This window comes from Myotis yumanensis, unplaced genomic scaffold (assembly GCF_028538775.1).
Source record: "Myotis yumanensis isolate MYYU_CA2020_CCGP unplaced genomic scaffold, mMyoYum1.0.hap1 SCAF_2, whole genome shotgun sequence".
Taxonomy (NCBI): Eukaryota; Metazoa; Chordata; class Mammalia; order Chiroptera; family Vespertilionidae; genus Myotis; species Myotis yumanensis.
Window position 1 is genome coordinate 25,159,534 of NW_027223753.1, and position 72,089 is coordinate 25,231,622.

A 72,089-nucleotide genomic window follows, 5' to 3' on the forward strand; every position below is an offset into this window, starting at 1 on the left:
CAATGTGATGATATGAAGTAGTTATAGCGCAGGACTTAGGACACTGGAATCACTAGTAAATGTTGCTTGTAAAAAAGAATCGATGTTAATAATGATCCTTATAATGCACCTTATAAAGCAATGATCGCTATCCTGATTTTACTGATGAGGGAAATGAAGTGCAGAGGGGCTAGATCACTTGCCAGAAGGTCAGAGCCTGGCTTGTCCCCAGGACTACCTGACCCCAGGTTCAGGCACTTACCCCTTGCACTGTGCAACATTTCAGGGGGCCCTCGGCCCACCCTGCTCTGCACCCCTTGCTCAACACTGGCTCAGCCAGCCAGCACTGGCATCTATGGACATGAAAGTGATTGGCTGAGAGCTGGCGAGTTGGACAGGATTGTGGAGGGGCAGCTGGCCTTTGGGGGGCTCTGGACCCTGAGGGGGTGGGCTGGCACTAAGGTATGGAGTCATCTGGTCACTGCAATTTGGGCTTTTCTTTGGGAAAAATGGAGTTGAGAAGAAAATAGATTGCAGTCTGTTACAGACCCAGTGGCTGCAAATCATTCTGAAGATTAGCTTTCTATGGGAAAATCTATATACTAATTAACTCCATGGCCTCTCTAACGAGTTTAAGCACAATAAGGCCTCTGAAAATATCGAGGCATTTTGCAGCTGCCTTAAATTTTACCTTGGGAGACACGCTCACAGCTCATGAGGCTGTTTGAGAGGTTCCAGAATGAAAAGGGAATCTTAAATGATTCATTTCCAAGGGCAGGAGGTGGGGAGCTGTGACTTTGGTTTATTGCAGAGGGAGGCACAGAGCTGCAGGCTTGTTGGGGTAGACGGAGTCCCTGCCGTGGTGGCCTTGGTTGGCACCTGGGTGTGGCCCAGTGTTTCCCACTCCTCCAAATGCTGTGGCCTCACAGCGAAGATTGTGAGACCATCACCAGGTCTGGACAGAGACAGGTTTCCTGGGACTTGGCCACAGAGACCAAGGTGGGCATCTTCTGCAGACCCACTGCTGTCCGGGTGGGACTGTGGCAGGCACATTCCCGTGTGTAATGTGGGAGACAGCCCAGCCAGCAGGCTCCTCCCAAGAGATTGCTCCTCTTGGGGTGCTGCCCTCAGACCCCAGGCCTTTGCCTAATACTTCTTTTGGAAACCAGCTTGTGCAAGGACTAGCCGATACAGTTCATCACAGCACACATGAGTACCCATGAACAGCTACATCTAAGTGCAGCCACGCCCTGTGCACCCCACACTTGTGTAAATGTGAAAACACAGTTGCATAAACATACATTCGCACCTACATGTTCATCGACCCCTATGCATAGCACTCAGGCTAGAAATATCTTGGAATCACAGACCACCAACCCCAACCCCCAACAGGCTGGAGGTGAGCCTGAATGTGTCATGCTTCTGGGGGTAGGAACCCAGGCCCCATCTCCTCCCTCCCCTCCAGGATATGCACACTAGCACCACTAACTGGCACCCTTCATACAGCAACTGTCCCGGCGTGGTTCTGAGCAGAAATCCCTGCAGGGCCTGTCCATCGTCCGGACATCCCCCGAGACGTCTGTGTGGGTCTGTCCTGCCACAGCCCACTGGCCTCAGTGGTGTAAGCTTGGCTCAGAACGGGCACTAAGGAAGTGCCCATGGCCAACGTGCTCTCCATGAGTGACTTGTGGTGTTAGTAAGGACGGAGGAGGGCTCCTCCCTCCCTTTGTGGAAAGAGGTGGGGGCTGCCCAGGCCTACTGATAATGGTGGATCCCGTGACACCTTTAGCCATTCTTTTTTGTTGTTGTTAATCCTCACCTGAGGATATATTTTTATTGATCTGAGGAAGAGGGAGAGAGAGAGAGAAACATTGATGTGAGAGAGAAACGTTGATGGATTGCCTCCTGTTCATGTGCCCTGACCAGGAATCAAACCCCAACCTTTTGTTGATGCTCCAATCAACCAACCACATGGCCAGGACCATTAGCTCTTCTTGCTGGCCAGGTACCTGGACCCTGTGCTGAGCATTTGACATCACTCCTGAGAGGTGGGTCTGCTCATCCCTGTTTCCCATGAAGAGAGCAAGGCTCAGAGAGGTGAAGCGACCTGGTGTTCCAGCGCCGGGAGTAGTGGGGCCTTGGCCAGAGCACATCTGGTCCCAAAGTCTGCTCTTTATGTTCAACTGCCTCCTGGTGTCCGGCTAAAATGGCAGAGACCCCTAGCCGGGCATGAGTGAAAAAGGAGGCTTCTCGAATGGTTCCCTTCTGAAAGGGAGTGAATTAGGCAACCAACCCCTGCAGTTTGATGGTGGAGGGACCACTGGCTGGGTGACCTTGGGCACATGAGTCAACCCTAGTCCCACCTCAGCAGCCTTGGGCATAGCTGACCACTTCCTCCTCCTCCTTGAACCACTTTCTTCCACTGGCTCTCTGAGTGTAGTTTTCCAGCTTTTCTCCTCCTCACTGGCTACTCCTCTGTGCACCCTCTCCATCCCAGTCTCCTGACCGTGGAGCGCCGCAGCCCTGGCTCCTCCTCCTGTCTCTCTTATCCTCGCTCCCTCGTGATCCTGTCCAGTCTCATGGCTTTAATTACCACCTCGAGTTCATGACTTCCAAACATATACCCCTGTCCCGGAACTGTAACTCCTAACCCCAGACTCAGATGTCTAACTGTCCCCCAAATCTCCTCTTGGGTGTCTAATAGCATCTCCTCCGAGCACGTGCTGCCAGTTGCTCAGGCCAAAAAGACTTGGAGACCTGGACTCCTCTCTCTCTCTCCCTCTCCTGTCACATCCAGGGGGCACATCCTGGTCCAAGCCACCCTCCTATCCCCCTGGATTATTGCAACAGCCTTCTTAACTGATTGTGCTTCTTCCACCCGGGCCCTCTCCAGTGTAATTCAGCCCAACCACGGAGAGAACCTCGAAAACACAACTCACATCGTGCTTTTCCCCTGCCCAGAGCCTTGCAGCGACTCCCGTTTCACTCAGAATACAAACCGAAGTCCGCGATGGCTTGAAGCTTTCCATGACCACCCACCCTGTGATCATTATCCCCCCTTGATCTCCCCGCCCACCTCTCTAGAGACTCTCTCCCTTGTTCCCTACCCCAGCCACAGGGCCTTTGCACTTCACACTCCATTGCCTAGAGCACCATTCTCCAGATAGCCACAGGGTGCACACGCTCACCTCCATCCTGCCACCTTTTCAGCGAGGTCTTCCCTGACCATCCTTTTTCAGGCCTCCCTTCCCCATCCTGTGACAGGCATCTCCCACCCCCCTTACCCTGAGTGTGTGGATTGATTATGTTTCGTATTCCATTGCCCCACCTCCAGTTAGAATGCTTGCTCCGTAGAGAACAGAGGTCTGTCTGCTTTGTCCCCTGAACCTCCATCCCCAGTGCCTGTCCATAGTGGACAACGATACATATTTATTGAATGATTATTGTGTTTTTAACCTCTATAAGTCTTGGCTTCTTCCCCTGTAGAAGTGGTTTATTTGGGGGATTAAATAATGTCGGTAAACACCCCATACCCGTGCCAGAACGACGCCCACTCCCTTCTCTTGGGAGCGCTCTGGCTCCTCTCCGAGGCTGCTGTGTGTGATGTTTTGGTGCCTTTGGCTCCCTGAGGGCAAAGAGGGTGGTGTTGGGTGGGACGATGGTGTCTGGGGCCTCCAACGCCCTCCCCTGGCATCTCACCCTTGCCCACCGCAGGGCCAGAGGGAAGATTCCCCAGGGACCATTTGTTTTCTGGTTCCCTCTGGCCATAAACAGAGCATTCACTGGGGTGTGGGAAGCACAGGTCCGCACCTGCCCTGCAGATTGCCAGGGAGAAAAAATTGTCATGGTGGGAAAAGCAAGAGCAGGAAAGGAGAAATTGGATTCAGAAATAGGGCGACAGATGACTTGACGAGTCAGTGAGGAAGAGTGAGGAAAGAGCAGTAAGAGATCTACAAGAACAACGAGAACAGCGTGCTCTTATCAGAAAGCCGCGACTGCAGTTGCGGATGCTTCCTGAGGAAGCTGTGTGCCACGAAGGCGCTGGTTTTTTTTTGAGGGCGCGTTACTGTTGTCACCCGGCAAGTTTAAATTAACTTTTTCCCTCTAAATTGCAACACACACAAAACCAGCCAAACAGCAGTCGTAGTTCTACTTGCTCTGCGACAGTTTAAATGTATTCTTTTCCCATCAAGGTGGGAAGTGAAAACAAAGGAAAACCAGGCAGAACTGTGACTGGCTGAGCCGGAGTCCCCCGTGAACTAGAGCTGAGACCATACACACTGACAGGAGTACCTGCCCTTGCCTCCTTCTCTGTACACACAACCACCAAACCCCCGCATTTCATGAGGTTACTGCCATCATCTGAGCTGATGGCATGACTCCCACAGCAGAAGGTGGTTACAGTTGCTGCTGAGTTTCCCTTCCCATTTTCTCCTTCTTTCTCTTTCCTTCCTTCCTCCCTTCCTTCCTTCCTTCCTTCCTTCCTTCCTTCCTTCCTTCCTTCCTTCCTTCTCCTTCCTTCCATGCATCCTTCCTTCTTCCCTCCCGCCTCCTTCACACAGGTTTGCCTACCTGTGCTTGATGCTTGAGCTATAAAGATAAGGTGAGGGCTTTGCTCTCACGGAGATTGAATCTTAAAGGAGGGGTGAGCTTGCAAGCCAACAGCCACATCTTGTCATGGATGTTGGTGCAAAGTCCTAGGAAAACCCAGAGGAGGCAGGGGCTGGGAAGGCTTCACAGAGGAGGGGACAATGAGTTGTGGCTGGAGGGGTGAGTGGTTGAGGGGGAAGCGAAGCTCTCCAGGAAGAAAGAAAAGCAGGTACGAAGGCACGGATGCTAAGCTTGTGTGTATGTGTCTGTCTGTGTGTGTCCCTGTATGTATGTCTGGTGTGAGCATGTCTGTGTATATGTGTATGCATGTGCATATCTGTGCGTGTGTGTGTGTGTGTGTGTGTGTGTGTGTGCATGGTGGGGACTGGGCCTGAAGAGGTTAGCATATGGATGGGGACAGCCCTGCCCTCTGCCTCAGGAAGTTTGGCTCTGTCTGGGTTCCTCCAGGGAGTCCGCCACTGGATCCCCTGCCCTGGGTGCTTCGAGCGTTCAGGCCACATGAAGGCACCACCCATGACTTTTGTCACAGAACAGTTTCATTTGGTGGTGTCCTCTGAGACCTGGGAGAATTCCTTTGGATTCATCGAGCACGGCTGGGCCATCCATGGGATGGCGGCTCCCACAGCGGGGAAGCTGGCGGCTCTCCTTTGCCCGCATCGCTCAGGGCAGAGAAAAGCGCACCCAGAGGTCTCTGGAACTGGGTCCCAGCCTTGATGTTCCTGGTAGCCTCTCCTTAGCGGCAGCAAGAAGGGAGAGGGGCCCTGAGAGGCCACCCCCCGCACCTTTTCCTCAGGCCTGGACCCGGGCCCTGGGAGGTCGCTGCCATCGTGGTGAAGAGTCACTTCCTCCTCTTCTGGGCAGTTGGGGGGTGCTATGACCATCAAACTCCATGGCCATCGCCACAAGCTCTGAGGCCTGGGCAGGCGCAGGAGACAGGCTCAGGAGAAGCGTTAGGAGGAATTGGCACGTCGGGAGCGCTGGTTGCTGGAGGCTGTGACTCCAGGAGTGCAGGGACCTTTGCCCAGTAGAGAGTCACATGCTTAGTTGGTACAGGGTGACTGTCCATCGAATGAAGGCCCAAATGCACACGTGAACGGTTTAATGAACTTTTCCTCCCGCGCCTCCAGTGAGCCTCAGATTTGTTCAGGGCCTTCATCTCAACCCAGTCTGCTCCCCTGAACTTGACTCTGGCACATCGTTCCCAGGAGCCAGGCTCTGGGTCCTTTCCTCGTCCCCTCCTCCTTGTCTAAGGCCGATGTGAACTCACTGATGCCCAGGATGTCCTTCTGGCCCAGCTTCTATTGCAGGCAGCTGCACGTTGGCTGACATTTCTTCCCCAGATTTGTTCTTTCTGAGTAAATAGAAAAGACCCCAGATTGCTCTTTCATCAGAGGTCCGGTGCTCCTGGCTGGCCAGGGGCTCTATAAGAGGCCCTGACGCGCCCTGACAGTGAGGAAGACCAGCTTGTGGCCTAACCATTGCCCTGATGTGGAGACAAACCAAGTGGCTTGGCCGAAGCCACGTAACCAGTAAGTCTGACTAATAGCCGTTGGAATGTGCTGGCCGAGGACGTGGGTGTCAGTGGGCTTCTGGCTTCAGCACCTGAGCCTCGGGTACCTCATCCGTAAAATGGACATGCTACTTCCTACCTCGGAGAGTTTCTGGGTAGATTCAGTGAGTTAATACGTACAAAGCGCTCAGACAGGACTTTGGGAGCTAGAAAGTGCTCCCGAAATGCTGGCCATTCCTATCATTCACTGCGTACTTACCACGGCACAGATCTATAGCTACGCCTCTGACTAGCAGGTTGCACTGAACCCTCACAGCAAATCTATGGAGCGCACAGGTGAGGCCCACGGAGGCCTGGGGAGACGATGTAGCTTAACCCAACCCACCGAGTTAAACCCCGCTCAGTGGGGACAAGTGGGGACTCAGTCCCTGCTGGATCCGAGCTCGCTCCTTACGGAGGGCTTCACCGGAACTTTATATTCCAGCCCCATCTGTGGGACAATCCCTGAGAAACAACCCCCAGTGTGGACAACAGACAGAACAAAGGCCGGTGGGAAAGAAGCTGCCCGCCAGCACCTGGGCAGCCGTGGAGGGCAGCCCACCGGGCTCTGCAGGTAAGCAAACCTGGCTGGGAGCGGGGGACAGGCCCGCCCCTCCCCGCGGCGGCAGAGGCAGCATAGGCAGCAGCAACACTTCTTTTTAAGTCAAATGTTGCCTGGAAGTCATTGCTTCAGCAATTACCTCTGAAACCCATTGTTTCCTCAGCCCCATTAACATGTCAGCTCCTGGCAGCCGCTGACGGGGCAAACACCCCTCGGAGGGCTGCAATTCAATTTAAGATCACCTCCCCTGCACAGGCAGCCTCGGAGCCGGCCCGTCTCCAGATTTCACCAAATCGAGGAGAGAGTCTCAGGGCGCAGTTTGATCATGCTGCTTCCTAAATTAAAAACAAAATTGTAAGTGTTAAACATCTTTAACAAGTCATTAAGCCCCAGCCATAATCCAGAAAAAGTCCCTTAATGAGTAATGACATATGTTGTGAGCGCAGTTATCTCCTAATGTTGGATGCTGAGATGGTGTGATGAAATGGCACAGTGCTCAGAAGGGATGGATCACCACTAATGGCAGGATAATTCCAGGCTGTTGGGCTGAGGACCCTGGAGGGCCGAGGAGGCAGCCCGAGCCAGACGGCCAGGCTGTCTCACCTGGACGGGGACATCCTCAGGCTCCCCGCCTGCCCTGGCCCTGGAGCCTCCTCTCTGTGCCAGGGGCTGCTCTGCCCCCACTCACAGACGGCTCTGCTCCCGCTCTGCCCTAGGACTACAGAGCCCGGGGGTTGGGCACCAGCACTCACGCATTGTCCCCTGGTTGTGGGGCCTCCTAGGCTCTCCCTGTGTCCCAGCCCAGGTCCTCGGGCTCTTGGATGCATTAGGCGTTTTCTCCCAGTTCTAGCATGGAGACTCTGCCTTGTCCCCAGGCTGCCGCTGGCCTCCCTGTGTGTTGCCCATCCCTCCTTCCTGGGCTCAGGATCCTGCCCTTGATTCCCTGTTCACTTGTTGGAGGCTCTGACCTACACCTGGGCCTCCATGTGCTTTGTGCCCCAGAATTCCTGCCTCAGTGCCCTGGCTGACCACCCTGCCAGACCCCTGTCTGATGTTCATTTACCTCAGATATAGTCCCAGACATGTGAAGAAAGCAACTAGCTGGCCCTAATCCCCAAGTCCTGTTTCTCAGGAGAGAGAACACAAACGAGTTTGCCCACGCTTGGGTTGTCTGACTGTCCCTACAGGCACTGGGTGTGGCCCACCCATAGGGTGATGAACAGTCCCCAGGGCATAGGGCTTCCTTTCCCCTCCTTGGACTTCTGTGACTTGGGCCCCACACATCCCACCCATCCACTGAGGTCCTCCCTGCCGGGTCTCGCTTCTGCGGTTCTCTCTCATGCGCGGCAGCTGGGGGGCGCCCCTTGAGCCAAGGAGTCTTGGGTCAGAGGATCCAGAAACAGGCCCGAGCCCTTCAGGAAGGGAAGGGGAGAAGGAGGGCAAGGCAGGGAGGAAGCCAAAGGGAGGTGTGGCATCAGGCACAATCCTCAGAGGGTGGCTTCAGTCTGATCCCATAGGGGAGCCCTGAAGGGGAAGTTACACCCCAGAGTCATACCTGCCTGAGCCAAGCTGCAGGTGTGGGGGTTAGAAACAAAGCCCCCCATCGCCCCCAGTGTCCTCACTCATTCATTAAACATGTGTTGAATGTCACACTCTTATTTACCGAGTGCTTGCTATCTGCCAAACATTGGGCTGAGAACTTTGCCTACTTTACTACATTGAAAACACGACCTCCCAGTGAGCCAGCCACCATTAGCTGCATTCAATACGATGAAGACAATGAGGCCCATTAGACCAGAAGGTGAATTTGCCCTAGGTCATGTGTCCAGAAAGTGGCGGACTCGGGGCTGTGAGCTCAGACTTCAGAGCCCATGGGCTGTTGCCTCTGAGAGAAGAGGTATGGAGAATACATATATTTGTTTATTTCCTAAGCCCAGGCCTATATAAATATTTGAGACAGCCTAGCTAAATACTAAGGCACTGTTCCCCAAACAGACCTGAATCATTTAACTTTTAACAGTAAATGAAACAATTGGAATCCTGGCCCCACAGAATTTCAGAGCTGGGAGGGAGTTAGGCGATCGCCTGGGCCTTTGCATGTAACCGATGAGGAAAATGAGGCTGAGGGAAGAATTGTCTTGTCCACAGTCAGGAACAAGGTCGAGGAAGAGCTGCCATGACGTAGGCATGCGCGTGGGGCCGCAGGAACCATGCTCTCCTGTTTCACAGCGGTCTGCTATTTTCACGAGAGCTCAGGAAAACTTCTCACTGTGCAGTTTACTTAGAAACAACAGAGAAACATCATAGAAGAGGATCGATTCCTGTCCATGCATTCAAAATTAGACACTTACAGGGGTTCCCTGCGGAGTTCTCTTGATTGGTGCCAGAAGGAAGCCGCATTGCCCATCAGTGGCTGGGGGGTGGCTGGTGCAACCAGGTGAGGCCTGGAGGGAGGTGGAGCCTGCCTCCGACTCAGGATGCTCACAGCTCGTGCTGGCTCCCCCCCGGCCCGATGACCTCCTGTATGGTTTCTGGATCTCATCCTGCCATCAGTCCTCAATTCCAGGTTCAGGCCTTATCTTTGATCCTTCTGCCTCGTGACTCTTTTGGACCCAAGGACTTCTTGGCTGCCTAACTTGGATAATGTTCCAAAGCTGGGCATGTGCTAGATGCTCAGAGGTCAGCATTGGCTACACAGCTAGCACTGCAAGCCCCTCAGGGATCTTTAGTGTCAGGATGGATGTCCAGGAGCCACCTGGTTACTGTGACAGCCAGAGGAAGGACCTTGAGACTGAATCACAGGCTTTAGTGCCTGGAAGGAGAGGGGAGGGTGCTTGAGCTGCCGACTGGACTGAGAGTCAGGAGAAACAGTTGCCAGCTCCAGCCCAGTTGAAGTCGGCTTTGTGACTTAAGGAGAATTCCTGCCTCTCTCTGAATGTTCCGTGGGATGAGCTAGGGTCCCGTCACGCATCTTTGATTGGCTGGACTAGAGGAAGGGGCTGCCTTCGGTATACTCGGCGTTCTCTTTCTCATTCTACTCAGAGGTCTGCCACAGGAGAGGGCAGACAACTAGAGATTTGTTGTTCCCAGGTTCCAAGTGTCCAGAGTGAACAGGAGGGAGTGGGCTCTTCTTAGCTGTCTGGTGCTCTCAGCATGCTGGGCAAAGGGCTCGTCAGACAGCATGGAGCATCCTCCCAGCCTCCGCCCTACAGCAGCTGCTCCCCCCCATTCTGGGACCTAAAGAGGGACAAGAAAACCCTCTTTGTTCAGGGCAGACAGTGCAGAGCCTCGTTGCCATAGCAGCAACAGCCATTTCCTCTAGTTCGAAGTGGCCTGGGCTCAGGCCCTGGGAAGCTGGGAGCAGAGGTCAGCTTTGTATGTGGGGGGTCTGAGTCACGGAGACCCCAGCAGTGCACCAGCGGAGGAACAAGAAGTTGGCAGTCACCACAGCTGCCTTCCTGTCATCACCCCACATGGGCTGCGGGGCAGCCAAGGGCTGGGGTGAAGGCCAAGGCTTGGGGACTCAGCTGCTGAAACAGGGCTGCCTGGATGCTTAAACCTTTCATAACCAGGCTGGCATGGCAGTCTGGCCTTGGAGGACTAAAAAGCCCTGGGGGAAGAGGTGGAGAGGACTATGGGGTATAAGGAGGGGAAGGAAGGAGGTACCAGTCCTGGATCTATCAGGCCCTGAAATATTGATGGGGCCAAAGAATTTAGAAAGTCCTAAACTGCTGGAAGGAAGGAGTCCAGCAGCTTCTCCCTGCTGGCTTCTCTCTCTCCTTTATCTGTTGAGACCTCTAGTTTTTTCCTACCTCCTTATAACCCACGTGATTCAACAACTACTTACGGGGCTTCTAGTAGGTGTCAGGCACTTGGAAAACACATGAAAAACGTAACCATGGTCTTTGCCCTCTTGGAACTCAGATTTAGAATGTAGGCCTCATATTTATTGCTGCCTCTCCAGCATCGAAAACAATGCCATGTCCTAGCTGGTTTGGCTCATTGGATAGAGCGTCAGCCTACAGACTGAAGGGTCCTGGGTTTGACTCTGGTCAAGGGCACATACCTTGATTGCAGGTTCTCTGGCCCAGGTTAGGGTGTGTGCAGGAGGCAACCAATCGATGTGTCTCTCACATCAATGTTTCTTTCTGTCTCCTTCTCTCTTCCACTCTCTCTAAAAATCAATGGAAAAATATCCTCGGGTGAGGATTAACAGCAACAACAAAATAATAAAACAATGCCAGACACTCAACACATATTTGGTGAATGAATACATAAATGGGGTAAAAAGACAACCAGTGATTTCTTCAGCACATTTAGCCTCTTGGGTGAAGTTGTAAGGAAGGAAAAGTTGGGCTCATTCCAGTTTGGTCTGTTGTCATGTGACTATAATGACTGGAAGGATGAACAAGGGATTTGAGGGCATTTTAAAAGAAGAACTATAATGACAAACTATGAAATCTACCGTATTTTTCTGTGTATAAGACACTATTTTTTCTAAAATCATTAGACTGAAAATCGAGGGGCATCTTATACATGGAAGTCAGCTGAGGAGGGAGCCGCACGGTTGTGTAGCTGCTCATACCTTGTCAAACAAGCTTCCTCCAATCACAAGCCTTATTGTTACTGACGTCAGCTGATGCCATAATTGGAGATGGAGGTGGAGAGTGTGCAGATGCAACAGGGACCAGAGCGTTCTGAGCCCATAAAGATGTCAAAAAATAAAAAGATAAATACCAGTAAGCGATTGTCTTACTCTGCAAAATTCAAACTGAATGTAATCAGCGATACAAAACAGCATGGAAATAGAGCTGCAGAGAGACAATTTGGACCTCCTCCCACTGAGTGTATGATCAGACAGTGGAGAAAACAGGAAGAACAACTCCTTAAGATGCCAAAAAAGAAGAAGGCCTTAAGAGGAAAACCAGCAAAATGGGCAAAGTTGGAGCAGAGGCTTAAGACCTGGATTATGGAGCAGCGCCAGAGTGGCTTATGTGTGTCAACCAAGCTTATTCAACGTCAAGCAAGAATGTTTGCAAGCGAAATGAACATTGTTGATTTTACAGGAAAGGCAAAAAGGTGCTTCCATTTCATGAGGAGAGAAGGGTTGGCCATGAGAACACGAACAAAGTTAGCTCAGAAAATGCCACCAGTCTATGAGGATGTTCTCACATATATAGACAGTGACTCAGAAGACAGCAGTGATACAATAGAAGTTGAAGAACTTGATATGTCTGGAACTAATAGTGATGAAGAAGAGAGCAGTGATGCAACAGAGGCTGAATAAAGTGATATACTACATTATATCATAGTACTGGTATGGAAACATTACCTGTGGTAATTACTAAATAAAAATGTGTTTTGTTTTATGTTTAAAATATTGATTTCTTAATTTTGGGTTAGAAAAGTGGAGAGGGGTGCATCTTATACATGGAAAAATAGGGTAAGCTGGGTGAGCAGGAAAGTAACGTCAGGTACCAAAAGAACCTTGATTTGTCTTGGGGCAGCAGCAGTGTGCTGAGTTAAAAAATACCCACTTCTTTACATACCCTTTCATTTAGAGTGGCTTCTGAAACCGTTCTGGCCAATGAGATACAAGCAGAAGTTGCTGGGTGTGGCTTCTATGTGGGTTTTTAAAGAGGAAAAACTCATCTGGGAAGTGTCTTTCGCTCTTTGTCCTCCTTCATTCTTTGGATGAGATGGAGAGGCTGGAGGTTAAACGACGCTCTTGATCATGAGTGGACCTGTTAACCACTGCCACAGTGATGCTGCAAACAAACTACCCCCAAATGCAGTGTCCCATGAAGCTCCTGCTTGTCTGTACCTCAGCTGCTCCAGGGAAGACTGGGTTGGCCAGTTCTGTTTCAGGCAGCTTGGGTGGTGCTGCTTCAAGTGACTCTTCTCCTCCTTCTGGGGCATGTTCTTATGGGCAATGGAAGAAGCCCAAGAGAGCAAGTGGAAATGTACACCGTCTCTTTGAAACTGTCACATAGTCACTTTCTGCTTCATCCCATTGGCCCAAGCACGGGCAAACCCAAAGCCATGGGGTGGGGGACATATTTCTCTCCTTTAGCAAAAATAAATGTGAAGTCAGATGATAAAAGGCTTGGCTACAGGAGGGGTGAAGCGTTGGGTCAGTAAGCTATTGACTACAATGGAGATGAAAGGTATCCTCGAAACATGGCAGATCAGGGAGCCAGAAAGAGTCTGGTGACTTCCTTGAGCAGTCTATATCTAGTTGGGGAAGGAAAAATAGAATCCTATCTGATTAAACCACTGCAGTTGGATTCCCATTACATGTAGCTAAAGACAATTTTTAAGTTACGCATAAAAAAAGGAAGAAAAGACGGGTACTCGTAGAAACTAGAATGGTCGTACATTTCAATTGGAGAGTGGATGTTTTTAATAAGTGATTTCAGAGGTGGTGTAGTTCCTTGGGTTTCCAGGTGGGAAGGATTCCCCACCTGGAGGCCTAAGACATCAACAATGAGTTGGGTAGAAAAAGAGCAGGATCAGGGTCTGAGGCCTTCCCTGAAAGAGGAAGAGTGGTCAGTAGAGAACTGGAACAAGAGAAGGGCAGCATAGCCAGATGGCAAGGCTCCCAGAGGAGTGAGGGGTTTACAAGAAGACGGGGGATATATGAGAAGGCCCATTTTATACTTACAGTGCAGGCTGCCCCTGGAGATTTAGATATATACAACAACCCTCTAGAGCAGTGGTTCTCAACCTTCCTAATGCCGAGACCCTTTAATACAGTTCCTCATGTTGTGGTGACCCCCAATTTCATTCTTACAAATTGAACATAATTAAAGCATAGTGATTAATCACATAACAATATGTAATTATATATTTGTTTTCTGATGGTCTTAGGTGACCCCTGTGAAAGGGTCATTCGACCCCCAAAGGGGTCTCGACTCACAGTTTGAGAACTGCTGCTCTAGACCGGTCCATTTTATGATAGCTAGGCATTTCTAACTCGATGTATCCAAGGCCAGGCTCACCATATATCTCTGCAAACCTAGTTCTCCTCCTGTTGTCTCTCTCAATGAGTGACCTGCCCCCACTCACCCAAACCAGAAACCTGGGGATCATTCTAGAGTCCCCTCTCTCCCTCACCCGATCATTATATCACAAATATGTTTCAATCCATCCCCTCTTCGCCTCCGTGCCCTATTTCAGGCCTCCATCATCTCCCATCAGTTCCTCTGCCTCGTTCCCCTAACCATGCTCCCTGCCTCCAGCCTCTCCCCATGAAATCCATTATCCAGCACCTCAGGGAACCACTCCAATGTTGGCTGAATCTGAAATCACTCTCTGCACAGGAAACCGATCATGAAATACCTGCTTTGTCTCTCAGATTCATGAATATGAAAATGGATTCCTGAAGCTAGCAGGGTGGGGGACTAGCTACAGAGGATAAGAGCTGGGCTGCTCTGGGGGGTGGAGGTTCACCCAGGGAAGCCCAGGCTTGTCTAGTCTTGGGGTGAGCTGAGAGGTGGGGTCCTCTTGTGTATACCAATTGGATGGGCTCCATTGTTGTGGGGACAAAAATATCCTTGTATGCTGGCTGCTTTAGAGGTCCCTAGGATGTCTGAGTGTGGGACGGTGAGCTGATGTCCAGAGGAGGGGCCTGGGGGAGAGGAGGCCAGATGGCAAGATGGGGGGTGGTGAGAACAGTGGGGAGGGGTTGGCAGCAGCTGGGAAGGATCAATGTCTTTTCCCTTTCTATGTTTGCCTGTGTTGCTATCCCCACGCAGATGAAAGAAATTCAAATAGTTATTGATTCTCGCTGAGGGGAGTGTGGGGATCTGGTCTGGCTCCGTTACAGCTGCACCCAGCCCCTGCCCAAGCTGCTTGCAGCCTCGCCCCAGGCCTGCCTTAGCTCCTGCCCCCAGCCTATTCTGGCTCCTGCCCCGGCACCTACCCTGGTCTTTGGCTCCGGGTAGCCATATGCTCAGTTAAAAATCCTTCCCTGCACACCCTTTCATTTATAGGGGCTGTGTGAAGCTGATCTGGCCCAGGAGATACAAGCAGAGGTTGTTGGGACATAAGCCCAGACCCCGGCCTCAGCCCCAGGGCATGGGGACAGGTTAGACCAGGGATTGCAAACTGTGGGGCCTGAGGGCCAATCCCAGCTTTTCCTTGGCCCATGAGCTAAGAATGGCTTTAACCTTTTTATTACCTTTTTATTGTAAAGAGAAACAAAGCAGAGTGTGTGACCGAGCCTCCATGTGGCCTGCAACACCTAATTTTGTCCCTGGTTTACACGCTTCTGCTTGTGATATTGCAGGTGAATTTCCCTCAAGTGTAAGCATTACAAACCAAAAGCCTTGTGCTGGCCTGGAAGGGTCTGTACTATAGGCCTGGAAGGGTCTGTACTACCACCTCCTGATGGCCAAGAAGGGGGTCAGTCCCCTCGGTGAGAGCACAGGGCTACGTTGCAAGGCTGGTGTAGAGCCTCTGGGCCAGTGGTTCTCAACCTTCTGGTCCTTTAAATACAGTTCCTCATGTTGTGACCCAACCATAAAATTATTTTCGTTGCTACTTCATAACTGTAATGTTGCTACTGTTATGAATTGTAATGTAAATATCTGATATGCAGGGTGGTCTTAGGCGACCCCTGTGAAAGGGTCGTTCGACCACCAAAGGGGTCGTGACCCACAGGTTGAGAACCACTGCTCTGGGCAGAGAACTTGCAACTGTGGAAAGATAGCCCTCGATGGGTAAACATAGATAAGACACTTCTCTCTCTCTCTCTCTCTCTCTCTCTCTCTCTCTCTCTCTCTCCTATTTATTGAGAATTTACTATGTGCCTGGGACTGCCCTCAGTGTTTACAAGCATTACGTCATTTTATGCTGCAACGATTTGCAGAATGGGACCTGATGCTCTTGCTTGGTGTCCTGTGAAGGTTAGGGCTGCCTCGACCACTGTGGAGGCGCCAAGGACTGGCTCCTTCCAGGAGCTGCTCAAGGAGAGTGGCCCCGTCACAGGGGTTCGAGATGCTGCCTTCCCTCACAGGCACACAGCCTCCAGCCTGGGGCTTGTCCTGACTTCTCCGCAGGCTGCGGCTCTGTGGGCCGGGGTTGCAGAACTCCCCTGGCGCAGGGAAGTAGGGGACAGTCCAAGTAGCCTTGATGCTGTCATCGCTCTGAGTGACCTCGGGTGAGCTACCGAACTCTGTGAAGCTCGGCTTCCCCAGCTTTAAAATGGGGATAACTGTTAACTGCCTAAGAGGGCCATTTTAAGTATTTAATATTTAAAAATTCTGTTTCAGCAGTTAGTAGAGATAGGTGCCCCCCCAAAGAAATGCCCTCCAAAACAAATAAGTGCACAATATGTGACTTTCTGGCCTGCTTTTCATTGGCTGCCAAGCACAAACATCCCAGTGCAGTCCTGAGCTCTGGGCTGGCCCGCTGTTCTCACTCCTGTTCCTGGGGCTGGGTCACTGTGGATCCGGACGGCCTAAGGTTTGCAGAGTGGACTTGAAGCTGCTGTAATAGGTCAATACATGGAAAGGCCTCCTGGGGACTGCTCCACCTGAGGATATGTGTGGGGAATAGCCCCTTCTCAGGGCCAGGTGCTGCCAGGGAAAAAGCCAGAGCTTGTGTGAGGTGCTGAGCTCGCTGCTGGCCCCCCGCCCACCCCCCACACCCCCCTCCAGGGATGTGCAGGAATCAGCAGGAAGGTGCATCGATTGCCCTGGGCTGCTGGGCCACGTGGGCTGCCTATTGATTGGAGGCCGGCCTCTCCCCACATCCCTCCCCAACAGGCAGCGTGAGTCCCTGTAGCCTTCAGCCTCTGAGGGCACAGGGGAGGGGGGAGCAGGGGGAGACCAAGAAATCTCCCTGATCCCTCCGGACAAAGAGATCTGGCAGCTGCTTGTAATTTGGTATTTGATAATCCCTAAGCCCTAATCCAGTGCCATTTACACATAAATGCAGCTCCTGGCATCTGACCCCAGGGGTCCTGGGAGCCCTTTGGGGGGTTTGCCCCCCTTTATTTACTCTGTGAACTTTCATTGGCCAAAAGCCCCTCTGGCCTCCAGGCCACTGAAAGGGAGTAAATTTCCCAAAGAAGTCCCTTTCTCAGGAGGGGAGAGAATTTCTGCAAAGGCTCTGAGGGGACCCCCAGAAGGCCTGGGGAGGTGCCCTGGGGCTGGTGAGCCTGGCTGTGCTGTGGCTGTGGGACCTGAGCTCGCTGGATGCTTGGAGCACCAAGGTGGGGGACCAGGGAAGGGTACTGGGGGAGGCCTGACTGGGACATAAAGACAGGGCATCCCGGGATTTGGAGCTGAACTTGCAACTGTGGAAAGACAGGCCTTGATGGTCAGACATAGATAAGACACAGATCTCTCTCTCTCTCTCTCTCTCTCTCTCATTTATTGAGAATTTACTATGTGCCTGGGTTGCACACTGTGTGTATAAGCATTATGGCATTTTATGCTGCAATAATTCTTCAAAATAAAGTAGCTAAGTTACCCCCTTTACAAATAAGGACACTCTGATGGTTGAAGTGAGCTGCTCAATACCTTAATGTTTGTAAGGGTTTGTGCTCCCGTGTCTGACTCCAAAGGCCCTGTGCTCCCTGCTGCAGCTGCCTTCACTATCCTGAGCCTTTGCAGCCTTGTCCCTCAGATGAGGGGAAACTTCTAGGGCCTTCGAAGATGGCTACGCACGTAGGCTCTGGAGTCAGGCTGCCTGGGTTCAAACCCAGCTCCACCTCTTCTCCTGATCTCCAGGGAGCTGCTATGGCCTCTTCTGCAGTGAGAAATCCATGGGGAGGTGCCCACCTGGCCCCTACACTTCCTCTAGTTGAAGGTCATGTTCCAGGTGCCCAGGACACCAGAGTTCCTGGCCCTCATGGTGCCACACCCACTTCCCGGGCCTGTGTGGGCCTCTTCCTGGGTCCGTCCGCCCAGGGCAGCTCACCCTGTGAGGTGTGGTCAAAGTCAGCTGCTTGTGGAGGTTGGGTGCTGTGTGTGGACAAAGAAGGCAGCTGAGCACGGGGTGACTGGACTGCTGAGTGCAGGCATCTAGATGGAAATCTGGCCTTCCAGGTCCCTGTGAATATTTATTTGTGAAGGTATTTTACTCCACATGATTATACTTTTAAATGTGCCGGCTGACGGTACGTGGGCCTCCATTTGTGCTCTCGCTTGGTGCCCTGCAAATGTCCGGGCTGCCTGGCCCTGGCTCAGAGTCTAGAGCCAGACCATCTGCCTGGGTTCAAAATTGGGGTTTGGCTCTTACTAGCTATGTGACCTCGAGTGAGTTATTAAGGCCCCTGTGACTGTTTTTATCTGTAAAATACCAGCACCTACCTCACAGGGGTAGTGCAAGAACTAAAGCTTACACATGGAAAGTGCTTAGAAATGCTGCTGGAAACATAGTAAATGCCAACTTGGATTTAGCTTTTTTTAAATTATTTTTTAATTTCCCCATTTAGGGAGGCCTGTGTTTAGAAGGATACAGTTCCATTTCTCGTGGCCCTACGTGGCAGGGCAAGGGTGTGTGTGATGGGGAAGATGTCAGGAGGGACGCCAAGCATGGCAGTGGAGCTCCAGGGCTCTGCACTCTCTCGCTGTGTAACTTTCTGTAAGCTCCTTGGCCGCACTGCGTCTAACATGGAGATGATATGAACTACCTCAAGCTGAGAGTGAACACATGAGAAATACAGTGCCTGACAGTATCCAGTATCACTAGAGAGTTGACAACTTTCCAATTTTGTAAACATCCTCATGTTTCTTCCCATTGTCCTTGCTTTCGGCTCCCTCTGCAACTCACCCAGATTTATAGGCACTTTGCCTCATGTCACCTGCACGACCCTATGAGGTGTGTTTTCCAGACTGGGAAACTGAGGCTCGGGGAGGAGAGTGGTGTTCCCACAGTCACACAGTGGTCAGTGGCAGAGCCAGGGTTTGGGCCACAGTCCTGGAGAGAACAGAGGGATGCTCCCATCCACTGCCTCCACGCCCTGCGCTTGCTCATACATTGGCATGCAGTGCTCACAGACAGCCCGGGTAGGGGGGCAGGGAGCCCCTATTTTACTATTGATGAGACAGAGCCTCAAGGACCAGAAGGGATCTTTCTATAGGAGACCCCTCTTCACTACCAGCTTTCTGCCTTGGGAAAGTGTGGTAAGTTAGCATTCCTAAAATTGGCTCACGCTTCCAGCCTGCTCATCTTTCCAACCTGGTTTCTCACCGTCTCCCCAAGTATGGGGCGTAATGACTATGAGATGATTAGTACCGACCCTCCCCAGATTGGACACCAGTTACCAGAATTCCCAGAGGGGCTAACCTCTAATTTCAATATGTTAATATGCGGAATCTAATGGCATATTTATTGCTTATGTAGATGCTAGTTATTTACATGGGAAACTGATTTATCTATTAGATAATTAGTAAACTTCAATAATTGCGAAAACCTTTTAGCAATCAGTTGACATTTAATTAACATACAATAACTGTCTTATTAAATCTACATTAAATGCCTATTGGAGTCCATTAAAACTCATACCTATGACTCCACATTCTTTGGGAATCCTCGTTAAAGCCCACCGGTAAGAATGCAGATGGAAAATCCCCTGGAAAGCCATTTGTCATGGACTTGCTTGAAGAGACTCAAACACTTATTCAGGGCCTGCTATGTACTTAAAACAATGGCAAACAAGGCAGAATCAGTTCTTGTCTTCAAGGAACATGCAGTCTGGTGGGGGATGTGGAGATGAATCAAACAGAAGACAAATGAACTGCGCAGCTCTGACAGGTGCAATGAAGGGCACTAGGAAGGGACTGGAGGAAGAGGATTTGAGGTGGTCATGGGGGTCAAGGTGGCTGCTTGAGCTGATTTCTGAAGGTTGAGTAGGAGCTATCCAGAGAAAGATGGGGGAGAAGTGCTTCAAGCAGAGGGAACAGCATCTACAAATACTCGGCGGTGGGGGGTGGGGAGAGATGGTGGGCATGGCCAGTAGGTGGGAGCAAAGGGAGCAAAGAGGGGTATGGAAGCAAGGAGTCTAGTCCTTCTCCTACAAGCAATGGGAGTGTGTGTGTGTGTGTGTGTGTGTGTGTGCGCGCGCGTGCACACAGCATGATTGGATGTGTGTTTAGAGATCATCCTGGCTGAGTCTAGGAGAATGGGTTGCAGGGGGACCCGAATGGATAAGTGTAAACCAGTCAGAAGTCTATGGCAGTGGTCCAGCTGAGAGACGCTAGCGTCTTGGACTGGATGATAGATCGTGGTGAGGATGGAGAGATGCTGAATTATTCAATCCTCAATGGGAGCTGGCACTGGAAGGAGGGGTCAAAGAGGACTCCTACAACTGTGGCTTTGAAAACAGGCCGGCTGGCGCCGTTCATTCATTGGGAGCAGGACTGGAAGAAGCCCAGATGTGGAGTGAAGACCAGCTAGCCTTGGAAATGTTGCAGATGAGATACCCAAGAAGAGACGTGAAACAGACAGATGCATAGGCCTTGAACGCAGAAGAAAGTTAGGGCTTAACAAATCCCTCATGCTTGGTTCCACGCCAGCGATCCGGATGTAGAGGGCCTGCACTACAGGTGATTCTAATGGGCAGCCTAGTCTGAGAAGGAGCAGCCTAAGTAGAAAACACAGACATATAATTGGGTTTTCTTATCCACTGAGCCGGTGTCTCCAGCTGGTTCGGTTCACCTCCAGCAGAGTCCGTTTTCATCTGCCCGTATCTATGTGCCCATACTCTTGTTGATGCTGTAAATAATAATCATATCACCCTTGTTACCGAGGACTCACTGTGCTCCCGGCTCTGTGCTGAATGCTTTGCCTCTGTCCTCTCATTGGATCTTCGCAACAAAATTCTAAGCTAGCTATTATCTCTATCTTACAGACAAGGAGATGAAAGCGCTGGGAAGTGTGGTGCCTTGCCCACTGTCACACAGGTGGTACTAAGTGCATTTGAACCCAAATCCATTAGACTCCAAAGCCTTCATGCTCCATCACTGTGACATACTGCCAGTCCCTGTGAAACCAGAAAGAGGTTCTTTAATGTGGCTGTCTCATGGGGTATAATCTGACGAGGGATCGGGAAGGACCCGTGAGTGCCATATATGTCCAAGGGGGGCCCTGGTCCTCAGCAAGAAGGTCTTACTCTTTGCTGGAGAAAGGAAGGAAGGAGGCATGCTTGTCGGTGGCCCTCTCCCTTCCCCATGAGCTGTCCTGGTTTGGAGCCATAAAAAGCTAACTAAGAGGAGAGAGAAAATTAACATGCATTGAATAGGTCAAGCTGTTATTGCAACAGACTCCAAATGGACATGTAGATCACCAAATCTTGTTGACAAGCTAACACGTCTCAAAACATATTCCCAAATTAAACGGTGTTACTTAGAAAAAAAGGGCTTCTGTGGGCAAATAAATTTAGAAAATTCAGGATTCTTCAGAGCCTTTATGATGCTGCTATGAAGTTCTGGGGCGGGGGGCAGGGGCGGGGAGAATATGCAGTTTCCTAAGCTTATTTAACCACAGAATCCTCCTTTTCTTTCCTTTCTTCTTCTTTTCTCTCCTTTTCCTTTTTAACAGAGCATCTAGCTTAGAGTTTCTCAAAGTGTGGGTCCTCAAACCACCTGCATCCCAGAACCGCCTGAGGGTTTTTAAAAATGCAGACGTAGGTCCTCACCCAGACCCTCAGATCCTGCAGCAGGAGCTCCCCAGGTGGGTCCCAGGAGTCTGCCGTCTGACCAAGTGTGCCAGGGGATTCTAAGGTGCCAGGGGATTCTAGGTGCCAGGGGATTGTAGTGTCCACCGAGCTTTCAGAACCACTCTCCTAGAAGGACTAAGGTTCTGAGAAACATACTTTGGAAAGGCTGCTGTGGACTGAATAGATCTTAAACTTCCATGAATGGCTATTTCAATATTGATATAGGTGTTGTAATCAACAAAATACAGATTTACTTGAATTGCTAGAAAAAAACCAGAGGTTTTTTTTTTTTTTTTAATTAAACATTGATGTTCTCGATCAGCGGGGCTAAAAGTACTACAATTACCCATTTGTGTGGGGCCAGCGGGATGTTTTGAAATCAAGGAGAGGTGCTCACGTCCCTAAGTGTTGGCCTCGAGCGGGCAGAAAGCGCCCAGGGCAGCTTCTCCGTCTGCGCTGGGGGTGTAGGCGCCTCAGAAGCCGTGGAGAGGGGAGTGGGGTGACTCTGCCCATCCTCAGTCAGAGCAGTTTTACTCTTTAAATTTTGTGGGAAATCAGGGCCTACTGCTTAAATGAAAGTTTGCTGACCACTGATGCAGTTCCTTCCCTGTCAGAGGGGGGACCTGTGACCCACAGGGGGAAAGAGACTGCCCTTCAGTTACCCAGCGGGCCAGGGGCAGAGCCACGGGAGCCTCCCTGGCCAGCCCCGGGCCCATCGCTGTGCGGTGCGAGGTCGGGCTGTTAAAATGCAGCCCACGGCCAGGGCGGCCAAAGTCAGCTGTAAGTCAGCGAGGGACGCAGCAGCCCGGGAGAGCCCGAGTCGTCCTCCCGGGGCTGACCTCCCTCCCTGGCCTCACTGCCCCTCTCCCGGCCGCCTCTCCCCGGCGCCTAAGCATATGCATGAAGCGGAAATCAAACGCCTGCCTCGGACTTGACAGAACTGCTGAACTAAGAGCCACATAATGTCCTCTGCTGAAGGACATCACCTTGTCAAGATAAAGCTGGGTAAACGCTGCTCCGCGGGGAGCCGCGGGAAGCCGGGCTTCCAGGGCCCCCGCATGTATATTCATGTGGGCTCTGAGCCTGCCCACTGCCCACCCCCGCTCCCTGCCTGCGCTGACCAGCTGGGCAGCCTTCCAGGCAGTTTGGAGCCCCGGACACACGGTTCTTACAAGGCTGCTGGTGGGGCTGATCACCCGCCTTCACGGATTTCAAACTCAAGATTTCCTACACAGCCCTCTGTCAGCCTTCTCTCAGCTTTGGGGACCCAGCAAACATACCCAGAAAACTCCTAAGCCAGGTGTTCGAGGCCCCTTAACGATCCAGGCCTCCTTCCATGGCCTCTCTGGGGACTCTACCCGGGAACCACATGGAGCTTCTTTCGTCCCTTCGCCCTTCTCTCCAGACCCCCCCACAAGACTGCTTTTGCTCAGCCTGGCCCCCTGCCAGGGACTCCCTTTCCCCTTCTCTGCTGGGTGAACTCCCACTGTCCCTTTAAGGTCCCCCAAACGTCAGCCCTTCCTGGGGCTTCCCGGGCCCCTCCAGCTGGTTAGTCACTCCCTCCTCTTGGCAACCAGACAACATCCTGGCTTTCTGGCACCCCCTCATCTTTTGCTCTTTCATTACTTATTTGTGTCTCTTTCCTCTTACCACTGAGAACCCCCGGAAGTCAGGGGAGCACCCCCAGAACCCAGCCTGGAGCCTGGCTGGCAGTAGGGGTTGCGATGTGAACTGGTGTTCTGGTTGCTGTGTCGCTGTGCATTCATTTGCTAGGGCTGCTGCCGTAACAGAGCACCACAGACAGATCTACCGTCTCACAGCCTGGAGGCTGCAATCTGAGGTCACAGTGTCGGTCAGCAGGGCTGGTTCCTTCTGAGGCCTCTCTCCTTGGCTTGTCGATGGCCGGCTTCTCCCTGTGTCCTTACACGGTCTTCCCTCTGCGTGCATCTGTGTCCTAATCTCCTCTCCTTATAAAGACACCAGCAATATTAGATTAGGGCCTACCCATATGACCTCATTTTATCTTAATCACCTTTCTGAAGATCTAATCTTCATCAACCGCATTCTGAAGAACTGGGGGTTAGGACCTCAACATAGGACTTTTGGGGGGACACAACTCAGCCTAGAACACGATATAACATCACCAAACTTAGCAGCTTAGGACAGTTTGAGACTTTTTGTGCTCATGGATTCTGTGGGTCAGGGATTTGGAGAGGACACTGCAGGGAGGGCTTGTCTCTGCTCCCTGGCATCCGGGACCTCAGCCAGGGCAACGCAAAGGCTGGGGCCCAGAATCCTCTGAAGGCGCATTTGCTTACAAGTCGAGCATGTGGGCTGGGATCGGCTCTGGAATGCCTACCTGTGCCCTTTCCAGATGGTTTGGCTCCCTCCAGCCTGGCAGCCTCGAGGCAGTTGGGTGTCTTATTTGGTGACTCAGGGCTCTGAGAGCGAATGTTCCAGTGGGAAAGGTGGAGCTCTATCACCATTCAGGGCCCAGCCTTGGGCGTCGTACAGCCTCGCTTTCCTGTGCTTTCCTGGAAGCAGTCACAGGGCCACCCAGAATCAAGGGCAGGGGGTGAGTCTTCACTCACCATTTGATAGGGCAGTGACAAGGCCACGCTGGAGAAGAGCATGTGAAAGGGGGAACATTGTTGTGGCCATCTTTTGGGAGGTGCAGTCTAAATGGAATTCAAAGGGCCACCTTCCAGTCATCATCAGGGGACATAAAGTTCATGGCAGTCAAGGGATGCAATGCTGGTTCTCTTGTCTTTCTTGGACCATTAATTTGCATACACACATGTTTTGGGGTTCCGTGTCTTTAATCTTCATGCTTTTCCATGATAATGACCACACCTCCCACCCAGTAGCCATGTGGCTTTGAAGCTCAATGAATTATTCCTTGTGGAACACTCGACACTGGGTCTGAAGCATGGTATTAGAACTATGGTTTTTGAGTTCCCTGTGGGTGGAGCATTTAAAATCATCTGCTTAATCAGCATACATTTCCACAGCGTCTTCAGGGGCCCCAACATCATGTTTAGGAACTCATCTGCCACTTGTACAGTAGCCAGTATGTGTGGATTTTGTCACTCAACAGTCATCGTCATTGTTCAGTCATTCAACAAAGACTCTTACAGCACCCACCCCGGGCAAAGAAGAGGCCCTTGGCAGAGGGGCCGCCCTCCAGCTGATGTTGTACTCCAGATGCATCGGGCGGAACCCTAATAGCGTCTGTGTGTTTCATTCCGCCCATTACAACACCATTATATTTTAAAGCTTGTCTTTCTAACTCTCCTATTTTTCTTCTAGACTGCACTCCTGCTGTATGGCTCCAGTTTCTCTAACCATTAGGAAGGTACTATAGTTACTGGAGATTCATCTATCATTTTACGAGCCTCTTTCAAGAGAGGAAATAACAGGTTGTTTCAAGTGGGAAGCGATGGCTCCCAAAGCCCCGTGGCACGGGCGTCCTGCTCCCGGGGGATCAGCCAGGCGGTCGGGTGTTTATCTCTGACACAATAAGCAAAAGATCAGAAGTGATTTCCACAAATGGCAGAGTAAACAGTCCATCTGCAGCAAAGGGCACCTGCCCAAGTGCCGGAAATTGGATCCACACACAGCTGCCAATTCCAGACTGTGGCCCTGATGTGCTTTTGAGGGAAGCCGTGGGTGGCCGGGCGCAGGCCCATCCCATCCCTGTCCTAAATGCCTTGACAAGAGGCACCCAAATCTGAATCCCTTCAGAGGCTCATGTCCCCTTCGGCTCAAGTCCAGCCTCCTTCTTCTGGCTCCAAGGCCCTTCGTGATGTTGGGACTTGTCTCTTTGATCCACACCTATCCCCATTGCCTGGATGGATGTCCGGCACAGACCAGACATTCAGTACTTCTTTGTTGGCAGAGAGAATGAATAGTCGGGCCCCTGCCTACCTTTCCAGCATCATCTCTTGCTTCCCTCTCCCCATAGTCTCCACTGAATTTCTTTCAGTGCCTAGAATACAGCATGCTTTGTTTTTTCCTCCTTTGCACATTCTGCCGCCTCTGCTTGGAGCACTTTCTGCCGCCTCTCCCTGGCTACTTCCACACCCTCTGTAGGTCTCAGCAGACACCCCTTCTTCCAGGAAGCGTTCCCTGAGCCCATGCCCCTGGGCACACCCACCTGAACGGCACTTTCTCTAGGACACTCCTTTTCATAATCTCCCGTCCATGTTCCCCACCAGGATGTAAGCTCTTTGAGGGCAGCAGTGGTGTCATGTTCACTGCCAAGCACCAAAGACTCACGCTCCCCTTCCAAGGGTGCTCAGGCAGAAACTGCTCTTCGCAACTTACCATCCATGTGACTCCTCTTTGCTGTGGAATGTGAGTGGAAGTGACATGCATCCCATCAGGATCAAAGCGGGTAGGTAGGGGACACTAAATCCTTCAGACCCTAAATCCCTCTTTCCTCGTTCCTCAACCAAATGCAAAGGATCTAGGAAGGACTCTCAGGAGACGCTAGAGCAGGGGTGGGCAAACTTTTTCACTCCAGGGCCACAATGGGTTCTTAAACTGGACCGGAGGGCCGGAACAAAAGCATGGATGGAGTGTTTGTGTGAACTAATATAAATTCAAAGTAAACATCATTACATAAAAGGGTACGGTCTTTTTTTTTTTTTTTTTAGTTTTATTCATTTCAAACGGGCCAGATCCGGCCCGTGGGCCGTAGTTTGCCCACGGCTGAGCTAGAGGGAAGCACCCTGAATTCCTGAGCTCCCAGGATGGCCAAGGGAAACATCAGCATTGGACTTCGTGTGAGTGTGAAATCAACGTGTTGCTTTAAACCACTGAGACTTTGGGGATGGTCACTATAGCAGCTAGTAGTAGTTGACTAACCTACTGCTTTGCTTCAACAAGCATTTGTTAAAAGTGGAGTTTCCTGGTCACACAGCCTCATACCGTGTCTGTGCAACCACCCAGACCCAGTACTTCCAGGATCCTACAGTCTGGCTGTGGAAAGGCATTTGGGAATCAGTTCACACCACTATGAAAAACATCAATTATTTAGATTGAATGGACTGAGTCTTGGAGCAACATAAAGATTCTTTGCTCACGGATAGAAATGGCATTAGTCAACACAGGGCAGCTTAATTTAACGGGCCACATATTGGCTTTGACATAGCACAGTAGAGAGAGCAAGCGATGCTCTTTCCCTCAAGCCTCTTCCCATTAAGTCCTGTAGATTCCGCCTCTAGCTTTCCCATTTGTTTCCTCTCCATCTCCGCGGCCTAACCATGGTTCAGTCCTTCTCATCTCTCAACAGAACTGCCCAAGAGCCTCTGGACTGGTCTCCTCTCTGCAGTCAGATTTGGCCAACACTCACTTTTACCTGTTCATCATTTCCCACACCACAACCACATTCTAAGACCTAGAACAGACCTCTTCACCACCTGTTGCCTTCAAGGGAAGTCCCCACTCCTTACCTAATAGTCAAGGCCCTTCAAGAAATAACTTCTGCTTCTCTTTCCCATCTTATCTTTCATGAGTCTCCTTTGCTCACACAATATTTGGGAGAATCTAAGCCCTTCGCCTTCCATTTGTACCCTGGGCAGTTCTGTATGCAAGACTTCGCTCATGCTTTTCCTCCCATTAATGCGTGGCCAGGCTTCGCTCAAATGCCACTTTTGCCAGGACGCCTAACTAGATTGTCATCTGAAACCCCATAGCCTCTTAACTGTGCCTCTCTTAGGACTTCTCAGCTGAGGGGGTGGGAGGGGGGCGGGTCTCTGAAAGCTTAGCCCGAAGAACAGGCTTGTGTGTGTCTAACTTATTTGGAAGGTGGCACCAGGGGGCATGTGTGGGGACTCAAGAGAGTGAAATGAGGAAGGAGGGAAAGCTAATACAAGGACGGGTCTGACCATCTTTCAAGGCCCTAAGAAATGCATCTGAAGGTTGTCTCCCCGGGGGAATGAAAGGTGGCCCCACAGGTACTAACCACTGCCCTTCCAGATTGCATATGTTTGTCCCAAGCAGGTTCCCTCAGACACCTCTCTCTGTGAGTTCCCAGAAGGCCAGCGCAGGAAGGGAGAGGCATGCATGGCAGCCTCAGACCTGGCCCTGTCAGGTTGCATCTGCACGAAGCTGGTCAAAGACTGCGCAGAATGGACTCGTGTGTGTTTAATTTATTTGGCTGGAGTGACAGGGGTGCCAAGGCATAGAGGCATCTGACACATGGCCCTTCTCCCTGCTATTATGGATTTGTGTGCATATTGTTTTCTTTGTCTAGTCTGGGGTTGCTTTGAGATAGGGACTATATTTGATCCCCAATGCCCAGCATGAGTCCTGACACATAGTAGGACTCAAATATGCTGAATGAATAAATGAAAAGGTTCAAATGATGGTTTTTCTCTGCAGAGGAAGAATGTGTAACATACCCAAAGAAAATCCTCCTTCACCATGAATGACAAAAGAGCAGTTCTAGGGTAGCTATATCCATAGAACACCCTGAACAAAAAACAATAACAACAACAGCTAATATTTACCCAGTGCTTACTACATACTGGGGGGTTTAAGTGTTTTCTAGATGAGCTTATTTGATCCTCACCATAGCACAATAAAAAATTATCACTATTTTTTCTCATTTTATAGGTGGAGAAATGGAGGCAGAGAGAGGTTAACCACCTTGATTACTGTCCTGTGATCATGGGCAGCAGAGCTGAGAGTTGGACCTGGATAGTGGATGCCTGCATTTGGGTGCACACCCACCACGTCAAGTGGCAGGAAATACCCAGGGAATGGTAGGGGGGCTGTCTAAGATGTCCTTACCACTCAGACCCTGGAAGCAGGCAGGGGAAGGAGATTGTGAGAGCTTATTTTTGTTAAAGCTTCTGCTAGAAGTCTGCAAAGGCATGTTATATGCTTACTAGGGGCCCAGTGCATGAATTCGTGTACCTTGAAAGGAACTGTGGGCCACAAGGCCATGGTGGGCACAGAGGTGGGTCTCAGCCCATCCTCCACACCCCCGCCCAGCCCTTCCTGCTAGTCCCGTCTGCCTGCAGGTCTGCTCCCACTGCCGCCACTCCCATACGCTCACAGTGCTGGTCCTGCTTGCACCTGCTGATGGAGCAGAGCGATTGGTGCTGGAGCCATCAGCGGGTGCGGGCGGGGCCAGTGCCATCAGTGGGTGTGAATGGTGGCTGCTGCCCCAATCGCCCCTCAGGAGCAGGGGGTGGTGGAGAAGCCCTCAGGGGCAATTGGGGCTGGCAGCCACTGCTCGCATCCATTGGTGCTGAGCGATTGGGACCAGCGCCAGGCTTTAGCAATGGGTGCGAGCGGTGGCTGGGGTGCTGGCAGTGGGTGTGAGTGGGGCCAGTGCTGACAGTAGGTGCAAGTGCTGGGCTGGACTGCAGCACACAGGAGCAAAGAATTTTCAGTAACCACCAGAGGCTCGCCTCGATGACAGTGACTGGCGCCCCGCCTTGGTCTGGTGCCCCCACTCACCTGCTCCACCATCCCACTGTGGCTGATGCCCACCATGTTCCATGCTCTGCCTCCTGCCGCCAACGCCCACCATGTTCTATGTGCACCTCCTGGTGGTCAGTGCACGTCATAGCAACCGGTTGTTCGGTTATTCCACTGTTTGGTCTATTTGCATATTAGCCTTTTATTATATAGGATTAGCTCCTGTCTCTGCTCATAGGAAGGGAATACAATGTGGGATTTTATCTTCTAAGTATTTTTTTCACTGTCTCTCTCTTTTCTTGCAAACTAATAAGGAAGCGAGCATGCTGATTTGAATAATAGGCAAAAGATAGTCACAGAAGAAATAAAAAGAATCAATAAGGACATACACATTTTTTACTTTACTTATAAACAAAAAAACAAGTTAAAACAATGATACTCAACTCTCCACCCCACCCCTAAAGCAGACTTCCAGTTTTCTTATTGTGACTATTGCCGGGTTGGCCAGGACCCCAGGAAACAGGTTCTCCCATTCACTGCGGGCACTCTTTCCAGGGGTAATTTGGCAATATGTATTCGAAGTCTTAAAAGTTCATGCGTGCTTTGATCCAGCAGTTCCTTCTGGAACAGATCCTAAAGCAACAGCCAAGGATGTACGCAGAGATTTAATTATAAGTGTATTTACCAAAACATTGTTGATGGTAGTGGAAAAGCAAAGGGAACTTCAATGTCTGACAATCGGGCTGGTTAACATATCACAGTGGGTTACTAAGCAGTCATTAAAAATGTGGTTGTGGAATAATATTTAATGGCATGGAAAGATGTACATGATAAAGTGTTAAGTGAGAAGAAGCAGGTTACAAAACAGATGAGCTCGTGGAGGCGATAAGACTTGTACATAAACAACTCCAACACGAGTGCTCAGAAAGACTCCAACCAGCCTAGTCCCATAGGAGAAAACAGCAGAGACCAGGTACCAGACTGTCCGGGTGCAAACCACAGCTCTGCTAAAAACTGTGAGCTCAGGTAAGCGTGGCAACCTCTCTGAGCCTTCGTTTCCTCATCTGCAAAATGGAGATTCCTAATAGTACCCACCTCAACAAATCAGCCGATGGAAATTGCGTTGAAGTGTGCCTGGCATCCAGTAAGCAAAATGTGAGTTTGTTAAACAAAAGTGTTCAGTGCGATATCAGAAATATAAGGCAAGGCCTGTGGAGAGAGACGCTTATCCTCTTTCATGAGAAGGGCCAACCTCAGAGGCAGTGGCACTTGTTGGGGTCTTGAATGACATGAAGGGCTGCCAGTGCTGGGGAGGGGCAGGTTGAAGGCCTTCCTCCCCCAGCTCTCCCTCTGCACTGAGGGTCCTCTGCACGGAACCCCCCTGGGCCCTGGGTTGCACGTGGCTCACTGTGGGAGCTACTGTCCTGAGTTGCTCCACTCTGCTGCTCTGGCCCGACCTTCTCTTTGTTTGTCCACTGAATTCCCAGTTTTGCTGAATGGAGCGGGCTTGCCAGGCAAGTTTTAAGACAGTGGGTTAAGCTATTTTAGAAGAAATATGCACGCTTTTCGAAGAGTTGGATTTTATTAAGTAAAGTAGTTATGTTTATACAATAGGTTCTGCTGAGCCAAAGTTTTGGCAATACGTTTATCTTATGGAATCCTTGGCTTTCAGAGCCTGGAGTGGCCATTTAAACCACGCAATGGATAGATAGAGAGATGGTAACAAGACTTTGGAAGGTATTACCCAGGAAGTCATGACAGAACTAAGGCCAGGGTCCAAGGATCTCAACATGAGGGCAAAGCTACAACTCTGATGTTGGAATCACGGGCACTGAAAGGAGGCAGGGTTTTGGCTCAATATGAGGATGACTGTTTTCAGAGGAAACCTGTCCAGACCTGAAATGAGCTGCCCTAAGGTCGTGAGCTTCCCATCACCAGAGGCATGTAAACCAAGACTGGAGGACTCTTGGGAAATGGTGCAGCTAGAACAATTGAGTTCTGAGTTTTCTTTAAATTATGAGATTCCATTGTGCTGTGATCTTTTATCTTTTTCAAATAAAACTGGTTTATTTTTATTTTTTGGGTTAAAAATTTTTAATTACTTTTTTGATTCCCAAATTATTTTTCTTCTCTCTCTCTCTCTCTCTCTCTCTCTCTCTCTCTCTCTCTGTTGAGAATTGAGATTTCTTTTTCTACAATCTACTCAGGTATTTATACCATGGGGGCAAATGTGAATTATTAACAAGTTGAGAGTATCTTTCTTTTTATTTACTTATTTATTTTATTGAATTATTGGGATTATATTGGTGACTAAAATTATGTAGGTTTTAGTGTATAATTCTGCAACACATCATCTGCACATCGCATTGTGTGTTCATCATCCAAAGTCTAGTCTCCTTCACCATTTATCCCCCATTTACCCTCTTCCATTTGCCCCTTCCCTCTGGTAATCACCATACTGTTGTCTTGTGTCCATGAGTTTTACTGTGTTTTTTTTTCTTAATTGCTTCACCTTTTTTTTCACCCAGTCCCCTTAACCCCCTCCCCTCTGACAGCTGTCAGTCTTTTCTCTGTATCTGTGAGTCTGTTTCTACTTTGTTTGTTTATTAGATCCCGCATATAAGTGAAATCATATTGCATTTATCTTTGTCTGGCTTATTTCACTTAGCAAAGTACCCTCTAGAATCTAGATCCATCCATGCTATTACAAAAGGCAAGATTCCCTTCTTTTTGATGGCTGAGTAGTACTCCACTGTGTAACTATACCATAGCTTTTTCAAGCTTTCACCTTTTAAAAAACTAATCATTTTTAACAATAAAATATTTGAAACATGCACAAATGAAGGTAACAATAATGCAAGAGATACTCATATCTCACCACCCAGATTTGAAAGGTTAATATTTTGTTGTATTTATTGTAACCCACTCTTCTCTTTCTAAGGAAGAAAAATGACAGGTATAGCCAAAGTCCCCACCTTTCCTGTCCTCCCCAGAGGTGGCCATTAACTTGATGTTTTTAAATAATTCCATACCATTTTTTACACATTTAATGCATATATATTTAACCAGTGAGCAATATGTAGTATTGCTTTTGTGTTCATCAATTATACCATATTGACTGTGTCCTTTTGCAACTGATGTTTTTCATTGAATGTTATGTTTTTGAGACTTTATCATGGAGATGCATAAAATTTTAGTTCATCTATTGCAACAGCTGTATAGTAGTGTATTGTCTGAATGAACTGCACTTGATTTACTTATTCTCCATTCATGGACATTTAGGTTGCTTTCTAATTATTTTTTTCGCTATAAAAATATGTAAAGGTGGACTTGCTGGTCATATTCTGTGCACATTTTCAACCTTACCAGATGTGAACAATTTACTCTTTCCAGGGTGTGTCTATTTATAGCCTCATGGAAAGTGAAAGAGCTCCTGATTCCGCCTCTCAGCCAGTTGACTTTTGCCAATCTGATGAGCGTGAAGAGTCATCTCGGAGTTCCTTACATTTACTCTCTCTCTCCCCGCCCCTCCAACCCCCATATTATACTTTCTTATGCCTCTAGACATTTTTGTCTGCTCTTGACTTTTTTTTTTAAAAATATATTTTATTGATTTTTTACAGAGAGGAAGGGAGAGAGATAGAGAGTTAGAAACATCGATGAGAGAGGAACATCGATCAGCTGCCTCCTGCACATCCCCTACTGGGGATGTGCCCGCAACCCAGGTACATGCCCTTGACCGGAATGGAACCTGGGACCCTTCAGTCTGCAGGCTGACGCTCTATCCACTGAGCCAAACGGGTTTCGGCTCTGCTCTTGACTTTAAAAGAAACACTTCCAACATTTCACCATTATGTATATTTGCTATTGATTTTTGGTGGATAGCTCTTATCAGGTTAAGGTTTTCTTTCTAGCTTCTTAAGTTTTTTTTTTTTTAAATCATGAATTAGTGTTGCTGAATTTTATCAAATGCTTTCCCCAAACCTACATGAGATGATCACATGGCTTTTCTACTTTAATTTGTTAATCTGCTGATGTACAATGAAAGATTTGCTTTTTGCTTTGGTTCCTTTTAAATAAGTATTTCAGCTATCACTGGGGCTCCATATGCTTTCCCTCCCTCCCTGGAGGCAAATACCGCCCCAAATTCAGTGTTTCTCATTCTCATGCATATTTTCATGTGGTGGCTACATATGTATGTATCATAAACAATATGGGGTATTGTTCTGCATGTTTTCAAAGTTTATATAGATGGTGTCTTACTGTGCGTATTCTACAGCTTGCTCTTCCATTTTGATACTTGAGGCTCTAGTTTAGTTCATTCTGGTTGCTGACACTGCATGCATTACAGGCAGCATGGTGTTACTACGATTTATTTATTCCTTCTTTTGCTTAGGAACACTAAAGTTGCTTCTAATTTTTAGCCATGCAAACAATGGCATGGATAAATATTCTTACAAAGACACCTCTGCCCAGGGCACAACTGCCTTGTTGGGCCATAGGATATGATCTCTTTCAAATATGGCAGAACTGCCCGCCCCCACGCGCCCCCCCCCCCCCCCCCCCCCCCCCGCCCAAAGCATGCTCCCAGGAGTAGAAGTAGGGATCTATTTTTCACATCTTCACCAATACCTGGTGGTGTCAGGTGTTTAAATGTTTGTTGCTCTGATGGCTATAAAATCACATTTCACAATTGTTTTAATTTGAATCTTACCAATTTACTAATATGACTGACATTCTTATACAGTGTATATATATTGTTATGTATATTTTTACCACATTGCTGTTCACATCTTTGCCCCCCTCTTTCTTACTGATTTGAAGAAATATACATATATATTTGGAATGCTATAGATATATTCTGAATATATGTATGTTGAGAATATATATATTCTGAATGCTAATCATTTGTTGGTCATATGCATTACAAAAATATTCTCCTAGTCTGTGGTTTGAGTTTAAGACATAAATGTTCAGTATAATTACGAAGCAAATACTCATGGAATTTACCTTCCAATTTAAGAAGTAGAGTTGCCAGCTCCAGAAATTCCCCATGTGTCCCTTCCTAATAATATTTATTCTCTCCTGGAAGTAACCATGGTCTTGTTTTTATTTATACACTAGAGGCCTGGTGCATGAAAATTCATGCACTGAGGGAGGGGGGTGGTCCCTCAGCCCGGCCTGCCCCCTCTCACAGTCTGGGAGCCCTCAGGTGATGTCCTTCTGATGGCTTAGGCCCGCTCCCTGGGGAGCAGGCCTAAGCCACAGTCTAGCCTCCCTCTGTGGGAGGCAACCAGCCAATCAGGGGAAGGCACCGCCCCCATCACCCCCTCACTGCTGCTGCCTCTGGCCTCTCTCTATGGGAGGTGACCAGGCTGATCAGGGGAAGGCGACACCCCCCTCACACCTCTGCTGCTGCCACTGCTGCCACCACGGCTGCCTGAGCTTTGGCCCTCGCAGCCACCGAGGCTTGCCTGAGCCTTGGGCTGGCCCTGGCAGTGGCAGTTGCCATTCACGGCTTGCCCAAGCCTCAGGCAGCCACTGCAGCTTTGTCCGGAAGGACATCCGGAAGGCGTCCGCTCTAATTAGCATATTACCCTTTTATTAGTATAGATTCTTGTTTTTCACATCATTTAGCCACCTACATAGGTGTCCCTAAACATAAGTTCAATTTTTCCTGCTTTTGCGCTTTAAGTAAGTGAAATCATTTTGTAGCTTTTCTTTTATGTCTTGTTTCTTTGACTCAACATACGTTTGTAAAGTTAATTTTTGTGATGTGTAGTTTTGGTTCCTCATTTTCATAGCTGATGGTATTTTTTCAAGTGAACAGTCCACAATTTATTTATCCATCTTACTGTTGAGTTGTGTTTTCCCTCCACTTTTTTACTATTTCAAACAATATCACCGTGAACATTCCTGTACATATCTCCCAGTACCCATGTACTCGAGTTTCTCCAGGGACCATCCCTCGGAGAGAAATTGCTCAATCACCAGGTATGCGTGTCTGCAGCTTCATTACAGAGTGCCAAATCCTCTCCAGAGTGGCTGTTGCAGCTTGCCTTGCACTTTGCTTTTGGTAGCTATTGTTGAACAAAGTTTTTAATTAAGATGCAGTCAAATTTATCAGTATTTATCTTCTTACAGTGTCTTGTTTAAGAAATCTTTTCTCTACCCTGAAGACATTTTTCTATTTTTTCCTAAATCTTTTTTAAAGTCTTGCTTTCTCTACTTACGTTTTTAATTTACCTGGGAATGATTTTGATATACAATGAAAATGTAGGTATCCAGTTTTACTTTTTCCAATAAGGATGGGCGATTGTCTCGGTGCCATTTATTGAAGAATTCATTCTTTCCCAATTGATTTGTGACATCATCTCTGCTACATATCAAATTTCCATTTAAGGCTAGATCTTTTTATTGAGAAGAGTTTACTTTTGTTTACCATTATTTTTTAAGGGCTTGAATCATTCAGGTTCCTATTTGTTCTTGTTTTAAAATATTAATTTATTGATTTTAGAGAGAAAGAGGGAAAGGGGGAGGGAAGGAGAGATAGATAGATAGAGAGAGAGAGAAAGAAAAAGATCAATTTGTTGTTCCACTTATTTATGCATTCATCGATTGATTCTTGTATGTGCCCTGACCTAGGATTGAACCCACAACCTTGGTATATGGGGATGATGCTCTAACCACTGAGTACCTGGCCAGAGTCCCTATTTCTTCTTGAGCTAATTTTGGTAATTCTTATTTTCTAGAAGTATAAAATTTCTTTAGGTTTTCAGATTTAGAAACATAAAGTTAATTGTATTACATTGTGATTTTAAAGTCTCTTTAGTCCTAATTTTAGAAATTTACGCCTTTTCTCTTTATTTCCTTGTTCCATTGGTCTTGTTGGCAGCCTATTTTATTAGTTTTTCTTAAAAGAAGAGAAGTAGCTTTTGTTTTTGCAGATCTTTTCTATTGTTTTCTTTTTATTTGACTAATTTCTACTCTTAATTTTAATATTTCCTTTTTTGTATCTTGTTTCTGTTTATGATAATTTTATTTATTCTTTTTAAAAATATATATTTTATTTATTTTTTACAGAGAGGAAGGGACAGGGATAGAGAGTTAGAAACATCTATCAGCTGCCTCCTGCACACCCCCTACTGGGGATGTGCCCGCAACCAAGGTACATGCCCTTGACCAGAATCGAACCTGGGACCCTTCAGTCCGCAGGCCGACGCTCTATCCACTGAGCCAAACCGGTTAGGGCTATTTTATTTACTCTTAAGTTGGACTGCAGTAATTTATTTTTTATCTTTTAAAAAATTTTAATCAGTGCATTTACAGTTACAAATTCTCTTCTAAGTTCTCTTCTAGCTACATAGTATTAACATGCAGCCTTTAAAGACAGCCCATGCTAAATATTTTGTAATTTTTATTGTTTTGTCCTCTTTCATAATGAGTTATTTAAGAATGCATTTAAAAGTTTTCAACATGTTTGTTTTGTTTTGAATTAACTTTTATGGTTGCTTTCTAATTTAGTTTTATTGTCACAAGAAAATTGCTCTTGTAATGTCTTTTTTCAGTTTCAGTATTAGGACAATGCTGGCCTCATAGAATGAGTTGGGAAGTGTTCCTTCAGCTTCTATTTTTTGAGGAATTATAGAGAATTAATATTATTTCTTTTATTAATGCCTGGTAGAATTTAGTAATAAAACCATCTGAGTCTGGTGTGTTCTTTATTTTGAAAGACATTAAATATTGGTTTAATTTCTTCAATAGATAAAGGCCTATTCAGATTATCATTTGTGAGCTTCGGTAGTTCATGTTTTTCAAAGAATTTGTTCATTTCATGCAAGTTATCAAATTTGTGAGCATAGAGTTGTTCATAATATTCTTTTATTATCCTTTTGGTGCCCATGGGATCAGTAGTGATGACTTTTCTTTCATTTCTAATGTTGATAATTTGTATTCTCTCCTTTTCTTGTTTGGCCTGGTTAGAGTTTTATCCTTTTTTATTTTGTTTTCATTATTTTAACTTGTGTTTCTTAATCATAACTGAGCATAGATTAGTATATTTATAAGCCATTTAAATTTCAACTTTCACTAAGGAAAAAACACTAGTTTTAATTTTTCAAAGGGTTTTCTCCAGCTTTGAGGTGTGATTGACAAATCAGAATTGTATATATTTAAATGTACAATGTGATGTTTTGATATATGCATAGATTATGAGATGATTACCACAGTCGAGCTAATTAACATATCCATCACCTTACATAGTTCCTTTTGTGTGTGTGCATTGATAACACTTTGATCTATTCTTTTAGCAAATTTCACATATACAGTACATTATTATTAACTATAGTCACCATGCTGCACAGTAGGTCTCCAGAACCTGTTTATCTTATAACTGAAAGTTTGTACTCTTCGATCAACATCTTCCCCTTCCCCCCACTCCCCACTTCTATACTCCATTACTACGAGTTTGACTTTATTTTAGATTCCACATATAATTAAGCTCATGAAATATTTGCTGTGTCTGGCTATTTCCCTTAGCATAATGTCCTTCAAGTTCATCCATGTTGTCACAAATGGCAGGATTGCCTTTTTTAAGGCTAAATAATATTCCATTGGTGTCCAATCCAAAACATCATTGCCAAGACCAATGTTAGGGAGCCCCTTCATGTGTGTCTTCTAGGAATTTTACAGTTCCAGGTCTTAACTTTAAGTCTTCGATCAATTTTTGAATTCATCTTTGTGTATGATGTAAGATAGGGATTCAATTTAATTCATTTGCATGTGGATATCCAGTTTTCTCAACACTACTTATTGAAGAGACTGTCTTTTCTCCACCGTGTGTTCTTGGTATCTTTGCTGAAAATTAGTTGATCATATATGCATGGATTTATTTTCTGGGTTCTCTATTCTCTTCCATTGGTCTATGTGTCTGTTTTTATGCTAGTACCATACTGTTTGAGTTACTATAGCTTTGTAATATAATTTGAAGTCAGGAAGTGTGAGGTCTCCAGCTTTATCCTATATGATAAAAGCCTAATATGCTAAGTATCCAGTTTTCCAGTTATCTGTTCAACCAATTAAAGCATAATATGCTAATGATATGCTAAGGCTGCCCAACCGCTTGCTATGATGTGCATTGATTACCAGGGGGCAGACACTCTTACTGGAAGGTTAGCTTGCTGCTGGGGTCCGGTCAATTGGGACTGAGGGAGACTGGCTGGATATGCCCTGGAGCCCTCCTGCGGTCCCTCCCCGGCTGGCCAACCTCCTGTGTCCCTCCCAGGCCCAATTGTGCACTGGTGGGGTCCCTCGGCCTGGCCTGTGCCCTCTTGCAATCTAGAGCTCCTTGGGGGATGTCGAAGAGCCAGTTTCAGCCCGATCCTGCAGGCCAGGCTGAGGGACCCCCCTGGTGCATGAATTTGTGCACCGGGCCTCTAGTTCTTACATAAGATTGCTTTAGCTATTCAGGGTCTTTTGTGGTTCCATATAAATTTTCAGTTTTTTCCTGTTTCTGTGAAAAATGCCACTGGAATTTTCACAAGTGTTGCATAAAATCTGTAGATAGCTTTGGGTAGAATAAACATTTTAACAATATTATTTTAATTCACAGACATGGGTATCATCCTATTTGTCTTCTTCAATTTCTTTATTCAGTGTTTTATAGTTTTCAGGGTACAGATCTTTCACCTCCGAGTTGAATTTATTTAGTATTTCATTCATTTTGATGCTATTAATGGAAATGTTTTCTTAATTTCTTTTTTAAATAGTTTGTTGTTAGTATATAGAAACATGACTGATTTTTGTATGCTGATTTTGTATCCTGAAACTTTACTGAATTCTTCCTTTACCTTTAATAGTTTTCTTTGGTTGAGTCTTTAGGAGTTTTTATATATAAGATAATGTTATCTACAAACAGAGACAATTTACTTCTTCCTTTCCAATATGGCTTCAGAAATTTATCAATTTTATTGATTTTTTTTCAAAGAACCAGCTTTGATTTTGTTGTTTTTTTCTGTCTCTCTGCTTTCAATTTCACCAATTTCTGCTCTAATTATTATTTTTTTATGTTTGCTTTAGGCTTAAATTGCCCTTATTTTTCTAATTTTCTAAGGTGGAAGCTTAGATTGTTGATTTTTAAATCTTTTCTTTTTTTTCTAATATGTGCATTTAATGCTGTAACTTTCTCTCTAAGCCAGAGGTCCTCAAACTTTTTAAACAGGGGGCCAGTTCACTGTCCCTCAGACATTCCACACATGCGCACTGCGGGCCCGGGACGAGTCGGCTGCTAAGCAGGACAGGCAGCGGCGGCAAAAACACCCGGCGGGCCGGATAAATGCTTTCGGAGGGCCGCATGTGGCCCGCTGGCCGTAGTTTGAGGACCCCTGCTCTAAGCACTGCTTTCACTGCATTCCACAAATACTGATGAGTTGTATTTTTATTTAGTTCAAAATGTTTAAAAATTTCTCTTGATATTTCTTTTTTGACCCATGTGTTATTTAGAAGTAATAATACACGGTTGTTGCTTTAAGCTATTAAGTTTTGGGACACTTTATTACACAGCAGAGCTAACTGATACCTAAATGGTAGCTAACTGATGCTCAGTCACTCAACAAACCTTTGTGAAGCACCTGTTTTGCTCCCATGGCTTGTGGAAAGCTCTGTAAAGCCTTTTCCTACTTGCCACCATACTGGTTCTATTGGCATGACCAAGATTATACCTCTGTGTCCTTGTCCAGAACTTCACATCCCTATTGGGATATGACTACCCTAATGCTCCACTGGCTTGGCTGGCCCCTGATCCCTGCAAAGTTCTTTTCAGCACCCTCGCTTGCTAGGTTCCTTCTCTGAATGGATGAGTCACTTGGAGTCACTATACCTCACCGAGGGCATTTCCTGTTACCTAGCTGTCCACTGCTTCACCAACATGGTCCCATTGGACCTGCTTGGGTATGGGTACTGGCCTCACGTATGCATCTGTTCATACGCACCTGTCCATTGTTGACCCTGCATTGATGGATGAAGCGTTATCTTCTGTATGGGTTTGCTTCCTGTATCAATTTGCCAGGGCTGCCATGAGAAAGAGTATCATAGGCTGAGAGGCTTACACAACAGGAGTTATTTTATCACAATTCTGGAGGTTAGAAGGTCAAGATCAAGCTGCTGAAAGGGTTTGTTTCTTCTGAGACCTCTCTCCTCAGCTTAGATGGCCATCTTCTCCCTGTGTCTTCATCATGTTTTCTCTCAGTACCTGTCTGTGACCACACTTCCTCTTCTTCTAAGGACATCACTCCTATTGGTTTCAGGCCCACCCTAAAGACCTCATTTTATCTTAATTACCCCTTTAAAGAGTCTATTTCTAAATATAGTCACATTTTGAAGTACTGGGGGTAGGACTTCAACGTATGAATTGTTGGGGGCACAATTCTCCCCATAACAACTGTCATACTCAAATTTAACTTTCCTTATCTCCCCCTGGCTCATGAGGGAGATAGGTAGTTGAGGACTGAGCTTGCTGACCTTCAAGCCACTTGAACTGTGACAATTGAGCTCACATGAATACTGTCCCCCACATAGAGTCTCTTGGTCATTACAACTTTGAGGTGATAATGCCCAGTCTTCTTCTCTTCACATTCATTCCACATTGGTCGTCATACTTGTTTGCAACAGTAGTCGTGGTCAGAGTTGCTGAAGGTTCAAATGATACCACTTGCTTGCTGAGACCACATCCACAGAGGTGCTCCCTGGGGTGCCTTGTCCTGGAGGCAGTAGCTGTTCTTCCCAAAGACAGCCTGTTAGAAGGTTATGACCAAGGGGTGAGCCTGGAGGTGGTGCTGCAGAGGGGACAGGTGGTGCCCCCATTGGTCCCTGGGGAACCACAGGGATCTCTGATAAGAGGAAGCCAATACCCCGGAGGCAGCCTAGTGTTGCAGAAAGGGCTTTGGAATGAAGCAGACTACATTCGATCCTGACTCCATCGCTTGCTAGTTATGACCTTGGGCAAGCCATTGAACTTCTCTGAACCCTGGGTCCCTTATCTATATAGCAGGGAGAGTTCCCCTGCTTCACAGAGCTGTTGTAAGGGCCAATAGTGCCAAGCACTGTGCCTGGTCCCCATAGGGGACCCATGTGTGTGGTGACTGAAAGAAGAATGACCCCAAACTGGGAAGATACAAGAGGCCCATTGAAATTTTTGGAGGATATCAACATCTCCATGGAGTGGTTGAATAATATCAATCTGAAAGCCTGTCCAGAATTTTCTCTCTCCTTAACCTCCCTCCTATGTGCATGTACTTGTGCACACACACATAACATACACAGATATACAAGATGCATACTGAACAAGTAAGTACCATCCACAGGCCTTTGGACACACACACATGACTACACAGAGCACACACTTCCAGGCACGTAGAAACTCATGCAGCCCCAGGTGCTTCTCTATGACAGACAGGCACACATACACCAGTGTGCACATGCAAACACACACAATCCCAGTCCACGGCGGCTGTTTCCCTCATAAAACAGGATCCTGAATTAGTCAAAGTATGGTCTTCAATATGCATATAAATATTGGAGACCATAATATATGTCTAAATATTGGAGATCATGTGTGAAGTTCCCCCCCTCAATAGATCTAAAATTAAATACTCAGAAGGGGAAAACCCAAGCGGAGAACAGGAAGCCATACGTACAGATTGCAATCACCACCCAATGTTGCTGGTGGAGAGAAATGGATGTTGAGCATTGAATGTTAAAAATTGTGTTGAATTAGATAAGAAAATCCCGTGTAGACTTTGTTAATGATTCATAATCAGCTAATAAGCTCATCTTGAGGAGAATAATGATCCGCGGACCTGTTGGCTCGTTTATCACTGTGTTTTACAACATTGGCAAAGAAACTAATTAAATCCCCGCATCATTACAGAGAATCCCTTTTAATAGAGATACAATGATGCACTAGAGGCTACAGATTACGCTGCAAATTGTACCAAGAGATTTTGGACAGCGGGTTTTAATTAACATGTGAGCCAGAAGCAGCTCGCTTAAATAATAACCAGCACTGGAACCATCTGCAAGGAGGAGTCAGGCAGTTGGAGGAGGCAGGGACTGAGGCCCAGGAGGGGAGGAGAGCTCGGCTGGGGCTGGTGGGTGTTTAGAGTCGGGGCTGCAGGGAGAGGGGAGAAACCGAAGTGAGGGTGAGTCCAGAGGGGGAGAGGGAAGCAAAAGCTGGGGCATGTCAAGGACAAGAATCAGACCAGGTGAAGGAATGCAGCCATTGCTGCGTAGTTGGAAACAGGGTCCAACTGAGGCAGAGCCCAATGAGCTCAGAGACCCACCTGTGAATGAGCACCCCCAACGCACCCCTCATGGGTCACTGCCTGGTGTGGATTCGTCTCTTGGCAGTGGATTCAGCAAGTCGGTTCTACTTGGGAGCCGGGACACCTTACGTGGAACAGCCAGTGAATGAGCCTTGGGTAACCAGAGTCCAAGACTGTTCCTTGATGATCGTCTGTAGTCTGGGTTTCACGAAGAAACTTCAGCCAGTAGGGCAGCAGGCAGACAGAAGACAAGTGGGCAAGAAGGCAGATGACTGAAGAATAAAGCAGGGAACTCTGCTGGGCCATCAGTTGCGTTGCATTCTGGGAAGTGAGTTCCTGGCAAACACAGGAGAACTTTCTTACTTAAAGGCAAATGTGCATCCCCGTGGGAGGCCTAAACTTCTCTCCTTGCAGGGGCTGCTCCTGCTGAGCTGGACTTGCTGAGGGCTTAGGCCTAGGTGGGGACTGCCCAGGTCACCCAGCACCTGCTCAGCCTTAGCCTGAGCGACTTTTCATTAATCTTCCTTGGCAGTCCCGGAGTCTGGGTACGTTCCTGTTTCCTTCTCAGGACCCAGGCTTTCCCTCGCAGGCTGAGGTTCAACGCCAAGGTGGCCTGTGCCACAGGCAGCATCACCGCCTTCAAAGAGGCTTTTCTGACAGTCGTGTGCAAGATCAAGTGTCTGTGCAGGCAAGACATGGGAAAAAATTCTCCCCAAGTTCATGTCCTCTCTCCGAGAAAATAAGCTGAAGGCTTCCTCCACTGAGGCTTGTATATTATTATTTTTTTAAGATCAGCAGCAAAATGATTCATAAAACCTTGGAAACAGATTTCATGTTAAGCCTCAAAGAACAATAGCTCATTGTGTACTGAGACTCCCACCTAATATTCTGCCAAAAGCGAGATGTTAGCTCCTTCGAGATGGAGCTGCACCCAGCAGTCATTTCCCAGCCTGCAGTTCTCCTGGGTCCCATGGCAACAATGCACAGATCAGCCCAGCTTCTCTCTAGCATCCCAGGCAGCACTCACCTTTGTGCCCAGGTTCCAGGACTCCCCCAGGGCTTGAGTGCTATTCATACTAGTATATTGGAGGTATTGCCAATACCTCTTGCGCTCGCGCGCGCACACACACACACACACACACACACACACCACACTCCTCTGGCTCTCTTTGCAACATTGAGGCTGAGAATACTGAGCCACTGGCCCCTCCTCCGCTCCTGTTAGCCCTGTCTAGGTCAGTAGTCACATGGGCCACACCTTTCCTTTCTTCTCCATCTTCTCACCTGCAGTTGGGTATTTTTAAATTTTTTTTATCTTTATTGATTTCAGAGAGGAAGGGAGAGGGAAAGAGAGATAGAAACATCAATGATGAGAGAGAATCATTATTTGGCTGCCTCCTGCACACCCCACACCAGGGATCAAGCCCACAAAGTGGGCATGTGTCCTGACTGGAAATCTAACTGTGACTTCCAGGTTCATAGGTCGATGCTCAACCACCGAATCACATTGGCTGGGCGTGCACTGGGTCTCTATCCCCAGAGGAAGTAGAAGTCAGATGCCATGTAGTTCAACCTCCTCACTTCATAAAGGAGAGAGCGGTGCACTTCAGAGAAGTGACTGTTACCACGAACATCAGAGCAGGGAGCAGGACCAAGCACACGAGTGGACTCCCTCCCGGAGTGTGCTCTCTCCTGGACAGGCACTGTTCCACTGTGCACAAAGGTGGTGCCATGTCGTCCTTCCAGCTGCCTCACTGGGAATGCTTAAGGATGCCAGCATTGCTGCTTCTATCTGGTCTCTGCCTCCCATCCAGCCCTTCCAGCAGGTCTTCAGGCTCCTGCCATGATCCTGTCACCCTGGAACTCTGAAGCTGTCAGAGCCTCGAGCATCACTTACCTATGAAATCAGGTCTGAGGACTTCAGATCTGGAAGGGATTGTCAGGGTAAGCTGGTCCAGCTCGCTCATTTTGACAGATGACAACATCGAGGCCCTGGGATGTTGAGCCGGGTGAAGGGAGGGACTTGACGCTTGGGAAGACCAACAAGTTCTGGGTCCTAGAAACAGGATTTATGAGAGTTTTATTACCAAAAGCTGCTACTGACTTTGGTGAACAGAGGCAGGGAAGATGACTGCTAATTAAGCTGAACCCAAACCTTGGGCAGTGGCGGGAAGGAGGCCATGCCAAGTTGCCTCATTGTGGTGCCTGCAGATCAGCATCTCCCCCTCTTTTCCCTAACAGGGCCAGGGCTGACCAGCAATTCTCGGTAGCCAGGTCCCCACCTTGCACTGTGGGCAGGAAGCTGGAGTCAGCCAGACTTGGGTGTGAATCCCAACTCCACCCCTTAACTTAGCACCAGTACAGCCACTATCATTTGGGGTGTGTGTGTTGGGCTGGCTCATGAAAGGTGCTTGCTCCATTGCAGGAATTTGGTGAACCAGTCGTTAAACACAGCCATCATTAAATGTTAAATTATATAAACTTATAATTAATAAATTACATTTAAAACAAAGGCAATAGCCCTAACCGGTTTGGCTCAGTGGATAGAGTGTCAGCCTACGGACTGAAGGGTCCCAGGTTCGATTCCGGTCAAGGGCATGTACCTTCGTTGCTGGCACATCCCCAGTAGGAGGTGTGCAGGAGGCAGCTGATCGATGTTTCTCTCTCACCGATGTTTCTAACTCTCTATCCCTCTCCCTTCCTGTCTGTAAAAAATCAATAAAATATATAAAAAAATAAAGACAATAAATACTAAAAAGCAATTATTCTATTTCTAATTATTTTATTATCAACTCGACTCTAGAGATTACTCCAGAGGCTGCTTATGTCTGGTGTTGTCTGAATGAAGTGCTATGCAATGTGTGTTACCCCACATCTTCCAAATCCATGTTCAGGGATGTCACAGTAGTAGCCTGACATCAGCCATGGTAGGAGTATTTACACCAGAGAAATCAGCAAACACTACAAATCTAGGCAGTGGCTTCTTGTTCTTGTTTTTCTTCTTTTTTAATATGTTCTTTTTTTTATCGATGAGAGAGAGAGAGAGAGAGAGAGAGATGAGAGAGACATATCTATCAGTTGCCTCCCGTACTCACCCCATTTGCCAGGACTGAACCAGCAACCTGGGCATATGCCCTGACCAAGAGTCGAGCCAGTAACATTTTGGTGCATGGGACAATGCTCAACCAATGGAGCCACACCAGCCAGGGTTTGTCTTTGTTCCTGCTCTTCCTCTTCTTCTCCTATTTGGAGAGCTGGACATTAATTTGCCAGCCCTCCCTAATTGTATTCGACCCTTCCAAAAACCCTAGGGGGTAGAAGTTCTTCTTTTACAGAGGAGGAAGCTGAGGCTTAGAGTTAAGTGATGTCTCTCAGATAACACAGCTCCTGGGTCTTAGAGCCAGGAGCTGAACTCACACATGCCTACGACTACAAGTCAAAGGTTTTAATTATTTTTTTTAACTTTTATGTTTAGCAATGTGTGGTTGCAATGCTGTTCCCTTCCAGGCCACATGGGTAGGAGGCCCTCATCCGAGTTACTGTGATGTAGAGACTGGGTGTGGTTGCAGTTGTGATGTAGGTCCTTGTAGGTCTAAAAGGGATGGCAGAGGCAGACTCTCAAGAAAGTGGTGTGAGCTGTGGGAAGGGTGCCCACCAGGGAGGGAAAGAAGGCCTGGATTGAAAGCTTAGCTCTTCACCAGCTCTCTGCAGACACCGACGAACCAGCTAGCTTCTGGTTTCTCATCTCTACAGCAGGAATAATATCATCTTGCAGGGTTGGTCTGAGAATTAAATAACTGAATATTTCCAAAACACCTGGCATGGCATTCCACACAAGTATGAATGAAATATATGTTTTCTTCCTTCTTCCCTTCCTTTCTCATCCTTTCTCTCGCCCTCTCTCCTTTCCTCTCCTCTTCACGATAACAATTTTCTGTTGTCATCCAGCCAATAGCCTGGGCACACTGATAGTGCACAGGCTACTTCCCTCTGGGGATGGCATCTTTGGTTTCTGTGCCAAATTTTGGTCCACAGTTGTTCCCGTTCAGAGGCAAACTGGAGCTTCCTGCCAGCTGGTGGGATTCTGTGGTGCTGCAGTGGGCTTCATGGGGCTTCAAAAGCAGAGGGGAGAGAAGGTAGAAGTGACAAGAAGCGAAGTCTAGGATGCCAAAAGCACTCAGCACCATGCCCCACCCATGCCCTGTCCCATTTGCTTCACAGAGGCCATCAGCATACTGTTCTTGTCTGACTCCCTCTTAAGGTACCTTCACAGCTGCCACCACGATGCCCAGTGCACAGATGTGGCCACTCTAGGGCCTCTGCCATGTCCTTAGTTTGGACATTGAGGACCCACACTCACCACGTAGTGGCTGAGGACCATCTTCTGTGTCTCCCCTTCTTTCCAGTGTCCCTATCATCAATGTATCCATACCCAAGCCCACGCCTGTCTTCTTGCTTTCCACTTAGCAGGCAGAGCTGTTCTTCCTGCTCTTCTGTCCAGGCCAATCCTGAATGTGTGCCCTGCTTCCAGCCGCCCAGGCTTCCCATCCATCCTGCTCTGCCAGTCACTTCTTCTCTGTCTCATAGCTCCAACCTCATGCTGCCTATCCCTCTCTCCTGGATATTTCTTCCTGGATTATGAACAAACTAAACATTTTTGTCTAAAAATAGTGTATCTCTCCCTCAACCCAATGATTATTTATCCTCCTTGCCTTTCTCTCCCTTCTTCTTATCAGATTCTTGGGAGGGTGGGCTTTGTCTCCACTTCCTCACCTCCCTCTCACTGCTGTCCCCCCTTGCTCATCTTCATGCTCATGGAAACCAATCTCATGAAGGCCTCCATGTTGCTTTCTCTGAATCTAATGGTTATTTCCAGCCTTTTCAGGACCTCTCCGAGTTACTTGACCCCTTGCTGTGCTCTCCTGCCTCATGCCCAATGTCCCTGGATCTCCTCCTGTCTTTCCCACTGGTCCTTCCAGTCTTCTCTGCTTCAGCCTCTCCTACCCTTTAGTGTTGGTGATCCTCAGGGTCCTGTCCTCAGCTCTCCTTTCTGCACGATACCCACCGTCCCTGAGCACCCTAATTCTCCCCCTCCCATGGCCTCAGATCCCACTGGTGCTGGATTCAGCAACCCAGGTTTCTCCACTGAGCTTCAGCATGGCTCCTTGGTGACTCTCAGTAGCTCAAACCCCCAAATCCAAAAGTTATTGTTTTCCTCTAGAATCTCTACTTCCTTCTACATTCTGCTCACCAGCATCTCTCCAGATACCCACATAAGAAACCTGAGTGTTATACCAAGTTCCTTTCTTTTCTTGTCCAACAGATCACCCACTGCTATTGCCTCCACCTTTTAAAAATCTCTCAAATTTATCTACTTCTCTCCATCCTCACTCCAGTCACTCTTGTTTCTTGTTTAGAGAATTCCAGCAGTCTCTTAACTAGTCTGTCAATGTCAAGTCTTACTCTACCTTCAACCTTTCCCACTACTGCCCAGTTAAAATGCAGATTGCAACTGTGTGAAACTCTCCAGTGACCCCTCTACTGTTTTCAGGGCAAACCCCAAACTTCTTATGGAATACAAGGCCCATATGATTTTACCCTATGCACACCTCCTCACTGTTATCTCTTGTTGCTAACATTTTAGACCTTTAGTTCTAATTCTGCTAAAAACCCTGCAGTCCCCAGGACATGGCATGGTTACTCTTACCCTAGAATGTGAGCTCAATGCAGACAGGTATTTGGGGCTCTTTTGCTCACTGTTGTGTCTCCAGCTTCTAGAACAGCACCTTGTAGAAAGAGCCATTGAATAAATGCATAAATACCTTGTTGTGTTTTCTTCTGGAGATGCCTCTCCCACTTACTTTTACTCATTTTGTAAAACTCAGCTCAGACATCCCCTCCTCCAAATGCCTTCCCTGACTTCCCTGGGCCAGTGACCCACCTCTCCTCTCACCGCAGCCTTTCCTTTCACTACCCCAGGACTCACATCATCTTGTTTGTTTCTTTTTCTCAGAGCTGTGTCTCCTCTGTCTAGGTACCCCCTGCCAACCACAGAACTTGGCACCCAGTAATACTTGTCCAATAAATGCTTATTGAGTGAGTGAAGTGCTGATGACCTGCTCTAAGTTCACTTCTTCTCATGCCCACCATCTTCCCCTTTCCTCAGTGACCACAACTCACAGCTCAGGTTCCCCTCCCAAAGCCTCCAACATGGTCCTTCATGGCTTCATCATCCCAACAGGAACTTTTCAGAGCCAAAGAGGTTGTGCACTCTGGCTTGATGCAGCTGAGGACAACACTATCCAAAGGTTCCTTTCCAGGGGGTTAGGACTGTTCTCAAGACTTGGTCTATGGTGTTGGGTCTTTCTGGTGTCTGCTTCAGGGACTCCAAATACAACCCCATCTCTCTAGGGAAGGAACCCACAAGACCAAGGCAAAGAAAGGGTCATGGCGAGTCTATTTCTACAGGCTGGGATCTGGAAGTGCTTCTGTTCTAACAAGGAATCAGCATGTTGGTCATGAAATTGAGGCGGGGACCTTCTGTGCAGGAGCACAACGGAGCCCATAATTCACCCCAGGAACACCTCATGCCTGACCTCTCTCTCCCATGGGGAAGGAAAAGACTGCTTATGGCTTTACTTTCCTGATTAGGATAATCTCAAAGAGTGAGAGGAACCCAATCTGGAGAAGAATCTTATTGTTAGTTACCCAATGAGCCTACAGTCAGTCCTGAAATTCCACTGACCCCCCAATTCCTTTGCCTTTTCCATATCTTGTTCAATTCCTCCAAATCTTCTCTTCATCCTCAATAGGCTCTCCACCACCATACTTCTCTTATTTCTCTTCATTTATTCTCCTGTAGATGCTCAACCTTGACCCCCTGGTTAGCTTTTCCATCAATGGTTTCACAATCTTGAAATCTCCTTTATATCCTTGAGTCTCCATGGTTTCCTGATAATTCTGAACTTTGGAAAAACCATTTTGCTGGTTCTTTTCCTTCCTGGGCAGAGCCAGGCAGCCTTGCAGATTGAGTCTCCTAAGGTCCTGCGTGGGGTCCTCTCCAGTCCTTTTATTTTGAGTGACCCCTAGTTGAGAGCCCTAGTGTGGCCACTCCAAATTTCCTTCACTACCCTCCAGGCATGGGGCTGAGACGAATAAGATCTCCTGATTCTTCTCAGAAAACAAAACAAGGAAAGGTTGAAGTGTCCTTCATTTCTCTCTTTTCCACTTCAAAAATTCTAAGCATCTTCAATGTGCCCCTTTTGCTATTGGAAGTAGGATCCTTCTCATGTTCTAAGGCCAGTCCCTCTTCTTCTTTTTGTTATTCTGTTCTCGCCCAGATCCTGATACCTCTGAGACATTACTCCAGTCACCTCCCCTTTCTTGCATTTCCAGTCTTTTCCTTTCAGTTGACATCTTCCCAGAAACTTACAAATGTGCTCAGGTCCTCCTGACCCTTTGAGCGACTGCTCTGTCTCTCTCCATCATTCAACTTGTCACTGCTGCCACTTCCTCACCACCCACTCCTTCCTTCATCCTTGTGCAATCTGGTTTCCGCCCCCACTTCTCTATGGAAACTGCTCTTCTGATTTCTCAAGCAGCATCCTCATCACCAAATTGAATGTGTTCATGGCCCAAAGGAAGCACCAAGAAAGGCGAGGCTTCCCCACCAGGATTGTGTAGGGTCCTGGGAAAAGACAAGGCTAGTGGGAGAGTATATCCCATGGTAGATTCAATTAAAGTTGGTCTTCAATTAGCTGCCCTATTCTATGCCTTATGCCCAGTTTTGGCATGACCCCATTGGGTCAAACAAACAAAAGTCATCTCTCAGTGGCACCCCCAACCCACCCATTCTACGAATTCACTTTTCTCCAGGCTTAACATCACCAGTTCCTTAACATCCCCATAACCTACTCCTGTTATTAAACAGTAGGCTCCTCCCCATTCTTACCAGCCTCCTCTGATGAAGATTTGATTGATCAGGCAAGCAGATCTCTGCCCTTTCTGTGAAGAACTGGTCAATGCAGTGTCATCTGTTAAAAAGATCAAGGTTTTCTTAAGCCAACTGGCATGTTGACTCCGACCAGAAACTTGTAACAGAAGGTCCAGCAAGTATGGGGCCTTGGTAAAGAAAGGTTATCTTTGCAATGAGTTTTTATGTATTTGAAAGTAATATAGTTACACTTCTTTAAACGCATTCTGTAAATTTAGGGGCTTTTTCCCTTTACTCACTTTGTTGATGAGATATTATTGCATTTTTATGCATTTCATCTTCAGTGGGTACTTGATAAATGCTGGATAAAGAGATAAATACGTGAATGAGTGAATAAGTATCAAATATTAGGTTTTTCTTTATAAGTTTATTATTAGCCAATTATCCATTGCTAATGCTACGATTATCTGGTTACTATTAACCTTAGCCAGGGCTACTCTTTGGATGTAACATGTAGGAAGACATGTCCTTGATGAATAAAAAGGTTAACTAAGTCCAAGGAGGCACTGTTTTGCAGTGCCTGGAGGGGGTCACCCTTTGTGGCTGGTATTCCCCTGGCAGGGCAACAGCCTCCAGCCCAGGGGATCAGCTGGGGGCCGATCTGTAGAGACACATCCTACACAGACATTCCTCAACACTTGTGCCCAACCAAGTGTGTCACAAGGAAGCCACAATGCTGGAGGGAGCGTCGGGCTGGTGTCCATTGGAGTGACCAGCCTTCTGTGGAATCCCGCTGCCTTCCTCCCATTGATTTGGCCAGGATCTTTATTGTCTGCTCAAATGTAATTAAAGAGTCCTCTGATGGTGCCAATTAAAGACTCAGAGGGACGGGAGCGGGCGCTCACGGCATCACATGGTGCGGCGCGGTGAAGCTGTAAACATCCATTAGCCATTACAGTTCTCATTAGTCCTTGAAAAACAACTCATTAGTGTCCATAGAACTGACAGGTAAATACAGCTAATGGGCTAAATCTATCAATAAATTCATTGTGTGCAAAATCAGGGTTTCTGTCATTGTGCTGCTTGCAGTGACTAATCAGAAGGTTAAATACTCCTCCTGCAAAAATATATATAAGTTGCAAAGCACTTAGCCTGATAGACTGTGAAAAAATGGCATGTGAGAAACTAATGAAGACATCAAAGGCTTTATTTATACGTAGGGTGGGTTCATTTCAAGTTCAGGTTGCTATGAACTGTCACAGCTGTTTAGCTGAGACTAAATTTTAGAAAGCATATTGATTTGTTTTAATTTAAATGGGGGCAGTTTACAAAAGCTGCTTGAATCTGAAGTTATTCCAGAAACGATTGCTCAGTGCCTGGTGGTGGTGTATGTGTGGGGGTGTCTCAGATGCCATAGGCTATCTCCAGAAAGACTGTCCATCCTACAGCTGTCGGGGTGGGGGATGCCAGCAGCAGAAGAGGGCACGGTTGGGCATGCTCTTAGGGCTCACCTAGCTCCACCCTGTCATGGTGCAAAGGGGAAAGCTGAGGCCCAGGGAGGGCCCCAGGTCGTTTGGTGTGTTGGTGGCAGAGTCCAGGTCTCTTAGGCCATTGTTTCCTCCTGTCTGATGCTGCCCACTTCTCTCCAGAGGAAGCACAATGCTCCTGGGACAGGCCGGGCCCGCCACAGGCGAAGGAAACTCCCTGGGCATTTACTTTTCTTTCCGCCCTTGGCTTTCTCCAGCCACGCGACTACTCCAAGTACCACCACTTCCTTTTCCCTGGACTCAGCTCAGCCTCTGCTCTTGGACTTCTGTGCTTTAGGGAGCAGTGGAAGCTCAACTGCTTCCCTTTAGTCAAGAAACTTCTGTATCCAGGTGATGCTTTCCCAGCCCTCTGCTAAAATGTCCCCCTCTACCTTGTCAGATGGAAGGAAGGATTTCCTGATCTCCAAGGGAGAAAACATTAGGTGAGGTTATAAACTGGTCACTGGCGAGCTATGTCTGATCCCTCTGTCCCAACCTGCAGGCTTTTCAATTTTTTAATTTGTAATCAGCATAAGAACAGGGAGATTTACATAAAATTTTGGCTTTCCAGCTTCTTCTGGGACATTGGATGATTTGGCCACACTGGACTTGATTTCCGGCCTGGTCCATGTCACTGGGGCTGAGCAGCAGCTGTCCCTGTGGGTAGGGCTGTGCTTTCCTAGCACCTCAGTGTCCTCTGGCCCACAGCCTGCGTGAGGACAGGCCAGCACGCCTCTGATGGTCCTACTGACTGTCATACTGCTGTATGCCAGCACCCTTGCAGGGGAATGACTTCTGAATGGCCCTGGCTGCTCTGTGGCACTAGCTCAAGAGCAGACCCTCTCCATTGTTAGAAGGGCACTGAGGCCCAGAGAGGCAAACCCAACCGAAAATGAGCAAAGACATTGAAAGGCAAGTCCTAGGGAAACACAAAAGATACACAACCTCACTATGACCAGGGATATACACATTAAAACAACATGGTACCACTTTCCACCCATCAGTGAAAGTGTTGGAGAGGATCTGGGAAAATGGGAAGCTCGGTGCCAGCCATCTGGTATGTAGGGAAACTGAAAGTGTATGCCCTCCGTCAATGAGCAGTTCTGCCCCTGCATCTGACCATGAGAAACCCAGGTGTGCACAAAGATGCAATGCAGACGCTCATTCACTCAACAAGTGCTTACTGTGCACCTGCTGTATGTGCTTCACACTAGGGAGAATTGGTAATGAAAGGCACTGGTAATGAAAGGCATTCATACAGCTTACCTTGGGGAGAGAGGCAATAATCAATAAGTGGAGAAATAAGTTTAGAGTCAGTCAGATGGTGATGAGAGCTGTGTAGGAAAGTGAGGCCAGGTAAGGGGATAAGGGAGAGCTTGGGCAGGGGCCGCTGTTCTAGGGAGGGCAGTAGGGAAGGTCCCTCTGGTGAGGAGACATTGGGGCAGAGTAAAGCATGTGGATATGGCTGTGTGGGGACGGGGTGTATTGGGGGCAGAGGAATTAACCCGGGCAAAGGCCCTGAGGGTGGAGAGTGGGCATGAGGAGTCTGAGAAACAAGTAGGTCAGGGAGATAAGAGATGGAATCAGAGGAATAGCCAGGGCCCATTCATTCAGAGCCCTGTCAGCCACTGTTGAGATTGTGACTTCCATTCTCAGTGAGATGGGAAGCCACTGGAGAGTTCTGAGCAGAGAACTGACATGATCACACATTGTTTTCTGAAGATTGCTTCAGCTGTGGTAGCTGTGTTGAAAATACGCTGGGATGAGGGCAAGGTGAGGGGACGGGTGAATAACTGAGGTGAGCGATGATGTGGCTTGGACAAAGTGGTGCTGGTGGCGACGTATCCGGAATCAATGCTGTTGGCTGAAGGATTGACTATGGAGAGTGAGGGGAAAAATGAGAGTCCAGGTTTACTCCATGGCTTTTGCCTGAGCACCTGGAAGAATGGAACTGCCCTTTATGAAGGTCAGGGGAGACTCTGGAAGTAACAGGATTTGGTGCGTGTGTGTGTGTGCATGTTACACTTAATAAGCTAATTAGACATTTAAGCAAAGGTTTCAAGAAGGCAGCTGGACTTATAGGACTGGAGTTGAGGGGAGAGGTCAGGTGGATGGTAGAAACTTGGGCATCGGCAGTGTGTAGATAGTACTTAAAGCTGTGGGGGCAGGTGCACTGCCCAGAGAATCAGCCCAGATGCTAAAGACACATCTACAGAGGGAGTCCTGGTACCTGCCATTGTCTGGAGCACAAGGAAATGAAGACAAATCAGAAAATGAGACTGAGAAGAAATGGCCCTTTTTAGGAAGATGACCAAGAAAAAGGGAAGTAAACAGAGTTTTCAAGGAAGAGCTTTGTAAGGACCCCACATGCCAAATAACACTGATGGCTAAGGAGAGGGAGCATGAGAACTTACCTCTGGACTCGGCCACATGGAGTCACGGGCAACCTCGCCAGATGTTCTGGTGGAACCGTGGGCAAGAACCTGATGGGAGGGAGCTCAAGAGAGAATAAGAAGGAGAAAATATGGAGGTGTTAAATAAAAGCAACTTTTTCAGAAGTTTTGCGAAGAAATGGAGTGGTAACTGGAACAAAATGTAGGGACAAATTACTGTATTTTTTAAGATGAGAGAAATTACAATGTGTTAGTTGGCTGGTGGGAACGGTCCGGTAGAGAGGGAAAGATCTGATGGTGCGGGAGAGTGAAGGAATAATTACAGAATTATTTGTCACAGCAACACATTATGAACAGCCCAAAATGTCCATCAAGAGAAGAATAGATAAATAAAATATGTTCTATTCAGAATGAGGAGATGTTCTACAGCTGACTCATTGCCTAGAGGAACAGATTTCAATAGCAGGAAGGGGCCCCAGTGGTGCACTTGCTTAAGGACGCCTGTGCTCAGATTCCTTGTACCATAGACTTGATCACACAGGTCTCTCCCCCTCTCATCCCTAAACATGTGCACAAGTCCCAGTGAGACCCTGGCTGTGTCTGAGGCTATCTTGGAAGAAAATCTTCCTTCTGTTAGCCTTGGCCAGAAGGATCCTACATCATCATGATGAAATTATGACAATAATAAAATTTAATTAGCAGCTACTCATTACAGAGTGTTTCATCAACTTCCTCACCCCATGCAGCTTCTAGATGGGCATTAAATAATCAATTCTAACAATTCTGAATTTGAGTTATGATGAATGCTATAAAGGAGAATATCGAAGAGGGGGCAGGCCCAATCTAGAAGGGTCAAGCAATGTCTTTTAAGCTGAAAGAATAAGAATGAGCATGAAGCAACCAGGCAAATGAAGGGAGAGAGGAGAGGAGGGAAGAAAGAGAGGGGGTGGAGCATCATAAGCAGAAGGAATAGCATCCCTCCATCGACTCAACAGTTACTGAGCATCAACTGTGTCCTAGGTGAACAGGCACAAATCCTGCTTTCTTGAGGTTGCCATTCGATGGAGGGAGCTGGAGAGCGAACACATAAATGACACACGGTTTCAGTTGGTGATCATGCTATGACCACAAGTCAAAGTAACTGTGGGGAAAGGATTGACTAGTATTTTAGATAAAATGATTAGAAATATATCAAGAGAGAGGTGACCTCTCACCTGAGACCTGTCATTCAAATGTGTCAGGAGAGTGTCCCAAGTGTAGGAAAGAGCAGGGGCAGATGCCTTGAGGTGGGCATGGGCTTGCCCTGTTTGGGGAAGAGCAAGCCAGTGTGGTGAAGCCATGAATGAGGTGGGGCACGGTGACATTAAGGTTAGAGAGACAAGCAGGGACAAGATCATGTAGGGCTTTGTAACAGTGTTTGAAGCTTCTGTAATCCTGCATCTTAGCTGAGCTGCAATATCAAGTGGAATATTTCTTGGAAAAAGTCCAGGGTCCCCAGGTCCTCAGCGAGTAGGTGGGCTGTGGCTGGCTTGGTTCGCCTCAGCTGCAGAAGCAACCCCCACCTCCAGCCATATATCTTACCTTATCACTCCCGTCCATTTAGCATGAGCTGCATACTCCACTCCAGAGGAGAACTCTCACTTAATTAATTTTAGATTTAAAGCAACAAGAAGTCCTTATATTAAAAACGGAGTTGGGGGGAGAACAGCTTGTTAATTAAAATGTCAGTTAGGGTGTTCCTGGCGAAAACTATGATTAGTGAGTGTTTCCTTTGGTTACAAGTCCTTGTTCTTTGATATTTCATGTGTGAATTTAAAGAACCTCACACATGTGCCCGGCACCCAGAGACAGGCTACATTTCATGGTGCTTTCAATGGGTTGTTCTGTTCTGTGGACTCCAGGGTAGCCCAAGCCTGGGATTGCACCTGAACCAGTCTTTCAACCTCTGACCCCAGCCTCTAGCCTCAGAGGGTTCCTCTCTCCCTCCACTTCTTTCCCTCCCCCCACCACTGCCCCCAACACACACACACACACACACACACACACACACACACACACACTGGCAGATTCTTGCTCTTCTTGTCTTTGGAAAACCTATTCATCCTTTGGGGATCAGTGTCATCTTTTGCAAAACCTTACCTGATCTCCCCGTCAGAAATATTTTATCCCCTCCTCTGAACCTTCAAACATGTTGCTTACATCTTTGTTAGAAAAAAAAGATCCGAGAAAAGGAATAAAGTTGTTTATTGTTTATCCTCTGCAGCTACCTTCCAAGAAGGGTGGGTCCTTTGTTTGTTGTGTTGGCTGTTGGGTGTGGGGAGGCTGGACTGGCACAACTGGGGCAAGCCTGTGCCAAATTTCTCTACTTGAGCAAGGGAAGAGTTGTAGAAAGACCTGGGGTGGGGTGTATGTCTGGGAGGCTGAATGGGTGGAGGGATGGGGAAGCGCCTATGGGGAGAAGTAGCTGATGGCTGAAGAACGTTGGGAGCCTATGTGGAGGAAATAAATGTTTCATGGGAACTTCTGGTAAGTTTCATGTGTGGTGTGCTATGTAAATCTCTCTTTTGTCTCCCAGTGACATCTTCAGTAAAATCTGCTATTCACTAAGACTTTGTAGAATTAGATTACATTGCTTTGGAACTGTAAGTTTCAAAAACTGTGAAGGGTCTGAGATTCACCCTACATGCAAGCTAACAAGTTAGCCTGCCACAGTGCTATGGATGCTGGCAGAACACAGGAGACTCTTGGATAAAACACAGGGGACCTTATGACTCATGGCAGTAGCAGTAGCCAGGGTGTGAGCATTTGTGCTGGATCCCATTTCCCACAGGGTGATACAGAGAGTCAACTAACCCCTGCAGCTACAAGCAGTAGGTTTTACTACAAGCTTAGGAAACCCAAGTCTTTTATAATAAGCAGGAAGCCTAATTGAAACTTTTCCTGGAGAGAGACATAGCTTTATGTTGGACAACAAACAAACTTTCCTTTTGTTCTGGAGAGAGATAACCTCTAGCTTCCAGCACTGTTTGCTATACAACATACTTTGAAGTCCCAATTAAAGGCAATCAGTACCCTGGCTTATAAAATGTGCAAAAATGCAAGAGACCCACAGAGAATTGTCTTCCCAGAGTAAGAGAAGTGCCGATCCCTGCTTCAAGGTGAGTGTGGGGTGAGACCAGTGGTGTTTATGACCCCTAGTGACATCTGGGTTATGAAGTTTCATACAATGCTTTTGAAAAGAATTAGTCTATTATATGCTACATCAGCTATTGCTATATAACAAACCACCCAAAACTTGGAGCTTAAAATAAAAATTGCTTATTATTGCTCATGAATCTGGAAGGTCCTGCTGATTTGGCCTGGGCTAGGCTGATCTTGGCTGTACTTTATTACATCTCCTTAACCCCAGCTGGGGCATGGAGGAGACTGGGCTCTGCTGCTTGTGGTCTTTCGTGGCATGGCAAAGCTCTAGGAGACTGAGCAGCAGAGTCCCAGGCCTCCTAAGGCCTAGGCTTGGAACTGTCACCTTCTCTTGGCCAAGGCAAATCACAAGACAGACCGATTTAAGGCATGGGAAATAGATTTCACCACTATGAGAGGAACTCCAAAGTCACTTTCCAAAGGCACATACTGTATGTACAGGGAGAGGAATAACTGGGGCTATTTTTACAATCACTCTATCACCTGTGCCTTTCCTACTAGACCCTGAGCTCCTAGGTAACAGGGTCTCTGTCTTAGTGCCTGGCCTGAGCTGGGCAATGAGAAGGCATCAGTAATGTTTTTCAAAATGAATGAAGGATATGCAGTAGGATGAATGAAAAGGACACAATAAGGAGTTGTTCTCTCTGTGAACCAAATGACTGGGAGTACGTTGGTCTCTGCCCAGCCACAGCTGTCCCAGCCCCAGGGTGTGCCTGGTTCTCTTGGTGTCTCTCATCCCACTGCTGTTGCTTTCACTTGGGACTTCATCATATCAACTCTGGTGTGGTCTGCAGCCCTGTTACTCTCTGCCTGCTTCAACTCATTCCTCCACATCATCTCCAGACACGGCTCCAAAATACAGTACACACCTTTCCGTCACTCCTCCATTTAAATCTGATGCCGACTCTCCCAGGCCGAGAGAATAAGGACTCAGCTCTTTAAGCATCCATTCAAAGCTCTTTCCCTCAGGACTTGTACCCTGCTCTTCCTTGCCACACATCCTACATTCCTGTCCCCCCAGATCACTCATTGATCTTGAATGTGAGGCCAAGTCCCCTGAACTTTGGTCCCAGCCATGCTCTCTGTCTGCCGTGTACTTGCCTGAATTCTACCCCTTTGCTTAAGTGGCACCTTGACCTTTCAGGAAGAGACATGGACCTACCTTTGCTCCCAGACCACTCTAGGGCACTTTCCTTCTGCCGTAAACCTGGTTGCCTGGGCCTTTGTGGGGCCTCTCTCTCTGGACTGGGAGTTTCGTAAAGACAAATTCTCCTGGTTTTCTGGGGACCCCCCTACCCACCACTGCAACTCACCCTGAGAGCACAGTGGGGTCTCATGCAGAGTTGACTCTCATAGTGTTTGCTGAACTGAACTGAGATTCATGGAGAGGGAGGAGGGCAGGGCTGGGGTGACGGGGGAGGAGAGGGAAAGGGAGAGAGAGAAGGGGCAGGGAAGGGAGGATAGCACAGAGGAGGGAAGAGGAGAGAGAATGCAGCCTTTGCAGAGGCATAACCATCCAGTGCATCAGGTTCCGCCCTGGGCGTCTGCCCTGGGGCTCCTCTCCCAGCAGCCCTTTCTGGAACAGGCAATAGCCTGTGGGCTAAAGGCTTTCGATCCCAGGCTCCTGGAAGTGGACCCCGGCTTCAGCCCACCAGCAAAAGGACCCTCCTGGCACCGCTCAAGTCGGGCGGAGGAGGGCGCTTTCCCTTTGTCTTGGGTTTTCATCATTTTAGTCTGTTACGAGCTTTATCTAATTTGTCACTTAATTACTGTTTACTGAGCCTGCTGGTAGCGAACATGTATTTATTTACTGTGCATTTTGATTTTAGTAGATTTTCCCCTTTTCCTTTTTTTTCTATCTGTATTGTTAATTCTAGTAATGCATGATCCGGTTTACAAAAATTAAAAACACACACAATACATAGAAAATAAAGTCCCTTGATATTTCTTTCTTCCAGAGATAACCAGTGTTGACAGTTTGGTGTATATCCTTTCAGGCTTTTTAAAAATACATAGATGTGACCCAAATATACCTAAGAAGCCTTTAAGGGAAGTCTCTGCCAACCGCGTGTCCAAAATAACCCCAGACTCCAAGAGCCTGAAGAACAGGGGGAGGTTTTAGTGTTGGCTTCCTGAAGTGGTGCAGGGGGGCTGTTCACAGCTTTGAGAGGGTCGGCTTCAGGCATCTTTCCTTCTCCCAAGCAGCTCACTCACAGCAGCTGCTAAAAGCCTCTCTCTCTCTCTCTCTCTCTCTCTCTCTCTCTCTTTCTCTTCCTCCCACTCAGCCCTTTTGTCTTCAGGCTGTGCCCTCCTGAACTCTAAAGATGGGGAGCCCTCACCCCCAAGGATAGCTCCCAGAAAGCGTGGCTCTTCTGTGCCTGCTGTTCTTATAAGAGTCAGCCCTCCTGGAATTCTTGAGAAAAAAAGTTGCTACATCTCTCTGTTGGCATAAATAGGACCATGTTATACACACTATTCTGTTAACCACTTTTGTTTTCACACCCTGCTATCATGGGTACAGTTCCATGCCTGTGCATCCAAATCTGTCATTTCCTTTTAAAGTCTAGGGTAGGGCTCCATGGAAGGCATGGCCCATGATTGCTTTAAGCAGCATCTTGCTACTGGACATGCCAGTGTCTCCCATTTTTACTGCTAAAAGCAAAGCTGCAATGAACATTTCTATGACTTAGGATTTTTATGCCTTTTTTTTTGCCGTCCACCCGCCCCAAGTTTTGCTGTTTTGGCAAAATGTCTGCTAAAGCTCCAGTTTCTGTTGTTTTTTTGTCCCGCACATGTTTCCATTGTCTTCCTTCTGGTTCCTTTGGGAAACCACTCCCTCACTCCCTGCGATCCTGGGGGGCTGCCAGGTTCCCCACTCTCTGGCACTATGGGGAGCAATCACATGACCAAGCTGGCCAATCAGAGCTCCCCTTCCTGCTGGCCTTGGTGGTAATCCCATCAGCTTCCACTGTTGTGTCTGCTGCTCCTGCCCCAGCTGCAGGTTCATCGTCTCTGCTCAGGCCACTGCCACAGACTTCACTCTGTTGTCTTGCCTTCAGGGCTCAGCACCTCTCATCCATCCTCAACTGCAGCTCTTCGGCCTTGACTGTGTCACTCCTGTGCTTAAAAGCCATTGGTGGTGACTCCCTATTTTCTGTGAATAAAATCCTATCTGTTCAATCTACCATCCAGAGTTGGCAGGACCTGGCTCCTGCCCACCTCTCCACCCCGGTGGTGGTGGTGGGGGGGGGGGGGGCGGTTCCCACTCTCTTTCACACGCACCAAATTCCCAGCTTTGGAACATGCCCTGTGTTTCCCAGCTTCCATCCTTGTGGCCATGCTCTTGACTCCACAGGAGTCTCACATCCAAACAAGGTCCAATTCCTACCTAAGCTTTAAGCTCCTGACCCTTTACCTCTCCCAGCAGCAACAGAAAATCCATTTCATCTTCCTTGGAGCTCTCCAAACATGCTGATGACCTAACATTTTTTTATTCCTCAGGGATCACTGATTACAAGGGAGCAGAAACCCATTCAACCAGCTAAAGTAAGGGGGGACAGTACCTACTATAAGGACATGGAGGTCTCATAGACACCAAACTTGGCCAAACCTCATGGAAATTGAAACTGGGGCCTGGGAAGCCATCAGTGGTTGAGAGAGACTCCATCTCTCAGTAGAACCTACCTGCCTTTCTGTCTCTACCCTCTCAGTATTTAAACATGTGTGATGGCAGCTGATATACAGTATGTCCTTTCCCCACCACTACGCTGGAAACACTTTTCTACTTGTATCCCTGTCATCCTACCCAGGGTATAACTACCAGGGTATAACTACCAGGAAAAAGCAAGCTAGCAACATTTTAGCACTTACATATATAATGCACAGAGATTTGTGGATTCATGTTTTCATTTTATTCTTGTTTAACCTCTCAACACGCCCCTCCTCCCCCCACAAGAATAGGTACTATTACTTCCCATTTTAAAGATGAGGAAATTGAGTCAGTACCTTGCCCAAGCTGATGGAGCTAGCAATGGAGAGAACTGGGACCTGCATCCAGGCCTGCTTGAATGAGTATGTGATCTTGTTCATCAACAGCACTGAGCTCATTTACTGCAGACCCTGGTCTCTACACCAGCACAGAAACTTCCTTCTTTGCTGCATAGAATCTTAGAGAATCTTTGCTGCCAAGTGCTCTCCTCTGTGCCCAGAATCTCCACAGACTAATAATCTGGCAGTGGACATGGACAGGTCTGGCTTCCCCAGCCCTCAGACAGCCCTGACCCAGGGCACTGGTTGCAAAGGTTGGCTTTCCTACAGACCTTGCTCCTGCAACCTTTCCTCCTCCCCCCGCCCCCCCCAGATCAGCGTCCAACATTACAGTCATGAACTGGGGGGTGGATTCTCTGCTCAAGATCACCGGCTACCTTCGCCTAGAGCAGATCTGAACCCAAGAGAGCCATGGGTCCTGGAGAAGGAGCGACTTCCCCTGAAACTAGGCGGAATTGGAGCCTGAATGAAGGGATGTGCATTTTTCTAGGCCATAGTTTTTACCAGGCTCTAAAGTGGATCTGAGGACCCCAAACTATTCATAACCACAGAGAGGCATGTCATCAGTTAAATCCTTGACCCTCATTGATTTTGCCTGTTTCATGTTTTTCCAGAAGCTCTAGACAATCTTCTGACCCAGTGGTGTCAAGCTGAACCTAATGCCTCCTCGCCCTGGAAGCTCCTGTCTGCTGTGGTTTTGTGAAGAATATAATTGCCCGGCAGACCCAGGGCTTTCTCTTTTTCTGCTGAGCTCCGTCACTCAGATCCACACTCATTATGTGGGGGCTTATACACCGAGGCCCCGGGAGAGAGGGATGGCCCGGCTCCACTCCAGATGCACACGGTCCCCCTGGTCATGCCCTCTATTAGAGCACGGTTGGGCAGACCCCCCGGCCTTTCCCCTGGAATTTGAAAGGATCAGGAGGAAGGCGAAAGCTTAGATTTTTGAGCAGAGGTAATTTCAGAAGGTGGAATCATAGCTTAAGGAACCCTCTGGAGAATTTTCCTTATGCAAAGCTAACAAGACATTGTGATAATTTCTCTGGCGCTGGCCTCATGCCAAGTTGGATTTTAAACGCAGATTATAAAGCAAACACCATCCCCCACAAGTATTAAAGGAGGGGAAAATAACAGAACGGGGGCTGCAAAAATGGTCTCTATTGTGGGACCAAAAGCCGTCAATCACGCAGGCTGACAGGCGTCAGAGATTGACAGACAGGCCCTCGCTCCTGACTTCAGTTATCAAGGGGAATGGGAAAAGTGTCTGCAAGAACATGTTAAATTGCCAAAGTCATTACCAGTCACCAATTACCAAAGAAAAGATAACAAGGTGTATTTTAGAAAAATCGATGCAACAACATGCATTTCAATACAGCGAGTTTTTTAGAACTTTAGAAAACAAAACGAACTATTTAGGGAATACACAATGGTTTTCAGTGAATACCAAACACTGGTCTTTGTAAAGTCATCAATATTCACTTTAGATTTGACTCTGCTTAAGGGGAGCAAAGATCAAGCAGTAAACTAACATACTTCTTTTTTTTTTTGGCCTGTGTTCCAGCCAAAGGACACAATAATGATTGGAAGGCCAGGTGGGTCTCCTGCAAACTCCTCTGAAGAAAGTCCTGGCTGGTCATTGAGGGCACCTCCTGGAGCCCTGGGTCTGGACAGGGCAGGCCAAGGAGGCAGTGGTGCGCTGGTCAATGACGTGGGCATCTGTCCCATTGAACCTTTCACACAACCCAGCAGAACTTCCGATCACCTGCTCGGAGCCCTGCCCTGGAATGGCCCCTGAGGGTGAAGAGACGATGGACATAGCTCCTGCCCTGTTGGGTCTTGCGGTCTGGTGCGGGGGCACATGACCCCAGGGAATTATAAGACACAGCAGACTGATGAGACTCACCAGCCTGAGCACGAAGGAAATGCAACAAGAGAATAGGAAAGGGCGAGGCTCCTGCAGCCTCGGCAGATAAGGCTGCAGAGAGAAGGGAGGACCTGAGCTGGTCCCTGAGATCGAGGACTTCTTTCATTGGAGACGCAATCACCCGAAAGGAGGACAATGCAGCATTTTGCCATTTTGTAGGCAAGGGGAGCCATGGCAAGTTCTTAAGCTGGGGAAGTAGACAAGGAATCCAGGTCGTACCAAAAAAGTATAATAAAATGGGGACTTTTGGGGGGGGAAAGAGAGAGAAGCCACAGAGATGCGCTGGCAGAATACAGTGGAAGTGGTTTCGTGGTTTTGCAGACATTTCATTATAATGGGAAGCATGTTTTCCTTCTTCCCCTCTCATGCAAGGCCTTGAAGCACTGGGAGCTTTCTTCTCAAGGAGGAAAGAAAGTGTGGGCTGAGCCACAGTCTGGGACGGAGGAGGAGGCCGGCACAAGGGACCCTGGGAGAGCGGGAAGCAGGAGAAAGGGCCCTCTCCTCCCCGCCGTGCATCTCAGCGGCAGCATGGCGCTGGGCGTGGCCAGAGCTGGGCTCCTGGTGTGGGAGGACTTGTGGTACCACCTACACCCAACAAGTCAGGGAGGGACTTCTTTTGACTTGGTAGGATTTGGACTGGCTTTGCAACAATGGATTATTGTTAGAGTCTCTTGGGACAGAAAACAGGGGTTACCTAGAGAATGCCAGAGCGAGCGTTTGTGCTGGGCTTCCTTGAGTGATAAGTTTGAACCAGACTTTCTTTCCTTCTCTCACTTGCATCCTATCAGGGGACCCCCCCCCACAAAAAAAACACACACACACAAAAACAAACAAGCTAGTAAGCAGAATGGCCAGCATTGTGCTTTAGAGAGACACAGCTGTGGCAGCAGTATGACGAATGGATGAGAGGGTGCACTTTTTAGGACTGTTGGAGTACATCCCATGAGAGGGGCTGAAGTGTAGGCAAGAATGGGGAGCAGGAAAGACCCAATGGGCTGCCATGATATTGCATGCATGAGCCCGAGAGGCCTCTGCGTCCAGGAAGCCTGTGCACCTCTCAGACCCTGCCCAGGCACCGTGTCCTCAAGCTGTCACTCCCCATCCACTGTGAACATCTCCCTCCTTCTCTGAGCTCCAGGACTCTCTGTGGAGTGGCCTACTGGGTATGAGTTCCACCCAGTTGTCACACCGGTCCAGGCTAAAGGCTCTGCAAGGACAGAATCTGTCACGTACCTGTCTGTGACTTTCCCAGGACTCCGTGCAGCCCCATTCACTGCAGCGGGAAAAGGTGAACCAGCAAAACCCTGAGTGGGGCAGCATTTCATGGTGATGCTCAAGAAAGATCAGAGCTGTTGCAAATTTGCCTAATGAGCCACTAATTTTCCCCTTGGATCCAATTTGCCAAAAGGACCGTATGTGACTGGTTAAAATAAGACGTATAAACCTTTCCTGATCCTGCAATGTGGGCAGGACCTGGAGGCAGTAGATTGAGTGCCCAGGGAGAAAGAGCTGCTGGGCCTCCAAAATAGAAAGTAACAGGGAGGAGCAGAGGCCTTTGAAGTCAGCATTGGAAGAAAGCAATCCCCTTTCCATTTGATTGGCCATACTGGTTATCCAAACGGATACTTGTGAGGGTGACAGGTTGCCACCTGTAGTTACTACGTGACAGCAGGCTTACAGTGAGATTGTCCTGGAGAAAATAGACTGTGGGGTGACTGTGATGATAGGCACTGCTGCTAGCTTATCTTCCCACTCCCCCACCAGGACTCCTTCTATTTTATAGATGGTGGGAACTTCCACTCTTGGCCTCTCCCCATTCCTCCTCCTCCCCACCACTCAGGACTTACTAGTAACTGCATCTGGGTAATTTGGAATGAGGACTGAGTGACTGCCGCTCGGCCCCTTCCAGATTTCTTCCTTCCTTTCTCTTGTTCTCTCTTTCTTTCTTTTCTTTTCTTTTTTTCTTTTTGAGCAATTGTGCTTAGGACCGGGACATTCTCTCTTCCTCCATGTGGTCAACTTAAGGGACAGGTGTGCCTGTGGAAGAGGCTGAGTTTGCCTAATAGATCAGTGATTGGATGGAGGGAGAAATATCAGGAGCTTCAGCTGACCACTGACCCAAACCTTTCTCAGCTTTTGCAAACCTCTGACTCTCTGATTCTAGTATCTTATTTGCAGCTGGTTCTATCTATACACAGAGCACTCCCCTAGCCCAAGCTCTGTCCTAAGCTGAGGCTGGGGACTTTCAGAATTAGATAAAGGCCTTCATACAAGGGTGTGGTGTGTCAGTGGGGACAGGGACTCGGGAGGACCCTAGAATGTGAACAACACAAGAAAAAGAATAATCTGGGCTCCATTTGTCTTCCTGTCCATCTCTGAGTGTGAGCATTTACCAGTTTCTTTTGGGGAAGATATGTAAATTAATTACCAGAACCCCACTATGTATTTTTTAAAATAAATTTTGAGATAAATTACATGCACTAAATGAATCGATTTGAGTTTTGACAAATGTATATGCCTGGTCCAAGCTTATACCCCTGTAACACCACACCGGTCACTATAGAGAGCACTTCCCAAACGTGCCCTAGTGATTCCAAATCAATCCTTCCCCCCAGATTTCCCTCCTAGTCAACCACTGATGACATTTCCATCCTTAGAGAGTAATTTTGTCAATTCATACTGGATTCAAACAGTATGTTTTCTTTTGTGCCTGATTCATCCATATTGTAGCATGTATTAGTAATTCCCATTTTTCATTGCTGAATTGTATGCCATTGTATGGCTGCACCACAGTTTTTATCCATTCACCTGTTGCTGAACATGTGGGTTGTTTTCTGTTTTAGGCTCTTTTGAATAAAACTGCTATGAATATTTGTGGTCAGGTCTTACTGCGGCCATGTATTTTTCTTGGGCAAATACCTAGGCATTGCTGTGTCATGTAATGAGCGTATACTTAAACTTAAAGGAAACGGCAAAACTCTTTTCTAAAGGGGTTGTAGAATTTTACACCCTCCACCAGAAATAAGAGTTCTGATTGCCCGACACACTCACTAACATTTGGTATTGTCTGTCTTGTTAGTTTAGCCATTGTTGTGAGTATAAAGCAGTTCTTCATTGAGGTTTTAATTTGCATTTCCTTGGTGACTAATGATGTTGAGCACTTTTTTATGTGTTTATATATATCTTCTTTTGCAAACTGATCAAATATTTTGCTCATTTAGAATATATATTTATTTATCTCATATAGTCTTTATTACATTATATTTAAATATATTATATAAATATAAATAAATATATGTGTTAATTTTATGTGTCAACTTGACCGGCCTAAGTGATGCATAGATAGCTGGTAACACATTATTTCTGGGTGTGTCTGTAAGGGTGGTTTTGGAAGAGATAAGTATGTGAGTCAGTAGACTAAGGAAAAAGATCTGCCCTCATTAATGTAGGTGGACATCATCCAATCCCTTAGGGGCTTTAATGGAACAAAAAGGTGAAGGGAGGGCAAATTCTCTCTCTTCTTGAGCTGGAACATCCATCTTCCTTGACACTGGACATCAAAGCACTTGGTTCTTGGGTCTTTGGACCCCAGAACTTACACCAGCAGCCCCCTGACTCTCAGACCTTTGTATTTGGACTAAATTATACCCACCACCAGCTTTCCTGGTTCTCCAGTTTGCAGATGGCAAATTGTGGAACTTCTCAACCTTAAAACCGTGTTAGCCAATTACTGTAATAAATCTCCTCTCTCTCTCTCTCTCTCTCTCTCTCTCTCTCTCTATATATATATATATATATATACTAGAGGCCCGGTGCACAAAAATTTGTGCACTCGGGGGGGAAGGGGGGGTCCCTCAGCCTGGCCTGTGCCCTCTCGCAGTCTGGGACCCCTCGGGAGATAATGACCTGCTGGCTTAGGCCTGCTCCTGGGTGGCAGAGGGCAGGCCCAATCCCTAGGTGCAGCCCCTGGTTGGGCTCAGAGCAGGGCTGATTGGGGAGTTGGGGCACCGCCCCTGTCACTCACAGAGCAGGGCCCATCAGGGGGGTTGGGGCGCTGCCCCCTGTCACACACAGAGCAGGGCCAATCAGGGGGTTGGGGCACTGCGCCCCCCCCCCGCCCCCGTCACGCACAGAGCAGGGCCCATCAGGGGGTTGGGGAGCTCCCCCCTCTCATGCACAGAGCAGGGCCCATCAGGGGGTTGGGGAGCTCCCCCGTCACGCACAGAGTAGGGCCGATAGGGGAGTTAGGGCACCGCCCCCTGCCACACACAGAGCAGGGAGGATCAGGGGGTTGGGGCGCCACCACTGTCACACTCAGGGCAGGGCCGATGGGGAGGTTATGGCTCTACCCCGTCACAGACAGAGCAGGGCCCGTGGAGGGGGGGGGGTTGGGGCACCACACCCTGTCACACACAGAGCCGCAGGGCGATCAGGGGGTTTGGGCGCTGCACCCTGTCATGCTGATCTGGTGCCAGGAGACCTCTTGGCTCCGCTGATCCCGGTGCTGGGAGGCATATTACCCTTTTACTATCTACACTAATAAAAGAGAAACATGGTAATTGGCGTACGACCGCTACCCTTCCCATTGGCTAATCAGCGTATCCTTATGCAAATTAACTGTCAGCCAAGATGGCGGCCGGCAGCCAGGCAGCTGGAAGCGAACATGAGGCCTGCTTGCTCCAGTGACTGCAGACTGCAACGTGCCCCGCCTGACTTGCCGGCCTCTGAGTTGCAACTCTAAGAAACTTTGTAACAAATATAGCCAGCCGGGATCTCAGAGCTGAAGTTATACATTGTTTTGATTATAGAACGGCAAACAAACCAGATACGAAGCCTCAGAGCTAGAGCCAGAGCTAAAGCTGGCCCAGAATAAAAAAAAAAAAGAAAAAGAAAAAAAGGAGCAGTTGGGAGCCTCAGTCAACAACCGCGAGCCTGAAAGCAGCCCTCAGCCCCTCACCCAGACTGGCCAGGCACCCCAGTGGGGACCCCCACCCTGAAGGGTGTGTGACCAGCTGCAAACAGCCATCATCCCCTCATCCAGGCTGGCCAGGCACCCCAGTGGGGACCCACACCCTGATCCAGGACACCCTTCAGGGCAAACCAGCCGGCCCCCAGGCCTCTATCCTATATAGTAAAAGGGTAATATGCCTCCCGGCACCGGGATCAGCGGAGCCTCGAGGCCTCCTGGTACCAGATCAGCGTGACAGGGGGCAGCGCCCAAACCTCCTGATTGCCCTGCGGCTCTGTGTGTGACAGGGTGCCGCGCCTCAACCCCCTGATCAGCCCTGCTCTGTGTGTGACAGGGTGCGGCGCCCCAACCCCCTGATCCTCCCTGCTCTGTGTGTGACAGGGGGCGGCGCCCCAACGCCCCCGCCCCCCCCCGCCCCACGGGCCCTGCTCTGTGTGTGATGGGGTAGAGCCATAATCTCCCCATCCGCCCTGCCCTGAGTGTGACAGTGGTGGTGCCCCAACCCCCTGATCCGCCCTGCTCTGTGTGTGACAGGGGGCGGTGCCCTAACTCCCCTATCGGCCCTACTCTGTGCGTGACAGGGGGGAGCTCCCCAACCCCCTGATGGGCCCTGCTCTGTGCATGACAGGGGGCAGCGCCCAACACCCTGATGGGCCCTGCTCTGTGCGTGACGGGGGGTGGGGGGGCGGGCAGCACCCCAACCCCCTGATTGGCCATGCTCTGTGAGTGACAGGGGGCAGTGCCCCAACCCCCTGATCGGCCCTGCTCTGTGCGTGACAGGGGGTGGCGCTGCAACCTCCCCATTGACCCTGCCTTGAGTGTGACAGGGGGCGGTGCCCCAACTCCCCAATCGGCCCTACTCTGAGCATGACTGAGGGTGGCTTCGCAACCTCCCAATCCATCCTGCTCTGTGCATGACAGGGGGCGGCACCCCAACTCCCCAATCAGCCCTGCTCTGAGCCCGACCAGGGGCTGCACCTAGGGATTGGGCCTGCCCTCTGCCACCTGGGAGCAGGCCTAAGTCAGCAGGTCGTTATCTCCTGAGGGGTCCCAGACTGCGAGAGGGCACAGGACGGGCTGAGGGACCCCCTCCCCCCCCCCAGTGCACAAATTTTTGTGCACCGGGCCTCTAGTATAGGATAGAGGCCTGGGGGCCGGCTGGTTTGCCCTGAAGGGTGTCCTGGGTCAGGGTGGGGGTCCCCACTGGGGTGCCTGGCCAGCCTGGATGAGGGGATGATGGCTGTTTGCAGCTGGTCACACACCCTTCAGGGTGGGGGTCCCCACTGGGGTGCCTGGCCAGTCTGGGTGAGGGGCTGAAGGCTGCTTTCAGGCTGGCGGTTTTGACTGAAGCTCCCAACTGCTCCTTTTTTTCTTTTTTTTTTTTCTTCTGGGCCAGCTTTAGCTCTGGCTCTAGCTCTGAGGCTTCCGCTGCTGGTTTGTTTGCCGTTCTATAATCGAAACAATGTATAACTTCAGCTCTGAGATCCCAGCCAGCTATATTTGTTACAAAGTTTCAAACTGCCAGCTCAGAGGCCTGCAAGGCAGGCGGAGAACGTTGGAGTCTGCAGTCACAGGAGCAAGCAAGCCTCATGTTCGCTTCCAGCTGCCTGGCTGCCGGCCGCCATCTTGGCTGACAGTTAATTTGCATAAGGATATGCTGATTAGCCAATGGGAAGGGTAGCGGTCGTACGCTAATTACCATGTTTCTCTTTTATTAGTGTAGATATATATATATATATATATATATATATATATATATATATATATCCTTTTGGTTCTCTTTCTCTGGAAACCCTAATACCATCGATAAAATAAAAGACAAAGTACTTTTTGTGCTCTGTTTCATAGTTTCAGGTTTTATATTTAGGCTTATGAACTAGTCAAGTTAATTTTTTTGTACAGTGCGAGGTCCAAGTCAAAGTTATTTTTCCCCCAGAGGGTACTCAGTTGTTCCATCACCATTTGTTGAAAGATTGTTCTTTTCTGCCTTGAATCACCTTTGGATCGTTGTCAAAACTCAACCAAACATACATGTACAGGTCTATTTTTTTTACTCTAATCTGCTCCACTGACTTATCTGTCTATCCTTACGTGAATACCAAGTTGTCTTGATTGCTATAGCTTTGTAATAAGTCTTGAAATCAGTTAGTAGAAGTCCCCTAACTTTAGAACACCACACTATATATCATTTATGATTGTTGGAAATTAATGTGCTTGAATTAAATGTATAATAAATTGTATATATTATCCCTTCCTAGTGTGGGTTGTTCAATCACTCTTAGTCAATATGCTTGTGGTCTTCTGAGACTGCTGAGTTAAAGCACCGATTTGGATTTTGCAATAAATAAAGATTTGAACTGGTACACTCCCCTGCTGAAGCAGTCATGATTCTGTTTGCAAACTAGATAACCAGCTTCCTTTCCAGGATGTTGCTTTCTAACAAGGCAGGTTTCAGCTTGGGTCTGCTCCCTTTCACACTGCACTTTCAAAGACATTCGCACACCTGTTGTCTGGTTTTCCAGCTGTGGTGTGGTGGCAAGAATGCCGGACTAACTAGCTGCAGAGCGACCCTCTCCGGCACTTACCAAAGTGCTGATCTTCACAGAGGGCTTGAAAAGACATAAATCAATGAGTTGTCTTCAGGATTCCTGGGTGAGTCCAACACCCCAGTAGACTTGCTGGTCCGTAGCCAGGAGATGCCCTCAGATGGGGTCTGCCAACTTGGACACTGAATACACAGCACATTCTCACCGGAGCCTGTGGCTGAGCCAGACATTATCTGGGAACACGAACAGTATTATTCTAGTCCAAAGGACAGTTTCCCTGAACTGCAATTTGACTCCAATTCTCCCATAGTCCTCATTTCCATGAGCAGGGATGTTCAGCACAGCCTCCAACTTGGACTGCAGTGTAGACTTGGAATTAGATGTGGGTTCAAGTTCTGGCCCTGACACCTACTTAAAGAATGAACTTGGGCAAAGCACTTCACATTTTGGAGTCTAGTTCTTCCCCTAAGGAATATAGCCTCTGCCATCTTCCTCATAGGGCTACCATATGCATATGGTCATGCTTTATCAATACAAACCACAGTATGTGCTTGGTGGAGTGCAGGAACCCATGTAAAGGATAATCATTACTATTATCTCTCCTTTTTGCCAAAATGCAGCTACAGAGGCATAAGGAACGTCAGTGGCTACCATAGGAGAAAAGGTGTGTGTATGAGTGTTTCATGGCTGCTATAACAAATGACCACAACTTGGTGACTTAAAGCAAAACAAAAATTTATTCTGCTACAGTTCTGGAGGCCAGAAGTCTGGCATCAGTCTCATTGGGCTGAGATCAAGGTGTGGGCAGGGCCGCACTTCCTCCAGAGGCGCTAGGGGAAATCTATTCCTCACCTCTTCCACCTTCTGGTGGCTGCTGGGATTCCTTGTGCTTGTGATTGCATCACTCCAATCTCTGCCTCCATCTTCGCATGGCCTTCTCCTCTTCTGTCTACTTTTCTCCACTTCTCTCTTGTGAGGACTCTTGTGGTGGTGTTTAAGGCCCATCGGTTAATCGAGCATAACTGCCTCATCTCAACATCCTTAACTTAGTCATGTAGCCTCTGCTGTGTGTGTGTGTGTGTGTGTGTGAGAGAGAGAGAGAGAGAGAGAGAGAGAGAGAGAGAGATAGAGATAGAGAGAGAGAGAGAGCGCAGAAAAAATACACCCTCTGTCACATTTATACAAATCACCTTCCATGCAAAGCATCCTGTAATTTGGTCTAAACCACCTTCATGAAAGCTTGCTTAAAGTTTCCCAAATGTCCCAGAAGAAGAAAAGCTCCTTTACAGGGTCACAGAACACAAGAGCTGCTGTTCACCAGCCTTGGTCATCCACTCAGACCAGGCGTCAGCTAACTGCAGTTACTATAGTCAGACACCGCCAGTTACTCAGAGCTGTGTACTAGTAGATGTGACGAGACCACTT